Below are 62,955 nucleotides of genomic sequence, written 5' to 3'. Positions count from 1 at the left end.
ATCAATTCTCTACAGTCTTGTCCAGAAAACAGATGTAGAGTGAGCACTTCCTAATTCATTCTATAAGCCCAAACTTTAATACCAAAACCAAACAGGGAACATTACAAGAAAGAAAATTTCAGACCATTGTCTCTTATGAATAGAGATGCAAAAATCCTGAACAACAACAACAACAAAACAGTGGGCTGTGGGACATTTTTAAAGCAGTTTTAATATATGCAATTGGAGTTTCTGAAGCAGTAGGCAGAAAAAAAAAAAAACTGATAAAATAATGATCAAAAATATTCAAATTTGGTGAAAACCATAAACTTACATACTCAAGAAGCTCAATAAACCTGAAGCATTAAAAACATAAAATAATATTGCAGCAAAGAATTAAATTGTTCACCATAGGTGAGCAGTTGAAGATACTTAAAACAGCCAGTGTGGCCGGGCGTGGTGGCGCTCGCCTGTAATCCCAGCACTTTGGGAAGCCAAGGTGGGTGGATCACGAGGTCAGGAGATCGAGACCATCCTGGCTAACACGGTGAAACCCTGTCTCTACTAAAAATACAAAAAACTAGCTGGGTGAGGTGGTGGGCACCTGTAGTCCCAGCTACTCGGGAGGCTGAGACAGGAGAATGGCGTGAACCCGGGCGGTGGAGCTTGCAGTGAGCCGAGATCGCGCCACTGCACTCCAGTCTGGGAGACCCAGCGAGACTCCGTCTCAAGGAAAAAAAAAACAAAAAAAAAAAAAAAAAAAAAAACCGCCAGTGTAAATATAAATATTAAAAAACAATGAAAAATATTAAGATCATGTGTATTTCTTATTGGAAACAAGATAAGTGAAAAGACATTGAAGCAACATCTTTAATGTACAATAGAAAGAAACATCAACCTAGAAATCTATGCCCAGGAAAAATATCCTTCAAAAACAAAGATGAACTAGAGATTTGATTGTCATAAATATATTGACAGACTTAATCATCAAAAACCCTCACTGTGAAAAGTATTAAAGTAATTTCTTCAGATGGAAGAAAAATGATTCCAGATGGAAATATGAATCTATACAATGCAGTGATGAACACTGAAAATGATAACTGCAGGAATAAATAGTACCACTTTTTCCTGTTATTTAAATGAATTTAAAAGTAATTGACTATTTAAAAACAAATGATGACAATGTAGTATGGAGTTTATAACATAGGTAGAAGTAAAATGTATGACAATAGTATTAAGGTTGTGAGAGGAGAAATGGAAGTACACTGCCCTAAAGTACTTGTAGCATAAAGTATTATAATACCATCTGAAGGTAGATTGTGATAAATTACATATGTAAACTTTAAACCACAATGTAACCACTAAAATTATAAAATCCTTGTAGCTAGTAAGCCAACAAAGTAGGTAAAACTGAGTCATAAAAGCAAACTCATTTCATCCAAAAGGGACTGAAAAAGAGAAAACAACAGGTGAGATAAATAGAAAACAATAGCAAGATGATCATTTTAAACATAACCATAGTGATAATTACATTAAACATAAAAGGTTTAATTCAATTAAGAAGCCAATTATCAGATTGAATAAAAAATCAGAAACAAATATATGCTACCAGGAATACACTTTTAAAATAGACACAAGTAGGTTAAAAGTAATGTATTAATGGTCCTAGAGAGGTTTAGAATTAGTCAATTAAAATTAGTGCTTACTAATGTGTTCAATATCCAGTGGATTCTTCTAAGAAATAGTTCTTAACAGGTTTTCTGCTGTTTAGTTGGGCAAGCTTCATATGGTTTATGAGATCGTTGAGTGTCTTTTTCTTATGATTTCCAACACCTTCACTATGTTTGGCTTACTTAAGGGCATCAATTTTTCTTTTGTAATGATTAGAGGGTTTTGGTTTATCCCCTACAAGATGGGTTATTTGGATATGAACTCATGCAACACTATAGGTAGCTTAAAGGTGTTGATGAGAATACTTTTCTCTAACATACTAACAGGTCTATGTGAATATTGATCTTAGGGAGGTCACAAGGTAAGCAGAACAGTTGACTGCAATTTGGTTTAAAAGCTGATGTGTATATTGTTAAAATGGCCATAATGCTCAAAGCAATTTATACATTAGGTGCTACTCTTATCAAACTACCAATAGCATTCTTCATAAAATTAGAAAAAAACTTTAAAAAAATTCATATGGAACTGAAAAAGCCCCAATAGCCAAGGCAATCCTAAGCAAAAAGAAGAAAGCTGGAGGCATCTCATTACCCAGCTTCAAACTATTCTGCAAGGCTATAGTAACCAAAACAGTGTGGTACTGGTACAACAACAGACATATAGACCAAGGGAACAGAAAAGAGAACCCAAAATAATACTGCACACCTACAACCATCTGATCTTTGACAAAGTTGACAAAAACATGCAATAGGGGAAAAAACTTCCCTATTCAATAAATGGTTAGCCATATGCAGAAGATTGAACCTGGACTCCCTTCCTTACACATACACAAATATCAACTCAAGATAGATCAAAGACTTAAATATAAAACCTGAAACTATAAAACCCTGGAAAGTAACATAGGAAATACCATTATGGACATAGTCTCTGTCAAAGATTTCATTATGAATACATCAAAAGCAATTGCAGCAAAAACAAAATTTAACAATTGGGACCTAACTAAGCAAAAGAAACTATCAACAGAGTAAACAGACAACATACAGAATAGGAGAAAATTTGTGCAAACCGTGGATCTGACAAAGTTCTAATATCCAGAATCTGTAAGAAACTTAACAAGCAAAAAACACAAACCCCAGAAAAAAAGTGGGCAAAGAGACATAAACAGATGAAGACATACACCAGGCCAACAAGCATATGAAAAAATATTCAACATCACTAATCATTAGAGAAATGCAAATCAAAACCACAATGAGATACCATCTCACAACAGTCCATTTTGTCTTATTAAAAAGACAAAAAATAACAGATGCTGGTGAGGGTGCAGAGAAAAGGGAATGCTTATATACTGCTGATGGCAATGTAAATTAGTTCAGCCATTGCATTAAGCAGTTTGGCAATTTCTCAAGGAACTTAAAACACAATTATCGTTCAACCCAGCAACTCCATTATTGGGTATATACCCGAAGGAATATAAGTTATCCTCCTACAAAGACACATGCACATGTATGTTCATTGCAGCACTATTCACAATAGCAAAGACATGGAATCAGTCTAAATGCTCATCAGTGATAGACTGGATAAAGAAAATATGGTACATATATACCATGGAGTACTACACAGACATAAAAGTGAATGGGATTATGTCCTTCACAGCAACATGAATGGAGCTGGAGGACATTATCTTTAGCAAACTAATGTGGAAACAGACAACCAAAAAGACACATGTTCTCACTTATAAATGGGAGCTAAATATTGAGTACATATGGACACAAAAAAGGGAATAACATACACCAGAGCCTACCTGAGGGTTGAGGGTGGAAGGAGGGTGAAGATTGAAAGACTACTTGTAAAGTACTATGCTTATTACCTGGATGATGAAATCATCTGTATACCAAACCCCCTTGACACACAATTTACCTATATGGCAAAACTGCACGTGTATCTCTGAACCTAAAATAAAAATAAAAAAACAAAATGAAAGCTGATGTATTAGCCCGGAATGTTTAAGATGATTCTTTAGCATTTATCAGTCAGACATTTCTTATATACTCCTTCAACCCAGTTAAAACTCCGCAGTCCCATCAGCCTCAGTTCTCACAGTAGTAAGAAAAATGTTGGAAGAAGAAGATTCAAAATGTATTCTCAGTGGTCATACTGAGATATCTGGCTTTTAAAAAGTGATTATAAAGTTAATGAATGGTGAATGCGTTTTCAAAGAGACTTGAATAGTATTATGAACTCTAAAAATTTTGACATTTTCAGCAAGTGTCTAGAAATTCATATAGGATTTTAGATAGTAATTCTCATATTTTCTCTGGTAGGCTCTAGAATTGGTATACATTTAATGGTGAGCTACTTTTGCATTTACAAGTTTTCAATATTTCCATTTATCACAAAAGATCCAAAAGAGCAAATAAACACAACAAATATACACGCAAATCTATATTTAATGTCAGAGAGCTCTCTCTTTGCTGTATTTTGTTGGACATCTGAGAGGGGTCTTGAGAGAAAATACAATTGTTTCTTTATAGTTTATTTTTGTGTTCCTATATATTTATGCTTAGTGACTAATGTATCACCACACTTTACTTTTATTCTAGCTTTCCTCTTATGTGACTCTCCCTTTGTTTTTTCTCAGATTTTGGTGGGATTTCTTTTTATTTTGTAAACAGATCTGTTATCAAACCAAGATACAAGTGAGTGTGCAATGCTTTGTATCTATTTCTCAAAAAGGAAAATGCGTTTAGTTTGCTGTTTTAATCATTCAGACTACACTACACTGATTCATTTACTCATTTTCTTTCCCAGGCCTGACTGGGGTAGTTGAATGAACTAAGAGCTCAGATGATGACTCTTGTATAGAACAAACTATGTATGATGATTACACACGTAGCCTTCATATTACTGGTCCCTGTGTCTATAGTAATTACTGTCATTAGATTTAGAGTTAGACATTGAGTTGTCATTGTTATTAGTGTTGCTTTGGTATGAAGAGGTAAAAGGTTCATACTATAGAAAGCTTCTTCAAACCAGAATTTGCAGGTTCTGATCTTAGCGTTTGCCTTAACATAGTTTCTGCTTTCTTAATATATTCCAACCTTTTTCTTCACACCTGTCTAATCACTGTTATGACTAGTAATTTCACACAAACTCAGAATATACCCACAGTTACTGTTAAGGAAGAGATGAACAGATGTTAAAGATAGCCATCTAATTGATAACTGGTTTCTAATCGGAGTATTTGAAAATGATACTTCACGGAGAAAAAAATGGGCAAATATTTTTTAAAAGTATATACTTGTCTTGCAGAAACCTACATAGTTTGTTACAAGAATGCCATATTGTCAAAATCTTTTCTTTATAATTAGCCCCTGAAACAGAGGTCCCTCTTCTTGGGTACATGGATGGGCTTCAAGGATAAAACTACCTGAGCTGTGTACAATTTGTGTGTGAGTCAATGTGTCTCTCTGTGTGTGTATAAGTGTGCATGTTTTCATTATTCTGGAGACTGGCTCCAGATAGTTCCCATCATATTTTTCAAAGGTCAACATAGCAAATGCCCCTTGTGTGCTCTTCCAAACCCCCTGAGCCCCACCTTGTACCTTATCACTGCTCGAGGCCCAACTCTGCACTGGTTTTCACCAGCTTTTTGCTTGTGCAACCCAAAATCTCTTCACCTTACATCACACCTCTATGTCTTTCATTCTTCCCTGCCACCATTGATGCCCCTCTGGCATTCAGATCCATGGGCCACTGCTGACCAATAGGTATCAGGAGCGAACAGAACAATGGTTCCCTGTTTTATCTCCAAAGGAAAAATTCTGATTTCCATGTCATGACATTTATAAGAAGTCATTTTAGGCTTCATGCATGACCAACTCAAAATACATTTTGGGGTCAGGTTTCTCTTTTTTCCTGCTTCATGCTTTCTTGTCCCACTCTTGCTTCCAGCAATCACATTCTCAACTATGTGATTGCCACACAAGCTTCTGTCACAAGCTAAGACACCTAATGTCTTGAAAAGTCTTAAGGTCCACTATCCAAGTACCTACACAATTTCCCACTTGGGTACCATATAGTCCAAATGTTTTGTTTAACAGGACCCAATAATTGTGGCATCTGAATTTACCTGTAACGTATTCTTAGTGTGACCGAGTAAAATATCCTCTCTAATCTAACTTTGAAGCTCTCTGTTTATAAAAAATCTGAAGTAAATTTTCTGGGCTGGGCGCAGCAGCTCACGCCTGTAATCCCAACACTTTGGCAAGCTGAGGCAGGCGGATCACTTGAGTTCAGGAGTTCGAGACAACCCTGGGCAACATGGTGAAGCCCCATCTCTACTGAAAATGCAAAAGTTAGCTGGGCGTGGTGGTGGGTGCCTGTAGTCCCTGCTACTTGGGAGGCTGAGGCAAGAGAATCACTTGAACCCGGGAGGTGGAGGTTGTGGTGAGCTGAGATTGTGCCACTGCACTCTAGCCTGGGTGACAGAGGGAGACTCCGTGTCAAAAAGAAAAGACAAAAAATTTCTCTCTGAGTGACACAGAAATACTCTAATGATCATGACATTGAGGAACCTAGTTTGTCTACAGCTCACCATTGCCCACGGCCTTTTCTTTGCCTTATTTCTCCATAACCAGACTGTATTCATTCACTACTGCTTTATTAAATATGTCTCTTCAGGAATGTGGTAAACAAAATTATAAGATGATGCCCAGTGACCCCATTCTCTTATATAACTCTCTCCCCTTCAGTGTAGGCAGGATCTGTGGGTATGATGGGATATCACTCCCTGATTATGCTTATGGTGAACATACAAGGGTTTTGCAGATGTTGTCAAAGGCCCCCATCAACTGTGACTTGAGTTGGTCACAGGGAGATTATCCTGGATGGGTCTGATTTATCATGCGAACCCTTAAAAGAGGATGTAGGGCTTTCCTGAGCTGAGAGACTCTCCTACTCCTCTTGAAGAATAAGACAATTTGAGTTTTACAGCTTCAAGAAATGAATTGTGCCAACAACTACATGAGTTTGGAAGAGGAGCCTAAGCTTAGATGAGACTGTGCCTTGGCCAACATTGATTGCAGCTTTGTGAGACCCTGAGGAGAGAACCCAACTAGGCTCTACCCAGACTCCTGACCCACAAAAACTATGAGATAACTGTGTGTTGCTTTAAGCTATTAAGTTTCTAGCAACTAGCTACACGGCAGTGGAAAACTAATACATTGCATTTGTCACATAATTTTTGTTTACATTAATGCTTCCTGCTAGGCAAAACATTCCTAAAGGTCAGTGACTATGTTCTTTTTATCTTGGTTTCACCAATATCTAGTGAAATGCTTACGTATAGTAAATATTTAATAAACCTTTGGTTAATAAATGACTGATGATTAACATTCTGAAATGAAAAGAACAAAAATATCCATTTCGATCTTTGTAGTGCCTTTTCACATTAACTCTTTGAAATTTCAAATCTCAGCATGTCTTGGAAAATTGTATAAAGTACTTTCGGTTTTCAAACTTCTTTCATGTATGTAATCTTATTTTGAGCTCTGCTAATATTACCCATGGCAAACGAAGGTGCTAGATCCCCGGGGGCCTTGACAATTTCAAGAAACATCCCGAGGCCGTACTTTAGTTCTATAGTATTGCTCACCAAAATTAATGGAGCAGCTCTTTACAGAAATCTAAGACTGTGGTGTGACCTTGCCAAATTGGTGTCAGGTGCTCATGATGGAAAACTGAAGGAAACTTAAATCTTGAACATAAATTTCTTAGTCTTAGAAAGGGATAAAACAGCATACATAAGTCTACCGTACTGAATTTTCCAGATATTAATGTTTAATGCTTAATCTCTCTGCATAGCTCAGGAACTATTGAATGAATTAATATTTCTTATGCACCTAAAAGTACCTTGATTAAAGATATTAGAGAAATATAAAAATCTGAACTTCTAATAAGATGATGATAGAATTGTCTAAAAAATGAGAAGCATTCATCAATTGAGAGTTTAGAAATTTTAAAAAGATAGTACAGATATGATTTTACATGGAGAGGCTTTATTTTTAAAGTCCCCAACCAAAATTAATTGCTGGAAATTAATGGGGTTTTTTGTATCTGTTATTCTTGTTCTTTCTTGAAGATCAATCTAGCTGTACAGATGATAGAAACAAGAATAAATAAACTATCTTTTTAATAAATATGGTGAGTTCATACTTTCAGACTCAGAAACTATACCCTTGGATACAGCAAGTTCCATATCTGCTCTTTCTTTAATTTTAATAAATATATTTGAAATTACACTTTGATATGTTGATGTGGCTATGATTACAGAATTAACTACTTAGGAAATAACTATCTTATCTGTTTTGAAAGCTTGTCATTATGGTTCTGTTGAAGCCTCAAACCCCTGGGCATAAATGCAATACTGAGATCAGAGGTAAAATTCTCAAAAGAAAAAAAAAAAGGCTATTTTGTAAATGAGAGATAAAAAGTTATTACAGGCTTACCCTTTCTCATGTCAATTTCTTAAATGTGAAAAATATCCAATGAACCCATTAAATACATTTTGACAGAGTAACAGCAGGAGGCTTGTTGACCTTTCACCTCATATTGATTTCCCCTTCAGTCGTTTTCCTTGGTGATTTCCACTTTTCCTGCATATATTTTGCCCCCCAGTCCACTCTCCACATGCCACTTCTGTAATCACTTGCGATGGAAACCCACACAAAGCCCTGAGCTACACTGACACTTTGGGAGAACCTTGAAGATAAAGCAGCCACATCACTTACGTCTATCAATAAGTTCCTCAATTGGCAAATATTTTTATAAAACATAGACACATTTGCCATCTCTATGACTTAGGTGAGTCAAAATGATTATTAATTATTATTTATTCATATGCTCATCAATTCCACCAGCATTGATTAGTGGGTCAATCTAGTTATGACACCAAAATGGAGACCCAAGGAATAGAAAGGAGGTGTAAAGCAACCTTCTCCCAATCTAGTGATAGAAAAAGCCTATGTATATAAAACAACCAGGAAAAAAAATCTCATGGTAAGAAATAAGTAACCAGGGTGTCATTTATAGGTGCCAGGGAGTTGAAATTAAGTGAGGAATCTGAGTGAGCTTACTTAACCCTAAAAGAATCAAGAATAAAACTAGAAGAGGCTAGAGTTGTTCTGATTTTGTTTTCTGAAAAGCATGATTATATGTCACATCTATTTTCAGTAAAAAATAGTCAGGGGATATTCAGCAGTAGATGTCAATAAGCAGGGTCAGACTCAGTAACCCTGCAATAGAAGCTCTAGTGAAAGGCAGAGATGGCCAGAGTGGGGAGGGAAGGACATGTGAGTTGTAAAAGTACTTTAAAAATAATCTGCATCTGTTATCTGCAAGGTAGGGTAAATCTTCAAAATGAGCATGAGTCAAAATTAAACATTTGGGTCCTGGTAAGAGTCATGTTAAAATTTTGCATGCTGATTGGTTTTGTGTGTTACATTGTTGAGGTCGTGGACATTCTTCTCCAACATGTGGCTCTCTTCCTCTGGTTTCCTTCATGCAGTGATTTTAAAACTGCTCTCCAGCCTCCTCACTCCAAGAAAAGCAAAGTCATTCCACATAGCATTAATATGCATTAGAAGTTTGCTTGAAGATTTCTTATGGAGAAGGAAGCACATGTTTATATGAGAAAGAAACTCTTACAAATCCGGAGACATGTAGGATCTTGCCTGGGTCCTTCTTTGGCTGCTAGTCACAGGGGTTCCTTCCCCCCTCCCTTTTCCCTGTGCTGTGTCCATGGCCTCCTTGTGTCTGCTTCCTGGCTCAAAGGTCTTGCCTAGCTTCTCTAGGATATCTGTCCTCTTTTTATGCTAAGTACCTCAGCTCTTACTTAGCTCCAGGCTGTCTTACCAGCTGTCTTACCAACCAGTCTTAACAGCTGTCAAATAAAGAAAAACTGGAATTGTAACTCCTGCTGCTGCACCATGGCATCCATGGAGACCCTCGCCTTTCCTCATCAGCAAGGATCAGGACCGCAAGTTCCGCCTTATGGGACTTGAGTCCCTCAAGTCTCATATAGGGACAGCAAAGGCTGTAGCAAATATGATGAGAACATCACTTGGAGCAAATGGGCTTGATAAGATGATGGTGGATAAGGATGGCGATGTGACTGTAACTAATGATGGGGTCACCATCTTAAGCATGATGGATGTCAGTCATTAGATTGCCAAGCTGATGGTGGAAATGGCCAAGTCTCAGGATGATGAAATTGGAGATGGAACCACAGGAGTGGTTGTCCTGGCTGGTGCCTTGTTAGAATAAGCCCAGGAGTTGCTAGACTGAGGTATTCACCCAATCTGAATAGCTGGTGGCTATGAGCAGGCTGCCTGTGTTGCTATTGAACACCTGGACAAGATCAGCGATAGAGCATCCTTGTTGACATAAAGGACACCAAACCCCTAATTCAGACTGCAAAAACCATGCTGGGCTCCAAAGTAGTCAACAGTTGTTACCGACAAATGGCTGAGATTGCTGTGAATGCCGTCCGTACTGTAACAGATATGGAGCAGATAGGTGTTGACTTTGAGCTTATCAAAGTAGAAAGCAAAGTGGGTGGCAGGCTGGAGGACACTAAATGGATTAAGGACGTGACTGTGGACAAGGATTTCAGTCACCCACAGATGCCAAAAAAGTGGAAGATGCTAAGATTGTAATTCTCACATGTCCATTTGAACTACCCAAACCAAAAACAAAGCATAAGCTGGATGTGACCTCTGTAGAAGATCATAAAGCCCTTCAGAAATATGAAAAGGAGAAATTTTAAGAGATGATTCAACAAATTAAAGAGACTGGTGCTAAAATAGAAATTTGTCAGTGGGAGTTTGATGATGAAGCAAATCACTTCTTCAGAAAAATTTGCCTGTGGTTCACTGGGTAGGAGGACCTGAAATTGAACTGATTGCCATCACAACAGGAGGGCAGATCACCCCCAAGTTCTCAGAGCTCTCAGCCAGGAAGCTGGGCTTTGCTGGTCTTGTATAGGAGATCTCATTTGGGACAACTAAGGATAAAATGCTGGTCATTGAGCAGTGTAAGAACTCCGGAGCTGTAACCATTTTTATGAGAAGAGGAAATAAGATGAGTATTGAGGAGGTGAAACGACCCCTTCACGATGCTTTGTGTGTCATCTGGAAGCTCATCCATGATAATCACGTGGTGTGTGGAGGAGGGGCTGCTGAGATATCCTGTGCCCTGCCAGTTAGCCAAGAGGTGGATAAGTGCCCCACCTTAGAACTCTATGGCCTGAGAGCATTTGCCGATGCTTTGGAGGTCGCTCCCAAGGCCCTTTCTGAAAACAGTGGCATGAATCCCATCCAGACTATGACCGAAGCCTGAGCCAGACAAGTGAATGAGATGAACCTTGCTCTTGGCATCGACTGTTTGCACAAGGGGACAAATGATATGAAGCAATAGCATGTCATAGAAACCTTGATTGGCAAAAAAGCAACAGATATCTCTTGCAACACAAATAGTTAGAATGATTTTGAAGATTGACAACATTCGTAAGCCTGGAGAATCTGAAGAATGAAGACACTGAGAATACTATGTAGAAAGATCCACTACTGTAATTAAATAAATGGGTGTCTCATGATTCATCTACAGTTATTTATTATTACATCCTTTTTCAGACACTGTAGATGCTACAATTAAAAAAAAGCTGTTTGGTAACCATAGTTTCACTTATTCAAAGCTGTATAATTGTGGGCATACTATCAAACTGCGAAGTTAGCACCAGTCTTTTTAATTTGTTGATCACCTTTTCAAATTTCTCCTTTTCATATTTCTGGAGGGCTTTATAATCTTCGGCAGAGGTCATGTTTTTGTATTCATTATATTAAAGGAATCTCTTTAAACAAAAAACAAAAGAAAAAGCTACCAGGATCCACCTGCTTTCTAAGTTAATGGGCGATTGCACATTAAGGATAATAATGTCCTTACCCAAATATTTCCCTGTCACATAAAGTTTGGAATCATGGAGAGATACAAGTAATTTAGCCTTACTACAGAAAATACAATAGGATGGAAGGTATTCATATTCTTAATTCATTCCCTTTCCCATTTCTTCAACAAATACCTCAAAGTTTCCCTTTTCTTCACAAACCTCTATTATGAACTGAATGTTTATGCCCCACCCAACCCCTAACTCCCATTGGGACTGCATTAGGAGATACTGCTTGTGAGGAGGTGATAAATGTCAAATGAGGTAATAAGGTAGGGCCCTAACCCAATAGGGCTGGAGTCCTTAGATGAACAAGAGACATCAAAGCTCTGTCTGCCATGTGAGGACACATAAGAAAGCAACCATCTGCCAGAGACCCTTCACCAGCAACCACATGGGTTGGCACCTTGATCATGGACTTCTAGCCTCCAGAAGTCCTCCTCTCTTCCTTTTGCATGTGCAGTGTCCATGGTTTCCTCATCTGTCTTGAGAGATGAGCCAGGAAGCAGACATAAGAATAAATAAAATTTCTGTTGATGAAGCCAACTAGTTTGTGTTATTTTGTCATAGCTGCCTGAGCAGACTAATACAAGCTCCTACTCCACAATCTCCATTCACTGTTAGCAGATTAACTTGCATCTTGTTTCACTGCAAAAATTGAAGCCTTTAAGTATTAATTTCTTCAACTACCACCTACACTACCTATAAAAGTCTTGCCTTCCACCTGTTCTTTCCTGCTTCCCCCATCTCAGTGGAAGAGTTAACAGCACACCTGTTCAGGGCACATTCCCTTACTTTGCATTGAGATCCATCCCCTCTCACCTTTGAGCTGATAGCAGTCTCCTGCTTCAAGCCCTCCCATGGCCACCCATTGCACCTTAAATAAAATTCAAACTTCTTAATGTGGACTACAAGACACTGACCTCACCCCCTGACTATCCTCATGACCTCATCTCCCACCACAATGTAGTCATTGAATCACTGTGGCTTCTTTCTGTGTCCCAGTCACACCAAGCTCCTGTCTACCCTATATGCATACACTAGTTATAATTCTATCTAGAATGTTCTTCCCCAGAGTTTCCATGGCTAGCTCCTTGTTTTTATTCAAGTCTCAGCTCAAATGTCAGCCCTTTGAAAATAATATGCAATATAAAGCCTGTCTACAGCAAGAAATAAAAAGTAGACCTTCCATTCTCATCACATAACTTTCTGACATTACTTATTTCTCTGAAATGCCTATTCTCCTTCATTTTATTGGCTGTCTTCACCCAATAGAGTATAATCTCCAAGAAAACAAACATCTTGTCTATTATTCACTTCTGTGTCCTCAGTTTCCTAAGGCAATGCCTGGTACCAGTATAGCTTCTGAAATCACTGGTGAACCCATCATTGCCTCTCTCCTGTATTCCCAGCTGATCATCCCTGTGGTTATTTTTTCTCAGCTTAAAAACATAATCAAACCTTTCCCATTCTAAAAGCAAAAATTTCCATCTGACCACACATCTCCTATTAGCTGCCTGCCTGTCTATTTCCTTCCCATCATGGCCACGCTTCCTTAATGAGGACACTAAACCACTTATTTCCACCTTCTCAATACCCTTTCACTCCACAACCCACTATAATCTGGCTTTACTATCAACCCACTCACCCCCACTATCTTTTACTAAGATTATAGGTGACCACCAGATTGCCACATCCAAGAGATCCTGTTCTTCCCTCATCCTGCTTGACCACTTTGGACATTTGATTTGCTTGACTATCCTCTTTTTCCCTGAGACTCCTTCAACTTTAATGAAGCCACATTCTCCTAGCATTTCTTTACTTACTTTGTCTTTATTGACTTGTTCTTTTCCTACAAGGGTGTCTTCCACCACACTTTAGGGAATGCAGTTCTAGTGCTGCTAGGGGGCCAGGAGGAAATGTACAGGTGTAAAAAATCTGCAGGCAATTAGCAGGAGGTGGTGGGGACTTTGGGGGAGTGCAAAGTGTTCCTTATCCTTTCCAGAAGCCATTCACATTCAAGTTTTTAAAAAATGCTGTGTTAGTCAGGCACAGTGGCTCATGCCTGTGATCCCAGAACTTTGGGAGGCCAAAGCAAGAGGATTGCTGAGCCCAGGAGTTCAACACCAGCCTGGGAAACAAGGCAAAACCCCATCTCTGCAAGAAATACAAAAGTTAGCTGAGCATAATGGTGCGTGCCTGTAGTCCCAGCTACTGGAGAGGTTAAGGAAGGAGGATCGCTTGAGCCTGGAAGGTCATTGCTGCAGTGAGCCATGATCATGCCATTGCACCCCAGGCAAGACCCTGTCTTTAAAAAAGTAAAAGTAAATTTGATGTTAGCCAAATTGTATCTGTGGGCAAATGGAGACCACTGATTTGTAGCCTATGCATTAAATGTTGGTGTTTCTTGAGGCCTGTCCTTGGGTTTGTTATTTCTCCTACATTCACTCTGATTTGATAGCCTCACCCACAACTACAACTTCAAATACCACTGATACTTTTGCAACTCCAGAGCCTCTATATAGCATAGAGATTATGACACAGGTGGAAGGTCAGAAATATATGAATTTGAGTCCCTTCTCAGCCATATGCCAGATCTGTGGCATTAGGTAAATAACTTTACTCTGAGCCTCAGTTTCCTTATATGTAAAATGAGGATGACAATAGATAGGAGTCTTCCAAAGATGAAATTCATGCATGTAACATGCTTAGTACAGTATCTAGCACACACAGTAAGTACTCAGTGAAAGTTAGCTCTTTGGTTGAACCTCTCTATGGAGAAGGCCAACAGATAATTCAAATTAAACACTTCAAATCCACAATTATCTTTCTTACACAGCTTGATATTTGCATCACATGCATCACCATTTATGCAGTGTCCAGGCCAGAAGCCAGGAATCATTCTAGAGTTCTTCTTTTCCAGTTCTGCCCCATCCCACCCAGATGTTTATCTCTAAGAGGCCTAGATATTTGACCTGCATTACAGCTTATCAACTCCATACCCTTTCCTTCAGTTCTACCATACCTAGTCTTTACTTTTTCTGACCTTACTGAGGAATAATTGACAAATATGGTGAACGACATGATGTTTTGATATCTATATTCATTATAAAATGATTACCATAATCAAATTAATTAACATAACCATCACTTCATATAGTTATCTGTTTTGTGTGTTTGAAACGAGAACATTTAAAATCTATTTTCTTAGCAATTTTCAAGTATACATTGCATTATATTAGCTGTAGTCACTATGCTGTACAAGAGATCTCCAGAACTTATCTTGTCTAAATGAAACTTTGTACTTTTAGAGCAATAGCTCCCCATCCCCTCCATCTGGCCCCTGGCAATCACCATTGATTTTTTTCAGATTGCATACATTAGTGAGATCATGCAGTATTTGTCTTTCTGTGCCTGGTTTATTTTACTTCGCATAATGGCCTTCAGGTTCATCCATGTTGTCACAAAATGACAGATTTCCTTTCTTTGGTATATATAAGTATATATGTGTGTATATATATTATATAAAAATACATAAATATGTATACATAAATATATAATATATACACACATGAACACACACATAGGAATCTTATTCAGCTTCACACACAATAGAATAATATATGTGTTCACATACATGTATGTATATATATGTGTACACATGTGTGTATATATGTATTACATTTTTGAGTCTATAATCCATTGTGTGTGTGTACAGAATATTACAGACCAAAAAATGTGATATGCGCGCGTACACACACACACACACACGTACATGTGTGTATTATGTATATGTGTGTGTGTGTGTATATATATATATGTATCACATTTTTTGGTCCATTTATCTGTTGATAGATACATGGGTTGATTCTTTATCTTGGCTATCGTGAATAATGCTGCAATGAACATGGGATTGTAAATATCTTTTTGACATACTGACTTCATTTCCATTGGATATATAATCTGTAGGGCATGGCTGGATCATATCGTAGTTCTATTTTTAATTAAAAAAAAAATCTCTTCAGTGTTTTACCTAATGACTGTACTAATTTACATTCCCACCAACAGTTTGCAAGAGATCCCTTCTCTCCGCATCTTTGCCAACACTTGTGATCTTGTGATTTTTCGTCTTTTTGATTTAGCCATTCTAACAGATGTGCTGTGAATTTTCATTTTCCTGATGACTTCCGTTGTTTGCTCCTCTTTAATTTTTACCATAGTCTTAATTAGTCTTTATCATTTCTTCTCCATATTACTGCCATGGCCCTTTAACTGAACTCTTTACCTCATGTGTCAACTCCCTTCAATCCATTCATTCTTTACATCTTTGTCAAAGTAATCTTTCTAAAATGAAAGTTTAATCATGTCACTCCTCTGCTTGGAAACATTTCAAGCCTTTCTCCCCTCCCCCATTACCCCAATGTAATAAATAATACATTTCTGATCTGGACCTTGTTTTTACTTGAAGTATTACCTTCCATTGTTCTTCAGCCTGAACTCTTGCTTTAGCTATTCCCAATGACTTTGACCTTTTTGATACATGTTTCACTTTTCTAGGAGTGCCCTTCCATGCTCCTCTATCAGGCTAATTGCTACCTATCTCAGTTCAAGCATTGCTGCTTCTGGAGGCCTTTCCTCGTATGCCAGCCCAATCTCCCCTGGAGCATGCCTGGTGAACAGTGCTGTTTCAATTATAATGAATGAAAACAGAGAGAAAAACTGACATTCCTGGGTGAGAGAAGGGCTAACAGTTTGACCTAAAAGATTTGACATTTTTTTATTGAGACCAAGAATGGGAAAAAAGGAAATCAGTGAGTAGTATGCAGATAAGAAGAGAGAGCTAACTGGATGATTTTAGTTTAAAATATTTGTCATTTGGAAAAAACAATAACAAAAACTTAAGTAAATGATCATATAGCATCTAAATAATATCTGAATAAAATAATGTGCTAAACTGATATGCAGACACTTATAAATGACTTACCCATACGCTTGACAACTCAGACTGCCTGGTAACTGAGGAAAGCCTATCAGAATAAGTTATAGGAAAACTTAGATAATAAGAATTCATAAGGGTCAGCTAGGTTATTGATATGGTTTGGCTGTGTCCCCACCCAAATCTTATCTTGAATTGTTGCTCCCATAATTACTACGTGTTGTGGGAGGGACCTGAAGGGAGGTAATTGAATCATGGGAGCAGGTCTTTCCCATGCTATTCTCATAACAGTGAATAAGTCTCATGAGATCTGATGGTTTTATAAAGGCAGTTCTCCTGCACACACTCTCTTGCCTACTGCAATGTAAGTCATGCCTTTCTCCCCCTTTGCCTTCTGCAATGATTGCGAGGCCTCCCTAGCCATGTGGAACTCTGAGTCTATTAAACCTCTTTTTTAAATAAATTACCGAGTCTCCAGTATGTCTTTATTAGCAGCATAAGAACTGTCTGATACAGTTATTTATTTAGGTTAGTTAAAATATCTTTATGTTAGGAGATGAGTTAAACTCTTTGAAATGAATATTAATATATACTGCCACTTTAATATTTAATATGATTTAACTCAACTCTGTATTATTACTATTTTTAACTTTTATTTTTGGTTTAAAGTACATGTGCAGGTTTGTTATATGGTTACACTGCATGTCATGGGGGGTTGCTATACAGACTATTTTGTCACCCAGAAAATAACCATAGTACCCAACAGATAGTTTGATCCTCACCTTCCTCCCAACCTCTACTCTCAGTTAGACCCCAGTGCCTATCGTTCTTTCATTTGTGTCCATGTGTACTTATTGTTTAACTCCCACTTATAAGTGAGAACATGTAGTATTTGGTTTTCTGTTCCTGCATTAGTTTTCTCAGGATAATGGCCTCCAGTTCCATTCATGTTGCTGCAAAGGATGTAAGGTCATTCCTTTTATGGCTGTGTAGTATTCCATGGTTCAACTGTATGATTAAAAAATATTTAAACATACTTCAAGATTTCTCATGAGCTTAGGCAAGTTATTAATGCATTTATAAAAGTTTATATATACATTTTGATAGGACATATGTTTGTAGATGTATACTGACTTTGGTATATCACACACATTTGTATATGAATACAAAATACATTACATTTTAGCATTTTTCTATATTTTAGGAAAATTCTGTATCCATTAGCACAATGTTTCTCAAAGTGTGGGTCCCCATTAATTAGAGGCTCAAAAAGTCAACTTAGTGGGCTTTAACCAGAATTTTTAAATCAAATAAAAATGGAATTAATAAGAAAATCTCAGAGTAATACATAATAAAGGTTTTTTCAAACATGAGTGGCAGTTAACATGTTTGAAGAATACTTAGTTAGGCTTAGAAAGAAAATAGATTCGGAGCATGTGTGGCCTGTGAGGTCTCTTACTTCTCAGCCAGGGTTGAAAGCGGCTTGAAAACACCATGCCCCTGTTCAGTTCATGCACAAAGACATCCTTAATGGGTGGGGCATGTCAGCTTAACCCTGTAATTCCAGCACTTAGAGAGGCCAAGGCAGGAGGATTGCTTGTGACCAGGAGTTTAAGACCAGCCTGGTTAACATAGCAAGATCCCACGTCTCCAAAAAAATAAAAATAAACTGGCTGGACATAGTGATGTACACCTGTGGTCCTAAGGTGGCTAAAGTGAGAGGGTCACTTGGCCCAAAAGTTTTAGGTTGCAGTGAGCTATAGTTGTACCACATTTGGCAATGAGAACTCCGTAACCTGTTTGTTTTCTTTTCTCTTCCAGTTGCTAGCAAGTGAGAGTTAAATTCGACATTCGACACACTGTTGATTTTCCACGTGCCCTCTTTATCATTCTCCTGATTGCCCCCACCCTTTCCTTTTCCCCAGACCCATTACCTTATTTGATTCCTACTTGTGTCTTCACTAAGTTTTTATTCCTGTGATTTTATTATAAGCACCACAAAACTTTTCTGAAAGTTAATGGTCCTAAGTAATTCATGAGATAGAAGCATCCATTCAACTTATGAGCAACCCTACAAAACTGTGAAAATAACCCTGCACAAAACATTAGGATATCCTTTCCTATTGCCTATGGACAACTTGCAGGAAAATATGTAGGTGTGACTTCATAGTCATGAGAAGAATACTTCTTCAATCTACGTAAATTTCATTTTGTGTAATTTCATTGCAATTGTGGAAAAGTGGGACAATTTTAGCTGTCTTACCTGAAAGAACAGTCAAAAAGGGACAATATGAACTTTTTCTTCTGCAACAGTAAAGTGCCTCTCTCATTTCACACATTTCAGGTGGAAATTAAACAAAAGCTGAATGAATTACCTTCATTTGATTGTAAAAAACTAAACTTATAATGCATCTTCCAGTGAAAATGTTCAGATGTGATGGCTGTGAGAATTGCCAATTTCTTGGTGATACTTAAGGATGCTCAATCTTACATACATGTTAAGGATTCTGGAAATCCCCATTAAAGTTTTAACAGTAATTTTGAATACTCGTTCATTATACAAAACTAGAAATCATGCATCATGTTTACTAGACTTCAACATTGTCCTCATCACCACTAGAACTTCTTGGAAATGATTACCAGGCCTGAATTTATTACTAAGCCTGAAAACATCATGTCCCAATAGAGATAATGTAGGTAGATTCATACAATTCTAATCAGAAGGCAATAGAGTCTGAGCTAGCCCAAAGGAGTTTATCAAGCCACTACTACACCTGATATCTTATTCTGGTTTTTAATTATGGCTGCTAATTATTCAGAATAATGCCCTTTCTCTATATTTTAATAATGTTAGCAACAAGAAGCTGATCTGAGACCACTATCTCACGAACTGTCTGAGACACAGTTGTGAGAACGCTAATCTATGTGGAAATAATTAGATTCCAGTTCTCTCCATAGCAGTGGCATTGCTTTTAAAAACAATCAAAGAAATGTCAAAATGAAACGATATAAACAGTCATCATTACTGCAATTACTCATATGAGATGGTAGAATCTTGAGTTTCCAGGAGTTTCAGTTTAATCTCTTACAGAAAGAGAAGTTGTGTTTTGGTTCTTCCGAAGCACCTGGATGCTGATTTCCAGGCCTCTTCAATGGAAATAAGAATGTGGTTGAAGAATTCTAAACAATTTTAGACAGGTGTTAAAAGAAAGACTTCAGCCAAATTAAATTTAAAGGAGTTTAATTGAGCAATGAATGATTTGCGAATTGGGAAGCCCCCAGAATCACAGCAGATTCAGAGAGAGTCCGGGGTCAGAACAAATTTATAGACAAAAAAGTAAGGTGATATACAGAATCGAAAGTGAGATGCGGAAACAGCTAGAGTGGTTACAGCTCCGTGTTTGCCTTATTTGAACACAGTTTGAACCTCAGCAGTGTATGAGTGGTTGAAGTGTGGCTGCTGGGATTGGCCAAGACTCATTATTGTTACAGGTGCACACTCCTAGTTAGGTTTTCAATCTTGTCTACCTATTAAGTTAGGTTGCAATTTATCCACAAGGAGTCACATATAGAAGTGTGGAATCTGTCTCAGGCTATATTTAGTTTGCTTTAACACAGATGTGTGGTTAACATAGATCTGCTTTTGTAGGCACACGTTCTGCTGACTGTATATGTGACCTCCCCTTTTGCAATGTCAGGGAGGAAGGGGAGAAATGTCAAGTTCCACAAAGGCCATGAGGGACAGGGCTGTTTCCTTCATGAAGCTAATTGAGTATGGTGAGATGACTGTGATACAGGATCATGGAGCAGCTTCTCTCTCCAGGCAGGGCTACCAGATTGAGCAAATCAAAATATAGGATGCTATTTAAATTCAAATGTCAGAAAACCAATAAATACTATTTTAGTATAAGCATGTACTAAATTATTGCAATTATTTGCTGTTTATCTGACATTCTAATTTAACTAGGTGTCCTCTATTTGATCTGGCAATCTTATTTCAGGAGCTGAATAGAGTTTTTAACCATTTTAGGCTATTTTTTTTTTTTGCTTTTTTTTTAATTTAAGCTTTTATGGAAAATATTTCAGGTTGTCAGAATCTCTATTTGCCGGTAAAATATGAGCATACACATGGAGGTACAGACAGCTCCCCCCTGCCCTTGTACAACCAGAGGGGGTGGATTGAAGAATGAGGCATTGCTTTGACTTCTTTCTGTAATTCTTCAGGTATTAAAAATACTGATAGTCCCCAATAAAATAGTTGAAAGGGATAGTATTTTAGTGGTCTCTAATTCTAATAATGCATTTTGTTTAAAGACAATTTTAGTGAGATAAATTTAACTCATACTCTATGATCTAGTTGCATTAGAAACATGTATAATCTCAAAATATTTGCATTAATGGCTTTTAAACATGTCTATATAAGCACATACTGTCATTTGGCTTGGGATCTTTGGTTCAGACTATGAATGATTTCAAGTTTTCAAACTGTTTGATCTCAGAATAGCTAGCATGGGATTATATTCTTACTTATGGAAACTATAAGGATTTTGCTCTGAAAGTTACTTTTTTGAATTGGTTTTTTCTCACTATGATAATGCTTCACAATTTACAGTGTCCAGGCACTTTGCATATATTATCTTGGCTCATGCTCTCTGGACCCTGTGAGTGAGATAGTGTTATCTTCCCTTTAGAGAAAGGAAACTCAAGCTAAGCATCTTGCCTAAGGTCATTGGACAAGGAGGTGACAAAGGCAAGAAAACCCCTCAGGTCTTCTGACCCCAGTGCACTGTTCTTTCTGTTAGGCCAAGCTATGGTCTCAGTAATGAGACTAAAATTTAAACCTTGGATATCCCCTGAGAATATACCGCTGAAAAAGATGTGGACATATTTTCAACTATCTAAAGACAATAATGTTTGATTAATAACATCTCCTCCCCTCCTCAACTTTATTTCATTGGTGGCTTTATTTAAGATGCAGGTTGTCCCGATTCTTGTGCATATCAGAGGCTGAAGATGTACTGATTACCTCCCAGCTGCCCCCTTACTGTCTACCATGTGCCCTCACCTCCCCCTTCACCTTACTCACATCTTGATGTATTTGGTTCCAATTCTGCCCTCAGAGACTTTATGACAATGCAGTGGCAGAGAATAAGGAAAGGGAAGAATAGTCAGAATGGAGAAGATGAGAGAGGCTGTGCTTTCTTCTTCCTTACTGTTTGAAAGATACAGGAGGAGTGTAAGTCATCTCTTTGTCTTCAGTCTTCATTTCACTTTATCAGAATCCCTCTTTCTTGCCATACTGTTCTTCACTGCAGACACTGCATCTTATCCCAACACCCCTAGGGAAATGTCTAAGGTAGTTTGAGCCTTGGTGTTTTTCTGAAATGTATGATTAATATTATTTCATTTCTCTATATTCCCAACAATTCTTTTTTAGCCTCTGGTTAGAGATTTGTCTTTCTCAGTAATTTTTTAACCAAAACAAAAAGATAATATATCATGGGTAAGTTTTTACTATCCTATCCCTTTGTTAGAAGAGACAAAACCTTACCTCACTTTAAAATATACTACAATGCTATAGTAATCAAAACAGAGTGGTACTGGCATAGAGACTGACACATAGACCAAAGTAACAAAGCAGAGAGCCCAGAAATAAACCCACACATTTATTATGATCAATTGATTTTCAATAAAGGTGCCAAGAACACATAGTAGGGAAAGAAGAGTCTCTTTAATAAATGGTGTTGGAGAAACTGGATATTTTCATGCTGAAGAATGAAATTAAACCCCCATCTCACCCCATATATAAAATATCAACTCAAAATGGATTAAAGATGTATATGTCAGACCTGAAATTATAAAACTACTAGAAGAAAACCTAAGAGAAAGCCTGCATGACATTGGTCTGGGTAATTATTTTAATTATTTTTTTGATATGACCCCAAAAACATAGGCGACAAAAGTAAAAATAGACAAATGGGGTTGCATCAAATGAAAAAGCTTCTTCACACCAAAGAAAGCAGTTGACAGTGAAGAGACAACCTATGGAATGGGAGAAAATAGTTGGAAATCATGTATCTAGTAAGGGGTTAATATCTAAAATATATAAGGAACTCAGCTCAGTAGCAGATAATAACAACAACAACAACAACAACAACAACAACAACAATACACTAGTAACCAGATTTAAAAATGTGCAAAGGACCTAAATAGACACTTCTAAAAAAAAGACATACAAATGACGAACGTATGTATGAAAAAATGCTCAATATCACTAATCATCAGAGAAATGCAAACTAAAGTCACAATGAGATATTACCTCACACCTGTTAGAATGGCTATTCCAAAAAAGACAAGATATAACAAATGCTGGTGAGAATGTGGAGAAAAGAGAAATCTTGCACACTGTTGGTGGGAGTGTAAGTTAGTACAGCTATCACTGAAAATGATATTGAGGTTCCTGAAAATATTAGAAATAGATCTACCATATGATTCAGCAATCTCACTTCTAGGTATGAAGTCAAAGGAAATGAAATCAGTATGTGGAAGGGATATCAGCACCTCTGGGTCTACTTCAGCACCATTTTTTATATACATATACTTTATTTATTTATTTTTAATTATACTTTAAGTTCTAGGGTACATGTGCACAACGTGCAGGTTTGTTACATATGTATACATGTACCATGTTGGTGTGCTGCACCCATTAACTCGTCATTTACATTAGGTATCTCTCCCAGTGTTATCCCTTCCCCCTCCCCCGACCCCACAACAGGCCCTGGTGTGTGATGTTACTCACCCTGTGTCCAAGTGTTCTCATTGTTCAATTTCCATCTGTGAGTGAGAACGTGCGATGTTTGGTTTTCTATCCTTGTGATATTTGCTCAGAATGATGGTTTCCAGCTTCATCCATGTCCCTACAAAGGACATGAACTCATCCATTTTTATGGCTGCATAGTATTCCATGGTGTATATATGCCACATTTTCTTAATCCAGTCTATCATTGATGGACATTTGGGTTGGTTCCAGGTCTTTGCTATTGTGAATAGTGCGGCAATAAACATATGTGACTTCAGCATCATTTTTGCATCAGTTCTACTTCCCAGCCCTATCTGCCCAAGACCCACAGGGGTGATCCAGTATGAGCCTAGATGGGTATCTGTACCTGCAGTTGGTTACATTAGAGGAGAGAAGCACTGGGCTTGAGGAACCTACACTTTTATGGCAGTCAGTAACCAAGTGTGCTCTTTGTCCCAGGAGACATTACCTCATCTCTTAAAGTTGCTGGCTATGAACACAACCCTGAAAATGCCCTGGATAAAGAGCAATCAGAGCCTTTTAGGCTTATCATTTCCAGCCAGAATGTACAGGGATGCTCAGAGAGAATGGTGGATTGCCACTTCTGACATCAAACACTCTTATAAGGACTTCACATTGACCAACTCATACTCCTCAGAATGACCCTGTAAGGGAAGTATTTGATCTTCAATTTTTACACATGAGATAATTGAGGCATGGTGAAGTTTAAGCAACTCAGCTGGGGTTCTACCACTAGTAAGATGTGAAGTCTTGACATCTGGCTCTAGGTTCTTCCTTCTTTTCCAATGTGCTATCACTTTTATTGCCAGGTCAGTAAAGATAATGTACATGCTTACCAACTAGATGTTCCCCTAGCCACTCAGGTAAGAGTTCTGGGCCTATGTAGATCCATACCACAACTGCTCCCAATTCCGTGCTTTGTTCATGCTGTTTCATTATCTATAATCCACCCCCCAAACCCCACACACCCCGGCTCCCCCAACTGCCTCCCCACCCCCCGCCACACACACACACACACACACACACACACACACACAATTCCCTTTTCCTGCATGGCTAAATTCCTTGTCTATATTTTCAATGTTCCACTGAGCCACTGTACATTTCCAACCAACCATTTTCACTTTCTGTGCCCTAAATGTATCAGTATGGCCTTGGTTTCTCTTTTTCAAAGGGAGAAATACCATATTTTTATGGCTAAGTGCCAATGTATGACTCTTATTTTACCTGTTTTCATACTAATATGGGTTACATGGGGGAAATGTTAGTCAAAGGGTACAAAGTTTCAGTTAGACAGGAGTTCTAGGAATGCATTGTATAGCATGGTGACCATGAGTTGGTCATTTCACAATGTATACATACATCAAATCGTCACATTGTACACTGTAAATAAGTATAATTTTTGACAATTACACCTTAATAAAACAGGAAAAGAAATATCTTCTAAAATGCAGATCTGCCATTCAGCAGAAATACAGGCAACCTCTTCTTAGGGGGACACTAACAGACACCCCTCTTATTTGAAGTGTACTGGGGGTATTCTTGTTTCACCATTTTATGCCCCTATTATGAAAGCTACACTTTCATAACTATGTATATTCTTCATTTGGGCTTATATCACAGAATATTATATATATAGTTCAGTCTTATCTCCAACTGGACTCTGGACACTTTAAGAACATGAACCTGTCTTATTACATTTTCATTTTTGGTCTCTCCAAATTAGCCCAATGCTCAGTTCATAGCATGCGCTCAATAAACTGCACACAGAAGTGATTACATTGCTCTAAGTCTGGTACTATATTTCTATCCTATAAAGCTTCCTGGTTTAAATGAAGTTTGAAGAGAGGACAAAACCTAGAAGCTTATTGACCCAGTAGAGCTATGTAACTACATAACTTTGGTAAAATGTTTTATACATTTTCAAAAAATGTCAACAATTGTCTTTAGGATAAAATCTTTTTAAAATGGTTTATTTGTAAAGGTAAATACCACTTGCATAAAAATATACCTAGTTGTTTAGTTAAAAATAAAAGGTCTTAATTAGTAAGCTATAGTTCAATTTTCTTCTATGTGTTCACCTAGCGTGCATTGCCATCAAATGGTATATGTGACACTTGACTTGGAACACTTAATGCAGATAGGGCTGGGAAGTAGAACTGATGCAAAAATGGTGCTGAAGTCATGTATGTTTATTGTGGCACTATTCACAATAGCAAAGACCTGGAACCAACCCAAATGTCCATCAATGATAGACTGGATTAAGAAAATGTGGCACATATACACCATGGAATACTATGCAGCCATAAAAAAGGATGAGTTCACGTCCTTTATAGGGACATGAAATCAGTATGTGGAAGGGATATCAGCACCTCCATGTCTGGATAAAGTCCTTCCCATGGTGAAAACACCTGTCATTATTTACCTATCATTTGTTTTTAAAGCATTTAAAAATGTAGTCTAATTTCTACTCTTCAGACTTGTTCTGTCTCAAGCATTTTGTAAATTCAAGGAAATCAATCATTTCAATTTTCTTTTGAAATATATAAAGAAGATTATCAAAGTATCTTAAGAAGGAGAAACTGCACTCAGAGGGGTTAAATGAATGGTCTAAAGTCATACAGGCTTTTAAATGAACGGTTAAATGAATGGTTTAAAGACATACAGGAATATCTCATTTTATTGCACTTCATTGTATTGCATTTATTACACTTTTTATAAATTGAAGGTTTGTGGCAACCCTGTATCAAGCAAGTCTTTCAGCAACATTTTTTCCAACAGCCTGTGTCCACTTTGTGCCTATGTGTCACATTTTGGTAATTCATGCATTGTTTCAAACTTTTCATTATTATTACATCTGTTATGGTAATCTGTGATCAGTGATCTTTTATGTTACTATTGTAATCATTTTGAGGAATGACAAACTGTGCCCATATAAGACCACGATTTAATCAATAAATGTGTGTATTCTGACTGGTCCACCTACCAGCTGTTCCTCCATCTCTCTCCCTCTCCTCAAGCATCCCTACTCCCTGAGACACATCAATATTGAAATTGGTCCAGTTAGTAACACCACAGTGGCCTCTAAGTGTTCAAGTGAAAAGAAAAGTTGCATGTCTTTTACTTTAAATCAAAGCTCCAAATGACTAAGCTTAGTGAGGAAGGTATGTTGAAAGCCAAGAAAGGCCAAAATAGCTAAGCCTCTTGCTCTAAACAGCTAACCAAGTTGTTAATGTAAAAGAATACCTGTTGAAGGAAATTAAAAGTGCACTCCAGCAAACATATAAATGATAAGAAAGCAAAATAGCCTTGTTTCTTATATTGAGTGGTCTGGTTAGAAGGTCAAACCAACCCCAGCATCCACTTAAGCCAAAGCCTAATCCAGAGCAAGACTCCAACTCTCTTCAATTCCATGAAGCCTAAAAGAGGTGAGAGAGTTGCAGAAGAAAAGTTTGAAGCTAGTGGAGTTTGGTTCATGAGGTTTAAGTAAACAAGCCATCTCTAAAGCATGAAAGCACTATGTGAAGCAGCAGGTGCTGGATGGAGAAGCTGTGACAAGTTATTCAGAAGACATAGCTAAGATCGTTGATGAATGTGGCTGTACCAAACAACAGATTTTTGATGAAGACAAAACAGCCTTCTTTTGGAAGAAGATGGCATCTAGGACTTTCATAGCTACAGAGGAGAAGTCAATGCCTGGCATTAAAACTTCAAAGGACAGGCTGACTTTCTTGTTAGAGGCTAATGCAGCTGGTGACTTTAAATTAAAGCCAGTGCTCATTTTCCATTTGAAAACTTTAAAGCCCTTAAGAATTATGCTAAATCTACTCTGCCTGTGCTCTATAAATAAAACATAAAGTCTGGATGACAGTACATCTTTTTATGGCATGGCTTATTGAATATTTAAAGCCCACTGTTAAGACCCAGAACTCAGAAAAAAGGATATCTTTCAAAATATTACTGCTAATTTACAATGTACATTTATGCAAGAGCTATGATGGAGATATACAAGAAGATTAATACTGTTTTTGTACCTCCTAACACAATATCTATTCTGTAGCCCAGGTATCAAGGAGTCATTTCTACCTTCAGGTCTTATTTTTTAAAAGATGCATTTTGTAAGGCTATCTGCCACAGATACTGATTCCTCTGACAGATTTGGGCAAAGTAAGTTGAAAACCTTCTGGAAAGGATTCACCATTCTAGATTCCATGAAGAAAACTCATGATTCTTGGGAGGAAGTCAAAATATCAACATTAACAGGACTTTGGAAAAAGTTGCCCCCAATCCTCATGGATGATTTTGAGGGGTTCATATCACTGAAGAAAGTAACTGCAAATGTAGTAGAAATAGCAAGAGAGCTAGAATTAGAAGAGGAGCCTGAAGATGTGACAGAGTTGGTGATTCTCCTGCTAAAACTTGAATGCATGAAGAGTTGCTTCTTATGAATGAGCAAAGACAGTGGTTTCTTGAGATGGAACCTACTCCTGGAAAAGATGCTGTCAACTGTTGAAGTGATAACAAAATATTTAGCATATTACATAAATTTAGTTGGTAAAGCAGTGGCAGAGTTTGAGGGGATGGACGACAATTTTGAAGGTCCTTTCATGGGTAAAATGTTATCAAACAGCATCACATGCCACAGAGACATTTTTCATGAAAAGAAGAGCCAATTGATGTGGCAAAGTTCACTTGTCTTCTTTTAAGAAATTGCCATGCCATCCCAACCTTCAGCAACTACCATCCTGATCATTTATCAGCCATCAACAAGCAAGACCCTCCAGCAGCAAAAGAATTATGACTTGCTGTCAGTTCAGATGATTATTAGCATTTTTTAGTAATAAGGTATTTTTAAATTATTTTTACATTTTTTTAGACATAATGCTATTGTATACTTAATAGATGACATTAGAGTGTAAACATAATTTTTATATGCACTGGAAAACCAAAACTTCATGTGACTCACTTTCTTGAGATATTTGCAGTGGTCTAAGACCAAATCCACAATATCTCTGACATATGCATATGTTATTATCAATTGCTTTCTAACACTCTGCAAAACCATTTGGAAGATAAACCATTGATGTCCAATCCAAAAGAAAGCAGGTTCTAGAACACACAGATTTTTCTTTCCTACTCTTACCATCTTGTAGTGCCCATCATGTTTTCCAGTTTAGCTCTGGTGGTTGTGCTAGCATCTTCTTCATTTATAAATTGGTGAACACATAGCTTAACCCACTTCCTGTTCTTGGTTCACAAATAAAAACTGTGATCTCTTATGACAAAAATAGTTTCTCAGTATTAAGCGATGGAAAGTCTGTAATATCTTTTCATTTTAAATGACAAAAGATACAGTGAAATGTGTCGTTATCTGACCTGGGATATCTAAGGTCCATATCTCATTAATTGCCTGTTTGATGGGGAGACAGGGTAGCCTTCTTGCAGTATTAACAGAGTTTGCTTTCCCTTGTGGCTTTCATCCTTAAAACGTAAAAGATGCTGTAACCTTTCTGACCATCTACGTGGCACTGCAGAGAGGTCCACCTGCCTAAATTGATCACTGAGAGCAAATTGGAAATGGCCATGGCTGAAATAGTCCAGGGCAGAAAAGGAAATCCACGCCCCGCATTGCAATAGGGCCCGTGCTTATTTAGATGTAAACTTAGGGCTTCGCTGGAGAGCCATCTCGTTCCCAGCCTCTGAAACATGGCATTAGTGAAATGTCAGCTTGCGTTAAGATCACCAGTGGCCTTTGCTGCGCACATTCTTCCATGTTTCTGCACAAAGATAGCGGAGCACGGCCATGCCTCTGCTCTGGAGATCGATCCGCCTTCATGTCTGATATTACCTTACATCGTTGGGGCCAGGCGGGTGTGAGAGGGGGGCAGAGGGACCGTGTTCACTCACTGAACCTGGAGGTAGAGCTTTAGCAAGCAAGTGCCCAGGCAGCTTTGAGTCGCTGAACTGACTGCAATTGGGGCCCCCTTTTAGGGTTTGCAGTGATAAGAGCAGATCTCTGAGGAGTTGAATGTCTGAGTGATCTAAAACCAGGGCAGTCAAGCTGAAGAGGATGTGTGCACTAACCTGTTTGCACTGAATACTCTCCATAAATAATTTACAACCATGACTGCTAGCTATTATTACAAAAATACCGGATTGCATTTTAACACATGCATCCAGCTTGTAAGTCAATAGATACGGTTTCACCTAGCGTGTGCAGACTCGGCTTAAGTCACCCAACCAAGTGTGTTTTCCAACAATGTAATTTAATACTGCCAAACCAGAAGGAGAAAGCGCTTTCCAAGAAGACTGTGCCTTCAACAAAATGATAAATTGTCCTTCCAAGTACTTATCTTAGTATTCCTTAATAAGATTCTGATTTTCTTCTCCCCTGGATAACATTCTTGTGAATTTCAAGTCAGTCGCATCTAATGTTAAAGTGAAAGTGAATGTGAGAAATATTCTTCTTTTTATCACATTCAAAGGATATCTTCTATATCACTGATTGGTGTTTTCTCTGAGAGGCACTGGAACCAACAGGAAGCATTTCACTACTGGCTAATCTTAACCATCCTCCTCGCCTCTCCAAAATAGCAATGTGGCTTTCTTTAGACTGGCATATTGCCCAAAGAGGAGAGTATTGCCCCATAAAGACAACCCAAGACTTTGTAAATTCTCTTCAGGAAGTAGAAAATCACCTCCTACTTTCTGTGGTCTCAGAAATCTGAAGTGAAGCAGCCTAGTAAATATGCAAGAAAGGAGTCACATTAGAGCTCCTCATGATGGCTGGCAAGGTTATATGACTCTTGGTGGTTTTTATGTTTTTTTGTTTTTGGTTTGTTTTGTTTTGTTTTTTAAGAGAAAGCCCAAGAACACCATTCAGATATTACTGTCTTTATGAACAATCAATAGCAGTGTTGCAGGGTCTTCCTTATTCTTTGATGAGGTACATTTATATGCAACGAGGGATTGCATGTATATTTAATAAGAAACTCCATTATGTGTACACATGGTGAGAAAAAGGAAAAAGATATTTGTGCTGGCTGTGGTAATGCTATAATAAGAAATGTGTCTAAAAATTACTTGCTACAGATTTAAAAGGATAATATTAGGTGGAGGAAAAGGCAGGTAGGAAATGGTGGTTCCAGGCATAGATGGCTTTTAAATATTCACATGCCATAAGTAGAAAGTATCTGACACTGAGCTGTTGATAACATACAGTATTCTCACAATACAAACCGGCTATTCCACTAGGGTAAAATACTTAGAATTTGGGAAAAAGGAAATTTGTGGCACAGGTAGAATTTTCTGTCAGAATGGTCTTTCTGCGTCTGTTCACATGTAAACATACACAGAAATGTTAGCAGTCCTTTCATTAAACACTTATTTTCCTTGATAAGGGATTATTCAGTAGCAGTGGTCCTGGGTTGGATGAGGCGTCTCCTGTGCAGATACATCTGCACTTCATCTGAAAAAAGTAATTTTGGAATGTATGACACTTTAAATAGGCTTGAGTATCTGGGTAATTAATTGACTCATAAACTCTTTCAAAGCTGAACTCTTAAAAGAAAATATCATTGTCAACAAATACCATCCAATAGCATTAGTCCAATTGTAAGAAATTTTTAACATGTGAATTACATGTTTATTAAGGTTTGAGTAGCCTAATATGCTAATTGGAGAAAATCAGGCATACATATAATAGAAGAGAATAACTTTAAATTATTTTTAAAATAAGGTAATATTACCTTTGTGGATTTTTATATATCTATATCTATATCTACCTTAATTATACTTTCTTCCTTGTGTCTTCCATTCACCCTTAAACTCTATCTCAATTTGCATCTACTTTCCACCTAGCAAAAAAAGATCTTACCGACTGAGCAGCTTTCTGGATGCTTGCCTTGACTCTGGATGCCCCCTCTTCCTATTTGTCACCTGTGTAGATGCTACTCTCCACCAGCCTTCCCCAGGCATTTAGCCTCTTCAAGCACAGGGACTCACAGACTCTTCTGATTGCCCACAAACCCTATCTCACCTTCTCCTAAGCTGCCATGGCCTCCCAGTAGGAGTGTCTTGCTGGCTGATTTGCTCTTACACATGGCTTCAGGGCAAGTGAGTCTTCACAAAGCGGCCCCAAACTTCTTACAGCTCCCTTCTATGCCAGCCTGCAGCAGTCGCTGCTTCTGGATCCTACTGGCATCTAATGCCCCTCCTCTGTTCAGGTCCAGTTCCTAAGACTTTTCAACACCTACTCATTTCATCTTTTCCATGAGGAATTTCCTGCTAACTTGAACTCACCTCATTACTACCTAATATGTACAAGCTTTACATATTTGTGTAGTCTCTGAGTCTTTCAATTATGATTTCCTCTGCCTGGAATCGACCCTTCATACTGGTTTCTTCCCATCCTTAGCCCTTATTTGTCTCTTAAAAAATTCAATTTGGACAGTTCTCCTGCAAAGCCTTTGATGACTCCCTAAGATAGGGGTATTCAAATATTGAATGTCTGTTGCCAGGGTGTGAGTTTTCAGAGGTCCACGATGAAATGAGCAAACAAATTTTCACAAAATTATATGTGATCAGTTTAAAAGATTGTCCTTTACTCCAAAGCCATAATGTATTCTTTTTGAGTTACAACATTTTATGAAATGAGAGTAATAGTAGAAAAAAGTTTTAAATGTTTTGATTTGGAATAATAAAAACTTGGCCACCCATATCAGTTGCCCAATTTGTTTTTGAAAAAATTTTAGTCAATGAAACATGAATCTGAAAAACACTCCCCTAAGGCTAGTGACCTATGTATAACACTACAATAACACTTACCATGCTATAGTATAATTATTGACTCATTCGTTAGTGTCTCTGGACTGTGAATACGTGCATGATATTCACCATGGTATCCTTAGTCACCAGCACAATAAATACTTGTGAAGGAAATGGTATAAAAATGTTCTGCATTTTATTTGCCAAGGATATTCATTTATTTTCCTCAGCAAGTGGTTCTTACTCCAAGTTTTGTGGTCCCCTAGGCAGGTCTGTGAAAGAACTTTAGAAGGTCCAAGAACAGCCTAAAATTTCATGCAAATGTTTCATGCCAGTATATGACTGTTTGGTGGTGGTGGTTGTGCTGGGGAGAGAATTTATAACATTTTCAAAGTCATAACCCTCAAAGACTAGTGATCACACTGCAAGAATTATGTCATTCACTGTGGACTGATTTAGCATTTCCAGAATAACTGAGATATGCAAGATCCTATACTGACTCTAGAGCTACAAAAATGCATTAAGTGAAGTCCTTCCCTTCAAAGAACTCATTCATAGCATGGCTGTCCCAATAGAGCAGGCAAATAAAAACTACTAGAGGTAAAGGCTATAATAAATGTGTGGAACTTCCCTATGGTGGTGGTAGTGAAGGCTACCCAGAGGAAGTGAGGTTGAAGTTGGGCCTTGAAAAATGAACAATTTATTATTCAGCAAATGAAAGAGATAGGAAAGATATTCTAATTATTCAAATTAGAGTCAAAGCAAAAGCAAGAACAGAACTGCCAAGTGCACACAGACACACACATCTATGAGATGCATTTAAACACACATGGCTATAATTGTTTTTCTTTTTCCATTCCTAGTAGCATCTAACCTAGCACTAGCTATACTGCACTAATTTTCCCAAACTTTAAATGCTACAGAATATGGATGAGCCATGCCATGCTATAATAGCAAATTCAAGTCACCAAAAACAGTTTCAAATGGAAGGGCAACATGAAAACTTGTACTCCTCCAAACTAGTTGAAATTAAGAGATTTCATGGATTTCTTTGAGACCTGATTCTACAGATGGCAAGAACGAGCTATGTGCTTAGGAAGGCAAGAGAGCATCTAAAAGCATGAAGGCTCAATTGGTCCCCTAAGCTTGGTTTGTGTGAATCCTGCTTTGCACAGGTCTGCTAGCAGATGATCTGGTGCCTTGGTGCAAGTTAGAATTGGATGCCGTTTCCTCTGAGTGTATTCAGCATCATGCCAGGGCACACAGCTTCGGGAGTAAAAGTTGGATTCCAGTCCCCACTTATCTCCCAGGTGGGTGCTTTGAATTCTCAAGTCCTGGAGATGCAACAGAGACAGAATAAATGACACATTTTATCAAATGTCATGATGTGATGAGCCAATCTTGGAATGGTAAGTGTTGAGAGAAGATCCCCCAAACCTTCTTCCTCATATCGAATAAAGTGTGTGTGCAAAGTAATGAGCAGCAGCAGCTTAAGCCCCTGAAAGATGTCTATCTACTGTGGGCCTTTAAATATTGCAACATTCTTGCAGGTACAATACATTGTGATAAGAATAAAGAGCTAAACTCTGCACATTTAGGATATGAGGCTCCAGGGAATAGTAATTCTAAAGAGAAAAAAAAAATCATTTTGTTTGTCTACTGGTTGGAAGGAAAATTTCAGGGTTAACAGCAGATTATGGATTTCCAATCAGAACAGCATTATACTGAATGAAAAATGGTGCTAGCTGCACTCATAATGTAATGCAGTTGTGTTTTTTCATAGCATTTCAACTATCTCCTCTAATGAGTCTCAGTAAATACAGAGAACTTTAAAGCAGATATGACTTCGACTAATTCAATGTGTAAAATACACTGATACATAATGTATATAATTTATATAAATATATAAAATCAAATTTAAAAAGTTACCTTGTCATCCAGCACCAGGCAACTAAATAGGAAGAGTATAAGCCTCTTAAAAGTATCTTCCTGACTTGTTTCATGTAGGTCTTTTCTTTGTTTTATAGTGGGAATTTAACAATTCAGGGAAGATGGTACCCGAACACAAGCCATGAGATTGTCTCCAGGGGTCACCTGTCAACTGCTCCCACTACCTCAAAGGACACAGGAGGCCTTCAGATTATTCTCTATAATTCCAACATTAACATGCATCAGTTTATTGTATCTTCTATTTGCTACCCCAAAAGACACAAAGTTCCCAGCTTAGAGAATGAGGAGCATAAGTCAGCATATTTCAAAAGGAAAATAAAATAAGGATACATGAGTTCAGCATCTTCAGACAGACCATAAACTCCTAGAATGCAGCATCTTTTGCCTGTACCCAAACAGTAGATGCTCTGTTAGTATTTTCTGAATGACTGTCTTAAAAGAAGAGAGGAAAAGCCCTAGAGAACATGATGACTTACGTGGGTCCCGAAAACTTTTCCCTGTTCACTTAGAAGAAAATATTCACATTTTTTCATATGTTAAGTTTAATCTGTATTTTTCATGATTATTTCTTTTTCCATTTTTAAACGGGTCTTAAGTGACTTGGAGTTAAACATCTGAATGCTTATTCTCAAATAGTTCTTTACTTAAGGTTGCACAATGCATTCACTACGTCTCTTGGCATTTCACCAGTGAATTGGTAATGGTGCCTACCTAATAAATGCTAAATGAATAATTGCAACAAATTCTTGCCCTAGAGAATGAACCAGATCCTGCTGGAGGGAATTTTTATTAAGCTGTCACTGTATCTTGGTTTTTAAGATTAGAGGGCCATCAAGAAAACACATTTTTCCATGTCTGTGAGCAGCAATCCACGTTTTTCACTCTCAGGTTTATGGCTAGTTCAATGCATCCAGTTCCTTTGACCCACAGAGGCATTACTGTTCATGTACTATCCCTGGCCCACATAATAAAATGCTTCCCACAAAATCAACAAGCTCAAAGACACACTAGATCCCACAGCCTTAGTTTTGGAATATCTTTATTCTGTTTTCTCACTTCTTTTTCGTTTTTCCTCTGATCTTCAATTCCACTTTTCAGTCTCAGTGGGTGAGCTGTTGGCAGCATTCTGAAATAAGCAGAAAACCTTTCTGATTCTCTGTGGGTGGCACAAGAGAACTGTTTTACTAGATGCAACCCATACTTAATTGCTGCCAAATTTGGGACCACAAATGTGGCCTTGGTCATCCATAGGCATGAGTGATGGATAGCTACTCCATCAGTCTGCTCAGCCATCCATCTCTGTAGGAAGACGACGGTGAAAGCCGAAGAGAGGGGAGCTTACATCAGCAGAAATGACCACAAGAGTCAAATGAAAAGGCAGTGGAGAAGGGAACTTGTCTTTAATCTCCTTTCTGAGGCCTTTTGCAAATGAGGGCAATTCTAGTCACTTTGGTCCAGACACTTTGCAGATCTTTTAGTGTTAAAAAAAAAAAAAAAAATTGCATATCTCCTGGGGTAGGCAGGCATAAAAGTTGAGCAGAACCAGTAGGTCAAGACTATTTATCATCTAACTTTCTTCACCCTCTGAAAGATGGAAACTTAAACTGATGCAAACTATACACACCAATCCATCAGATGCTTGAGTCAGTTTTATGGATTGATACATTATTATTGAATAAAGCTTTCACTGTGTCTACAGCAAAGCTGATGAAAGTGACATAGTGCCTACCCTCTGAGACATACAACCTTGATATAATTTTGCTTTGAGCCTAAATTAAAATGTGGGTAACAGTCCCAGGTAACTTTTGTGATTTATGAAAGGGTAACTTGGTTGACAATGGGTTATGTAATTCTATGGTGAGTATAATTCTCTATAAGGGTGATACTGTAAAGCAAACAGGATCTTGTAGTGCTACTTATATCAGTTATTAACAGCAGAAATAGTATGAATATTACATTTTAAAAATATTTTTGCAGTGGGTTGAATAGTGTCCCCCACAATATTTGTCTACCTGGAACAAACTCCACATTTAAACTTATTTACAATAAGGGTCTTTGCAGATGTATTTAATGTAAGGATTTTGAGAGGAGATCATCCTGGATTAGGACAAGCCCTAAATCCCATGGCAGTGTCTTATAAGAGACAAAAAAAGAGAAGACACAGAGACACTGGTAAGTAGACCATGTGAAGACAGAAGCAGAGATCAGAGTGATGTCTCTGCAAGCTATGGAGCACCAAGGGTTGCCAGCAGCTCCAGGAACTGGGAAAAGGCTTGGCACATCCAGGAGAAACCAACACTGTTGCCATCTTCATTTCAGAATTCTTGCCTGCAAAACTATGAGAGCAAGAAATTTCTGTTGTTTTAAGTCACCCAGTTTGTGATGAATTGTTGTGGCAGTGCCAGGAAACTACTACAACTATATATCATTATAATTTTATGATAGTCACTTCAGTCCAGATTTGTACCCAGCTTTTTGCCTAAGCTTCAGATCTCATATATGCAACTGCCTTCTTGATACTTCCACTTAGTTGTGATACTAGTCAGGGTTTTCCAGAGAAACAGAATTCAACTGTTGTTTGGTCAAAATATGAGAGATTTCATATATGTGAGAGAAACCTCATATATATGAGACATTAATTTTAATGGAATTGGCTCATATGAAATGATACCTGGCAAGTTTGAAATCTATAGGGGCAGCCAGCAGGCTGGGGATACAGATAAGGGTTGATCTTGCACTGTTGCAGCTGAAGACTTAAAATTCAGGCAGAGTTTCACTGTTGCAGTCTGAGAGCTGAATACCACCTTCTTTGAGAAATCTCAGTCTTTGCTCTTAAGACCTTCAGTTGATTGGATGAGCCCTCCCAGATAATTTGTTTTACTTAAAGCAACTCATTTTAAGTGTTAATTACACCTTTTAAAAATTTTTTTACAGCAACATCTAGACTAGTGTTTGACCAAAAAGCAGATCACCATAGTCTAACCAAGTTGACACATAAAAGTATCCATCACAGTTATCTAATATATATCTCAAACTTAAGAGAGCCCCTAACTAGTCCTCCAAAACAATAGCTTTTCCCTCAGAAAAAGATGAAAAAAAATAAATCCAAGTCATCTTAGACTGCTTTTTCCCCTAATATAATAAATACTCAAACTATCAGAAAGTCCTGCTACATGCAGTATAGCAGAGATCTAACCTGTGCTCACTGCCTTCTTGGCTACCACCTTAGCTAAATCTTCTCCCACCTGGATTTCTACAATAGCCTCCTAACATTCCATGTCTACTCCTGTGTTGCTTATGATCTGTTTCATTCATATGTATGCATATATATATATTTTTTTCCTCACACTGCTATAAAGAAATACCTGAGACTAGGTAATTTACAAAGAAATGTATTTCTCACAGATCTGGAGACTGAGAAATCTAAGATCGAAGTCTTAACCAATTAACTTCCTGATGAGAGTTCTCTTCATGATTTGTACATGGCTGCATTTCTTGCAGTGTCCTCACAGGACAGGGACATAGAGAGGTTGATTTTCTCTCTTTTCTTTTCCTTCCCTTCCCTTCTCTTCTCTTCTCTTCTCTTCTCTTCTCTTCTCTTCTCTTCTCTTCTCTTCCTCTCTCTCTCTCTCTCTCCCCCTCTCTCTCCCTCTCTCTCTCCCCCTCTCTCTCCCCCTTTCTTTTTTTTTAAACAGTTTCACTCTTGTCACTCAGGCTGGAGTGCAATGGTACAGTCTCGGCTCTCTGCAACCTCCGCCTCCCAGGTTCAAGCAATTCTCCTGCCTCAGCCTCCTGAGTAGCTGAGATTATAGGCAACCGCCGCCATGCCCAGCTAATTTTTGTATTTTTAGTGGAGACAGTGTTTCACTGTGTTGGCCAGGCTGGTCTCGAACTCCTGACCTCAGGTGATCTGCCTGCCTCAGCCTCCCAAAGTGCTGGGATTACAGGTGTGAGCCACCGTGTCCAGCCAAGATTGATTTTTTTTTTATAAAGCCACCAATCTCATTGGATTAGGACCCCACACTTATGACTCCATTTAACCTTAAGTCTCTCTCTCTCTCTTGTTTTGTTTTGTTTTGTTTTGTTTTGTTTTGTTTGAGACAGGGTCTCACTCTGTCACCCAGGCTGGAGTGCAGTGGTGCAATCTTGGCTCACTGCAACCTCTGCTTCCGGTTTCACAAGATTCTCTCCCTCAGCCTCCAGAGTTGCTTGGATTACAGGCATGAGCCACCATGCCTGGCTAATTTTTTTCTATTTTTAGTAGAGATGGGGTTTCACCATGTTGGCTATGGCTGGTCTCAAACTCCTGCCCTCCCAAAGTGCTAGGAATACAGACATGAGCCATGGCACCCAGCCTAACCTTAATTATCTCTTAAAAGCTCATCTCCAACCACAGTCACATTGTGGATTGGGCCATCAACATATGACTTGGGGGTGCAGGAGCACAATTCAGTCTCTAGCATGGGGCAGTAATTTCTGCTGCCTTTCCCCTTGTAACAGTTGCTGATTTGTGGCACGCATTCAGAAGCTAAGTCAAAGGCAGTGGCTTGAAGCATTCAGCAGCCTCATGGGACTTCAAAGACAAAAAAGTGTATTTCAGGGTTACTAAGGCCAGAAATTTATTCAGACATTACTATTAACTCCACAAATAAAAGGTATAAGTCTTGGAAAAAAGGAAACTTCAGAAACATGAGTTCAACATTCTATGCCACTTTTTTCCTCAACATATCTGCCAGTTCTTAAATTGCAGCGGTTGAGAGGTTTAGAAACAACAACAATAAAGTACAAATGAAGGCTCAATTCAGTGGCTCCCGTCTGTAACCCCAATACTTTGGTAGGCAAAGGTGAAAGGATCACTTGAGGCCGGGAGTTTGAGACCAACATGGTCAACATGGAGAGGCCTGGTCGCAACAAAAATTTTAAAAATTAGCTGGATGTGGTGGCATATGCCTGTAGTCCTAGCTAGTTGAAAAGCAAAACAGGAGGATCTCTTGAGCCCAGTAATTTGAGGTCACTGTACTCCAGCCTGTGTAACAGAGCAAGACCCTGTCTCTTAAAAATAAAAAAAAAAATTTAAAAAGATACAAATTAAGAGAGTTAAAATCTGAACAGAACTTTTGACAATTTCATACTGCCAAGAAGATAGAAGTTTGATTTCAGGGCCTGCCAAGGTGGGGGATTCATGTTAAACTTGCCAGGCTTTCAGCTGAAACCTCTAAAAGGCTATGACCTGGAAGTAAAAACAAACAGGAAATAGATCAGTTCTGTGAAGACTGAACCCAGTCGAATTATCTCACCCCTCATTGGGTCAAGTTGGCCTGCTCCTTCTCCAAAGTCCTGCCAGAAGAAAATTAAATCCCCTCTGGAGGAAGATAACCTAACACAGAACTGTTGTATTTTTCATATATAATTTCTGACATCCCAACACAAAATGCCAGGTTGTTAGTATACGGAGCCAAATGTTGAAAATAGAAAGTAATAGATAAAAACCTACCACAGGAGATCCAGATATTGACATTATCTGATGTAGATTTTTAAACAACTATAATTAATATATTCAAGAAAATAGATTGCAAAATGGAGACTTTCATCGAAGAACTGTAATCAAACAAAATAATCTGATGGGAATTTTAGATACAAAAAAATTGAAAAAATAATGAATAGGTAGATCTAGCAGCAGATTAGAAACATAGTAGAAGAGGTTAGTGAATTGGAAGATAAGTTAGCCCAAAATATCTAAACTGAAGCACAAAGAATAAAAAGGGTAGAATTTTTTATTCTTTGTGCTTACAAAAGGGCATACAAAAAATATAGGACATGGTGAGAAATTCTAACATATTGGAGTTACAAAAGAGAGAAGAAAGGGAATGGAATATAACCAGCATTTGAAAAGATGTTGACTAAGGATTCTCCAATACAGATGCAAAGTTACTTAGGATCAGATGCAAGAATCTCTACAAACGTCAAGGAGGATAAATACAAAGATATCTATAACTAGACACACCATAATAAAACTGCTAAAAAATGAAAGAAGAAGAGAAAAATCTAATACTCACAGTGGAGTTTTCAATAGAAGAGGCAGGTATCAGGGCAATAGCATCTTAAAATTCTAAAAGAAATAACTAACCAAACTAAAAGTCAAAGGAATGTGAAAATGAATGTAAAATGAAAAGCTTCAAAAGTACATGTGAAACAGATGGTTTCAGACAAACAGACACAGAGAATTTGTTACCAGCAGCCCAAACTAAAAGAGAAACTGAAAGGATTCCTTTAGAGAGAATTCCAGAAGGCAGCATAAAATGGGCAGGAAAAAAATGAAGAGTAATGGAAAGGAAAAGTAGGTAAGTCTAAATGAATATTGATCATGTAATACAATAATAATATCTAGAATTTTATATAAATGATATATGCTCTTAATAACATGGACTCAAAATATATAATGACTGTTTGTTTGCCTTTTCATGCCTTTTCATTTCTCCTCTTAAATACTACCTACTTAGTCAGAGGTCTTCCCTGGCTACCCTATGAAAATACTCTTTTACTTCTTACCCTACAGTCACTCTCTACACCAACAGAGGATTCTGGTTCTCACCTTCCCCCAGGAATCCTCAGTTTCCTTCCTTCAGAACTTCTTTCTCTAATTCTTCCATAGCTTCATTAGGTAACTTCTTGCATGTGATATTGTGTTAGTCACTGCATTTAACAAGCAGCATAAGCATAAACCCCTGACCATAGGAGTCTGCAACATGGAATGAACAATGACATCTGAGACTTATCTAAAAATCCAATAAATACTTATATACTTAATTATATAGTTAAATACTTAATTTTAAAGTAAAATGTATAGTTAGTGGAAGTAACAAGATTCCAAAAATCAGGAAGATAAACACCACGACAGAGTGTACAGCACCAAGCTGATGAGAATATGAATCTTTTTATTCCTGCATTGAATATTCTTAACCTGAATTCTGCCTCAAATCTAAAGTTCAAGAGTCCTAAAGTATAGCAGTCAATTCGTATTCTACTCTTGGCCCATAAGTCTAGCAAAAACACATTATTGAGAGACATTCTACACTATTATTAATTTTCTGTAAGCTTTGAGGCTCTTTTTCTCGTTGAGTCTTTAGAATATAATGCAATCATTAGTATTGTACTTTATTATTTATAATACATTTTTACATTTTCTGACCTCGCTGGATCAAAAAAACTACCCTCAGAGGGGCACTTGGTGAGTTTTGTAGTATGAATGAGAAAACTGAGATTCAGAGAGGTTAAGGGACATGCTCAAGATTGAATAGCATGTAAATATCAGATTTGAGACTTTTTATCATCTACTCTGCTTTTAGATTATAACCTCTAATAGTTACATATTACATTCCAATTTATATAATGTGTTTATAAATATATGTGTGCACACATAATTACAGTTGATATTCAGGTTATTTGACATATAGTGGCAAATAAACCACCTAAATAAACTGGCAATTTTGGAAGGTTTGAGATATGAAAATAGAACCCCTTTCATTTGCTGACTCTTTGAGAAAGCTGCTGGGCATTCTTTCACTTGAGTCAAGTGCCATTTTGGACAACAGTAGTCCTAACATTAGTCTAAAGTGGTGGCCTTCAGTTGTGGATGGTTTTTCCCTTTCCCCAGGGGTTATTTGGCAGTATCTTCAGACATCTGTGGTTGTTATAACGGGAAGAGGGATGCTACTGGTAGCCACTGGGTAGATACCAGGGGTGCTGTTAAACATCCTACAATGCATGGGACAGCTTCCCAGAACAAAGAATTATTCAGCCCAAAATGTCAATAGTGCTGAGGTTACAAGACCCTAATCTAAAGTAGTTAAGGTCTCTTGAGGGGTAGGAGTACCTCACTTTCTCTGCCAAACCACCGCTACTGCACCCTGGTTTCATTTAACCGAGTAGACACTCCAATTTGCTAAAGCTCCCAAACAAGCCTGAACTTAGTGAAATTAAATCCATACTTCAGTGATAAAACCATGAAGAAAGCAGCAAGGAAATTGCCATAAAAGTCAAGATGGCAATTATATTTAGGAAGGAGGGGAGGGGTTATGATTAAAAAGGTGAGTGCAGAAGACTCGCACAGTGGCCGGCAATACTGTATTTCTTGAGTGCTGGTTTCTGAGATTCATTTTGTGATAATTCATTAAACTTTTCTTTATAGTTTATGCACTGTTCTTGATGTGAGTTGTATTTCACAATAATAAAAGGTTTTCAGAAAACACACTTCAGTGATTGCCCTAGTTGTTTCCCGAAATAACTAGGACAAAGAAATATTACTGCCATGAATAAGCCAACAGTTTATATTGAATAACAAAGAATCAGAAAATGGTAGAAGCCCAATACTTAAACTAGAAATCCTGGTACAACTTTCAGCTCATCTTTCCTCTAGGTTCCCAAATCTGGTTATTTACTGAACTCTATATATGCATGTAGGCATGCATGCATGCATGCATGCACATATACACAGACACACACACACAAACTTGAATACTAAATTATTAACAGAGATTGCAAAGTAACTGTCAAAGAGGCCAAATCCCCAATAGCTAATGATCAGTGCATTACTTTCTAAAGCCCAGTGATTCCCAGCCAGAGGACATGAGAGCAGGTCCAGCTGGAAAGGATATAGCAAAATAACCTGTAAAGTATTAGTATTTCTCTTTTTATAAGTTCTGGGATACATGTGCAGAATGTGCAGGCTTGTTACATAGGTATCATGTGCCATGGTGGTGTGCTGAACCCATCAACCCATCATCTACATTAGCTATTTCTCCTAATGCTATCCCTCACCTTGCCCGCTACCCCCCGACAGACCCTAGTGTGTGATATTCCCCTCCCTGTGCCCATATGTTCTCGTCATTCAACTCCCACTTATGAGTGAGAACATGTGGTGTTTGGTTTTCTGTTCCTGTGTTACTTTGCTGAGAATGATGGTTTCCACCTTCATCCATGTCCCCGCAAAGGACATGAACTCATTCTTTTTTATGGCTCTGTAGCATTCCATGGTGTATATGTGCCACATATTCTTTATCCAGTCTATCATTGATAGGCATTTGGGTTGGTTCCAAGTCTTTGCTATTGTGAATAGTGCTGCAATAAACATATGTGTGCATGTGTCTTCATAGCATTTATAATCCTTTGGGTATAAGGGTCAAATGGTATCTCTAGTTCTAGATCCGTGAGGCATCACCACACTGTCTTCCACAATGGTTGAACTAATTTACACTCCCACCAACAGAGCAAAAGTGTTCTTATTTCTCCACATCCTCTCCAGCATCTGCTGTTTTGTGACTTTTTAATGATTACCATTCTAACTGCTATGAGATGGTAGTTCATTGTGGTTTTGATTTGCATTTCTCTAATGACCAGTGATGATAAGCTTTTTTTCATATGTTTGTTGGCTGCATAAATGTCTTTTTTTTTTTTGTGAAGTATCTGTTCATATCCTTCCCCCACTATTTGATGGGGGTTTTTTTTTTTCCTTGTAAATTTGTTTAAGTTCCTTGTAGATTCTGGATATGAGTCCTGAGCCCTTTGTCAGATGGATAGATTGCAAAATTTTTCTCCCATTCCATAGGTTGCCTGTTCATTCTTATGATTGTTTCTTTTCTTTTGCTGTGCAGAAGCTCTTTAGTTTGATTAGATCCCATTTGTCAATTTTGGCTTTTGTTGCAGTTGCTTTTGGTGTTTTAGTCATGAAGTCTTTGCCCATGCTTATGTCCTGAATGGTATTGCCTAGGTTTTCTTCTAGGGTTTTTATGGTCTTAGGTCTTACATTTAAATCTTTAATCCATCTTGAGTTAATTTTTGTATAAGGTGTAAGGAAGAGTCCGATTTCAGTTTTTTTGCACATGGCTAGTGAGTTTTCCCAACACCATTTATTAAATAGGGAATCCTTTTCCCATTGCTTGTTTTTGTCAGGTTTGTCAAATATCAGGTTGTTTTCCCCATTGCTTGTTATTGTCAGGTTGTAGATGTGTTGTGTTATTTCTGAGGCCTCTGTTCTGTTCCATTGGTCTGTGTATCTGTTTTGGTACCAGTACCATGATGTTTTGGTTACAGTAGCCTTGTATTATAGTTTGAAGTCAGGTAGCATGATGTCTCCAACTTTGTTCTTTTTGCTTAGGATTGTCTTGGCTATACGAGCTCTTTTTTGGTTCCATATGAAATCTAAAGTAGTTTTTTTCTAATTTTGTGAAGAAAGTCAATGGTAGCTTGATGGGAATAGCATTGATTCTGTAAATTACTTTGGGCAGTATGGCCATTTTCATGATATTGACTCTTCATATCCTTGAGCATGGAATATTTTTCCGTTTGTTTGTGTCCTCTCTTATTTCCTTGAGCAGTTGTTTGTAGTTCTCCTTGAAGAGGTCCTTCACATCCCTTGTAAGTTGTATTTCTAGGTATTTTATTCTCTTTGTAGCAATTGTGAATGGAGTTCACTCATGATTTGGCTCTCTGTCTATTATTGGTGTATAGAAATGCTTGTGATTTTTCCACGTTGATTTTTGTATCCTGAGGCTGCTGAATTTGCTTATCAGCTTGAGGAATTTTGGGGTTGAGACGATGGGGTTTTCTAAATATACAATCATGTCATCTGCAAACACAGACAACTTGACTTCCTCTCTTCCTATTTGAATACCCTTTATTTCTTTCTCTTGCCTCATTGCTCTGGCCAGAACTTCTAATACTGTGTTGAATAGGAGTGGTGAGAGAGGGTGTCCCTATGTTGTGTGGGTTTTCAAAGGGAATGCTTCCAGCTTTTGTCCATTCAGTATGATATTGGCTGTGGGTGTGTCATAAATAGCACTTACTATTTTGAGATATGTTCCATCAATGCCTAGTTTATTGAGTGTTTTTAGCATGAAGGGGTGTTGAATTTTATCAAAGGACTTTTCAACATCTATTGAGATAATTGTGTGGTTTTTGTCATTGGTTCTGTTTATGTGATGAATTATGTTTATTGATTTGTATGTGTTGAACCAGCCTTGTATCCCAGGGATGAAGCTGACTTGACTGTGGTGGATAAGCTTTTTAATGTGCTCTTGGATTCGATTTACAAGTATTTTATAAAGGATTTTCACACTGATGTTCATCAGGGATGTTGGCCTGAAATTTTCTTTTTTTGTTGTGTCTTTGCCAGGTTTTGGTATCAGGATGATGCTGGCTTCATAAAATGGATTAGGGAGGAGTCCTTCTTTTTCTATTGTTTGGAATAGCTTCAGAAGGAATGGTCCCAGCTCCTCTTTGTACCTCTGGTGGAATTCAGCTGGGGATGCATCTGGTCCTGGGCTTTTATTGATTGTTAGGCTATTAATTACTGCCTCAATTTCAGAACTCTTCATTGGTGTATTCAGATATTCAACTTCTTCCTGGTTTAGTCTTGGGAGGGTGTATGTTTCCAGCAATTTATCCATTTCTTCTTGATTTTGTAGTTTATTTGCATAGAGGTGTTTATCGTATTCTGATGGTAGTTTATATTTCTGTGGGATGAGTGGTGATATTCCAATTATCATTTTTTATTGTGTCTATTTGATTCTTCTCTCTTTTCTTCATTATTAGTCTTGCTAGCAGTCTATCTATTTTGTTAATCTTTTCAAAAAACAGCTCCTGGATTCAATGATTTTTTTGAAGGGTTGTTCGTGTCTCTATCTTCTTCAGTTCTGCTCTGATCTTAGTTATTTCTTGTCTTCTGCTAGTGTTTGAATTTGTTTGCTCTTGCTTCTCTAGTTCTTTTCATTGTGATGTTAGGATGTCGATTTTAGATCTTTCCTGCTTTCTCCTGTGGGAATTTAGTGCTATAAATTTCCCTGTAAACACTGCTTTAGCTGTGTCCCAACTTCTTGTATGTTGTGTCACTGGTTTCAAAGAACTTCTTTATTTTGGCCTTAATTTCATTATTTACCCAGTAGTGATTCAGGAGCGGGTTGTTCAGTTTCCATGTAGTTGTGCAGTTTTGAGTGAGTTTCTTAATCCTAAGTTCTAATTTGATTGCACTGTGGTCTGAGAGACTGTTTGTTATAATTTTTGTTCTTTTGCATTTGCCGTGGAGTGTTGTGAAGACGGTGGGAAAAGCGTAGTACCTAGGCTGTAGTGCACCACATGGTTACTCACAGCACAGTCCCTTAAGGCTTCCCTTGGCTAGGGGAGGGAGTTCCACAGCCCCTTGCACTTCCTGGGTGAGGCTATGCTGCGCCCCCCCCCCCCCCCCCCCGCCTGCCTCTCTTTCCCTCCCCCTCACCTCTTTCCCAGCCCCCCCACACTTCTGCTCACCCTCCGGTGGGCTGCATCCACTGGCTAACCAGTTCCAATGAAATGAACTGGATACCTGAGTAAGAAATGCAGAAATCACCTGCCTTCTGCATTGGTCTCACTGGGAGCTGCAGACTGGAGCTGTTTCTATTCTTCCATCTTTTTCCCTTGCCATATTTTTTGTTGTGCCTCAGGACACCATCCCAGAGGCCACCATTGTTAAGTCTTTTGGGTGTTTAATATTCACCATCATATTTCTAAATAACATGCTCATATTGTAGACATTATCTCCTTAATTTCTTGTTAGGTAAATGAAAGTTTTCTGAACTTTTCTATGATAGATTTGTAACTTTTTTTTAAATTCATAGACCACATTTATATTAATATGAAATATGAATATTCTTTATTCTTGAGCCAAGGAGTAAACTTTAATGATGACGTGTTCTAGTTCAACTTTTGTTTTTCCCTTAGTAAAAGCATATTATTTTTCATTTGCTTAATTTCCTATAAATCCAATGCTTATTTATTTTTACCAGGTGGTTCAATATAACTATCTGATGTCTATTAATATTGTCTCAAAGTATTGAAATGGATACTTTATTGCTTCCATTATTTCCTCTTGGAGACTTCACTCTTACTGCCTCTTCTCTCTTCTGCTTTCTGGCATTGCCACAAAGCTATTGCTTGGAACTGTTCTATATTCAGGAAAAATTCTGATGTCCTTCTTGTATGTTCAATTTTGATTTACTTCCTCACTTTACTGGAACACATGCTCCAGCATCTAACTAAGAAAATCCTGCCACATCTAAACATATCTTAAGTTTACTCTCAGACATGACTGGTTAGAAAATTCTGGGTACATAACGAAATGAAGGCAGAAATAAAGATGTTTTTTGAAACCAATGAGAACAAAGATACAACATACCAGAATCTCTGGGACACATTTAAAGCAGTGTGTAGAGGGAAATTTATAGCACTAAATGCCCACAAGAGAAAGCTGGGAAGATCTAAAATTGACACTCTAACATCACAATTAAAAGAACTAGAGAGGCAAGAGCAAACACATTCAAAAGCTAGCAGAAGGCAAGAAATAACTAAGATCAGAGCAGAACTGAAGGAGGTAGAGACACAAAAAACCCTCCAAAAAATCAGTGTATCCAGGAGTTGGCTTTTTGAAAAGATCAACAAAATTGACAGATTGCTAGCAAGACTAATAAAGAAGAAAAGAGAGAGGAATCAAATAGACGCAATAAAAAATGATAAAGGGGATATCACCACCGACCCCACAGAAATACAAACTACCATCAGAGAATACTATAAACACCTCTACGCAAATCAACTAGAAAATCTAGAAGAAATGGATAATTTCCTGGACACTTACACTCTTCCAAGACTAAACCAGGAAGAAGTTGAATCCCTGAATAGACCAATAGCAGGCTCTGAAATTGAGGCAATAATTAATAGCCTACCAACCAAAAAAAGTCCAGGACCAGATGGATTCACAGCTGAATTCCACCAGAGGCACAAGGAGGAGCTGGTACCATTCCTTCTGAAACTATTCCAATCAATAGAAAAAGAGGGAATCCTCCCTAACTCATTTTATGAGGCCAACATCATCCTGATACCAAAGCCTGGCAGAGACACAACAAAAAAAGAGAATTTTAGACCAACATCCCTGATGAACATCGATGCAAAAATCCTCAATAAAATACTGGCAAACCGGATTCAGCAGCACATCAAAAAGCTTATCCACCATGATCAAGTGGGCTTCATCCCTGGGATGCAAGGCTGGTTCAACATTCGCAAATCAATAAACGTAATCCAGCATATAAACAGAACCAAAGACAAGAACCACATGATTATCTCAATAGATGCAGAAAAGGCTTTTGACAAAATTCAACAGCCCTTCATGCTAAAAACGCTCAATAAATTCGATATTGATGGAACGTACCTCAAAATAATAAGAGCTATTTATGACAAACCCACAGCTAATATCATACTGAATGGGCAAAAACTGGAAAAATTCCCTTTGAAAACTGGCACAAGACAGGGATGCCCTCTCTCACCACTCCTATTCAACATAGTGTTGAAAGTTCTGGCTAGGGCAATCAGGCAAGAGAAAGAAATCAAGGGTATTCAGTTAGGAAAAGAAGAAGTCAAATTGTCCCTGTTTGCAGATGACATGATTGTATATTTAGAAAACCCCATTGTCTCAGCCGAATATCTCCTTAAGCTGATAAGCAACTTCAGCAAAGTCTCAGGATACAAAATTAATGTGCAAACATCACAAGCATTCTTATACACCAGTAACAGACAAACAGAGAGCCAAATCATGAATGAACTTCCATTCACAATTGCTTCAAAGAGAATAAAATACCTAGGAATCCAACTTACAAGGGATGTAAAGGACTTCTTCAAGGAGAACTACAAACCACTGCTCAGTGAAATCAAAGAGGACACAAACAAATGGAAGAACATACCATGCTCATGGATAGGAAGAATCAATATCGTGAAAATGGCCATACTGCCCACGGTTATTTATAGATTCAATGCCATCCCCATCAAGCGACCAATGAGTTTCTTCACAGAATTGGAAAAAACTGCTTTAAAGTTCATATGGAACCAAAAAAGAGCCCGCATTGCCAAGACAATCCTAAGTCAAAAGGACAAAGCTGGAGGCGTCACGCTACCTGACTTCAAACTATACTACAAGGCTACAGTAACCAAAACAGCATGGTGCTGGTACCAAAACAGAGCTATAGACCAATGGAACAGAACAGAGTCCTCAGAAATAGTACCACACATCTACAGCCATCTGATCTTTGACAAACCTGAGAGAAACAAGACATGGGGAAAGGATTCCCTATTTAATAAATGGTGCTGGGAAATTGGCTAGCCATAAGTAGAAAGCTGAAACTGGATCCTTTCCTTACTCCTTATACGAAAATTAATTCAAGATGGATTAGAGACTTAAATGTGAGACCTAAAACCATAAAAACCCTAGAAGAAAACCTAGGCTATAATACCATTCAGGACATAGGCATGGGCAAGGACTTCATGTCTAAAACACCAAAAGCAACGGCAGCAAAAGCCATAATTGACAAATGGGATCTAATTAAACTAAATAGCTTCTGCACAGCAAAAGAAACTACCATCAGAGTGAACAGGCAACCTACAGAATGGGAGAAAATTTTTGCAATCTACTCATCTGACAAAGGGCTAATATCCGGAATCTACAAAGAACTCAAACAAATATACAAGAAAAAAACAAACAACCCCATCAAAAAGTGGGCAAAGGATATGAACAGACGTTTCTCAAAAGAAGACATTCATATAGCCAACAGACACATGAAAAAATGCTCATCATCACTCGCCATCAGAGAAATGCAAATCAAAACCACAATGAGATACCATCTCACACCAGTTAGAATGGCAATCATTAAAAAGGAAACAACAGGTATTGGAGAGGATGTGGAGAAATAGGAACACTTTCACACTGTTGGTGGGATTGTAAACTAGTTCAACCATTATGGAAAACAGCATGGCAATTCCTCAAGGATCTAGAACTAGATGTACCATATGACCCAGCCATCCCACTACTGGGTATATACCCAAAGGATTATAAATCATGCTGCTATAAAGACACATGCACACGTATGTTTATTGCGGCACTATTCACAATAGCAAAGACTTGGAATCAATCCAAATGTCCATCTGTGACAGACTGGATTAAGAAAATGTGGCACATATACACCATGGAATACTATGCAGCCATAAAAAAGGATGAGTTTGCGTCCTTTGTAGGGACATGGATCCAGCTGGAAACCATCATTCTTAGCAAACTATCACAAGAAGAGAAAACCAAACACTGCATGTTCTCACTCATAGGTGGGAACTGAACAACGAGATCACTTGGACTTGGGAAGGGGAACATCACACACTGGGGCCTATCATGGGGAGGGGGGAGGGGGAGGGATTGCATTGGGAGTAATACCTGATATAAATGACAAATTGATGGGTGCTGACAAGTTGATGGGTGCAGCACACCAACATGGCACAAGTATACATATGTAACAAACCTGCACGTTATGCACATGTACCCTAGAACTTGAAGTATAATAATAAATAAAATAAATAAATAAATAAAAGAAAATTCTGATTTGAAAATCATTTCCCTTCAGAATTTTGAAAGCAGCATTTTGTCTATTAGCTTCTTGTGTTGCTGTTGAGAAGGCTGATGCAGTGTTGATTCTCGATATTTTTTACATTGTCTTTTTTTTTCCTCTCAACACTTTGTTTGAGATGCATTCTTGCTCTGTTGCCCAGGCTGGAGTGCAATGGCACAGTCTCAGCTCACTGCAACCTCCACCTCCCGGATTCAAGTGATTTTCCTGCCTCAGACTCCTGAGTATCTGGGATTACAGGCACACACCACCACATCCAGCTAATTTTTGTATTTTTAGTAGAGACAGGTTTCACCATGTTGGCCAGGCTGGTCTCCGACGCCTGACCTCAAGTGATCCACCCACCTCGGTCTCCCAAAGGGCTGGGATTACAGGTGTGAGCCACCATACCCGGCCTAACACTTTTAATATTCCTTGTTTATCTCTAGGATCCTAAAATTTCAGTGTGATGAGTCTAGGTTAGGATTTCTTTTTTGTTTTTTGTGTTGATGAATTTTGCATTGAAGTATTGGTGGGCCCTTCCATTATATAATAGAAACTCATGTTTAACCATGTTAGGAAAAGTATTACTTTATTAATTTGACAGCTTTCCCTCCTCCATGTTTTTTATTTTAGTTATTTTGTCCCTTCTCAATGTAACATGTTACTAATTTTCTAATAATTATTCTCTCATATTGTCTTCTAACCCTTCTAATGCATTTTTCAGTGTAGCTATTTAATTTTCAATTTTCAATAATTCTTTCTGTTATGTGGGAGTTTTATTTCATGAGTGGAATATTTTCTTACCTCTTTTAACATTAAAAGTTAATGTTACCTAAAGAGAACATTAACTTTTCTTCTTCTCCTTACTTTGATAGACATTTCCAAATTTCCTTGTTCTGTTTTTTGCCTTTTCATTTTGAAGGAATTACTCAACGTCCATTCACTCATAATTAAAAGGCAAAACTACAGTTGTACCTGATTGGAAGCTCTGTCTGCATGAGTGAGTCACATCAGCTTCACCGTACAGTGTGACAAGGCAGCAACCTGGCTGTCTCATGTCAGTATCTGGAAGCTCTGTCTTTGTGGCATTTCAGGCTCTCCAAACAAAAAACAAAAACAAACAAACAAACGAAAATGAATCTAGGAATTGAAGGTGGTAGGGGGAGAGAAGAACTTCTGACTATAGGGGTTCTGGAAATAGAACTGAAGAACACGTTGGAAAGATGGGGTATTCTACCATTGATTGTGTAGAATTTGCACACTCCTCATCTTCAGCTCCCAACTTTACTCATTTCTGTACCTCAAGCCTGAAGCTTTTCTGGCTGGATTTGTTTGGTGACTAAACTTCCCATTTTTCTTAAGATGGTAGAAAGAAATTGTGACTTCATTTTGTAGGGAAGGAGTGGGGATCCAGGACAGCAGCTCCTTTGTGTATAGGCTTTCAACCAACATCGATTCTTTTCATCCGAGTCTCACCTGTACTTCCCACGTGACTTGGTGTCCTCCAGGTCTATTCTGCTAGGCAAGTTGTTATTGGGTGTTTTTTTCCCTGTTTTTGCAGTGTATACAAGCATACTTCGGAGATATTGTAAGATAAATTCTAGATCACCAGAATGAAATGAATATTCCAATAAGGCAAGTCATACAAATATTTTGGTTTCCCAGTGCATATAAAAGTTATGTTTATGCTATACTTCAGTCTATTATGTGTGTAAGAGCATTATGTCTGAATAAATTATGTACATGTCTTAATTTTAAAATACTTTATTACTTAAAAATACTAACAATCTGGGCCTTTTGTGAGTTGTAAGCTTTTTGCAGGTGGAGAGTGTTGCCTTGATGTTGATGGTGCTGAACGATCATGGTGGTGGTTGTTGAAGGTTAAGGAGGCCGTGGCAATTTGTTAAAACAAGACAACGAAGTTTGCCACATTAATGTATTCTTCCTTTCATGAAAGATTTCTCTGTAGTATGTGATGCTGTTTAATAGCATTTTACCCACAGTCAATCTTCTTTGAAAGTTGGGGGTCAGTCCTCTCAAACCCTGCTGCTGCTTTCTCAACTTAGTTTATGTAGTGTTCTGAATCCATTGACATTATTTCAACAATATTCTCAGAATCTTTACAGGGTAGATTCCATCTCAAGAAACCACTTTATTTGCTCATTCATAAGAGGCAACTCCTCATGCATTCAAGGTTTATCATAAGATTGCAGCAATTCGGTCACATCTCCAGGCTCTACTTCCCATTCTAGTTCTCTTGCTTTTTCTACCACATCTGTAGTTACTTCCTCCACTGGAGCCTTGAGTCCCTCCAAGTCAACCATGAGGACTGGAATCAATTTCTTCCAAACTCCTGTTAACGTTGATAATCTGACCTCCTCTCATGAATCATGACATCTAGAATGGTGAATCCTTTCCAGAAAGTTTTCAGTTTACTTTGCCTGGGTCTGTCGCACAAATCACTCCCTGTGGCAGCTGTAGTATTATGAAATGTATTTCTTAAATTATAAGACTTGAAATTTGAAATTATTCTTTGATCTGTAGACTGCAGAATAGATGTTGTATTAGCAGGCATAAAAACATTAATCTTCTTGTACATCTCCATTAAAGTTCTTGAGAGACTAAGTGCATTGAGAATAAGCAATAATAATTAGAAAGGAATGTTTTTTCTGAGCAATAAGTCTCAACAATGGGCTTAACATATTCAGTAAACTATGCTGTAAAAACAGATGTGCTGTCATCCACACTTTATAGTTCTAGTTATAGAGCACAGACAGAATAAATTTAGCATACTTCTTAAGGGCCCTAGGATTTTTCAGAATGGGGAAAAAAAATCATTGGCTTTAACTTAAAGTCACCAGTTGCATTAGCCTAAGAAGAGTCAACATGTCCTTTGAAGCTTTGAAGTCAGATGTTGACTTTTTCTCTCTAACTATGTAAGTCCTAGATGGTGTCTTCCTCCAGTAGAAGGCTGTTTTGTCTACATTGAACATGTTTAGTGTAGCCACTTTCATCAATGATCTGAGCGAGATCTTCCGGATAACTTGCTGCACTTTTCCATCAGCGCTTGCTGCTTCATCTTGCACCTTTATGTCATAGAGATGACTCCTTTCCTTAAACCTCTTGAACCAATCTCTACTAGTTTCAAACTTTTCTTCTGCAGCTTCTTTACCACTTGCAACCTTCATAGGATTGAGGAAGCTAGCACCTTGCTCTGACTTAGACTTTAACTTAAGAAAATGTTGTGGCTGGTTTGATCTTCTATCCAGAACACTCAAACTTTCTCCTTATTAGCAATGAGGCTATTTTACTTTTTTTTTTTTTTTTAATCATTCGTGTGTTTGCAGGAGAAGCACTTTTAATTACTTTCAGAAACTTTTCCTTTGCATTCACAACTTGCCTAACTGTTTGGAGTAAGAGTCCTCACTTTCAACCTGTCTCAGCCTTCAACACATCTTCCTGACTAAGATTAATTATTTCTAGCTTTTGCTATACAGTGAGAGACTAGTGACTCTTCCTTTCACTTAAGCATGTAGAGGCCATTATAGGGATATTAATTGGACTAATTTTAATGTTTTGTGTCTCAGAGAAGAAGGAGGCCTGACGAGTAGGTGAGGAATGGCGAACGGCCAGTCTGTGGAGCACTCAAGATAACACACATGTAATGATTATGTTTGCCATTGTATACGGTTGCAGTTCGTGATGCCCCAAAACAATTATAGTGGAAACATCAAAGATCCCTGATCACCATAACAGATATAATAATAATGAAAAGTTTGAAATAATGAGAGATTTACCAAAATATGACCCAGGGATACAAAGCGAGCACAAGCTGTTGAAAAAAATGGCACCAATTAGACTTGGTCAACAGGTGCCACAAACTTTCAATTTGCAAAAAGCACAAATTTGTGAAGTGCAATGAAGTGAAGCACAATAAACAAGTTGTGTCTGTACAGATTTTACTTCTTTTAGGATGCTAATCACAGATTTTTAGGTTTCCTTTTAATCCCTGAATGCACTTTGGGTTCTTGCCTCTTTCTGTCTTTTAAAAATCTCTTTTCTTCACGGTGTTGTCTGCCATTCTCTTGGTCCTGGTGGCTATATGCCTTCTTAAAATACCATTACTGTCACATTAGATCTGTTCTACAAAGAAGAAAAAATAAGTGTGTAGTCAATCCATCATTTCCCTGTCATTTCATTCTTCTTTTAAATTATATCTGTGAACCGTCGAGAGGTAACTTGGTTTAATGGAAATATCCTGAACTTGGGCTTAAACCTACTTGTTTAAAATTCCTGCTTTGTAACTTAGTGAGTGTGTGATGTTCTGCCTGTCACTCAGCTGTCCTGCTGCATCCAGCAGAGGTGCCTAGTAAAAGCATTGACCGAAAAGCATCTATTGCATTGGGTAATTAGAAGGTCAGTGGTGACCTTCACCAGAGTAGTTTCCATAGAGTAATAAGGGCAGAAGCCAGGCTGCACTGGGATTTACTCATTAATTATGCTTCTGTCACTGACTGTTGTGCAAGTCTCCTCCAGCGCAGTTTCTAGCAAAGCTGTGAGTTACTTGCACCTTTTGGTCTCTGCCTACTTTACCAGATGCTTTAGTGCTTCAAATATGCTGCCACGTGTATGCATGCTTGTCCTTCAAGGCTCATATAAGCCAGCTGTTGCAACAAGCTTCAAAATGCTTCCTGCAAACTGGCAGGAGTTGGAATGCCCTCAGAGTTGCAAAGGGACCAGGTACAAGCAGTGTAGCAGGAAAATTGCTTTGGGAAGGCAATAGGGGAGAGAAAGTCTGAGGAAGAAGTAGCTCAGTACAGAAAAAAGAAAAAAGGACTTTTGCCAGTAATATTAGTGAGAGGAAGATAATAGAGAACTGGGAGAAAAAAATATGGCAGCAAGAGCAAAGAGGACAAAGCCTCTGTTAGTCTTCCTTGCATGCTACCCTGCCAAGCCTGACCTAATTAGCCTGGATCTTCTAACTCCAGTCCAAAGCAGACAAGCCGATGGCTACAGATGTGTGAAGGATGGAAGGCAGAAAATGAATAAAGTGAATAGTTTTAGATTACTTGTAACTCTTCCTAGACAGACATGTGTTCTGGTCTTCAAGGGAAAAATTCTATAAGGGACCATTTCAGGAAGGCTTAGATTGCTAAGTTTTATAAACAGCCCCAAAGCTCCTTTTTGGGTCCTAAGTTCTAGTCAGTGTTTTGTTACCTCAATTGCAATGTTGTTTGTTTGTTTGGTGGTTTTACTACACAACCCATTTTCATAAACTGTTGCCCAGCTGCATACACTGGTGGAAAACTAGTTGAAGCAAAAAATGCTGTTATTTATTCTGTTCAGAAACAAATTTAAAATTCTGTAGACTAGGGAATATTAAAATGAGAAACTAAAAAAATACTTTTTAGTGCAGAAGTTCAATGCCAATTTTGGGATCTTTGTACCTGAGGAATAATTCTTATGAATCTTTTGTTTTAATAGAGCAAGGACTCATATATAATGTTATCTAATTGAAGTTTATTCTACTGACTTTAAAAATAATTCTTAATATCGCTTATACAATTCTCCTAGAAAGTGCTCATTTTAATCATCAGTCAGTATTTTATTATATTATAATCCTTAATTGATTGACGTTTAATCACAGTCTTTGTATTTTACTATCCCTCATCTCATAAGAGGCAATTTTCTCTTTACTGTAGTTTAACAGCTGATGAAAAAGATTTAAGGAAACCTATAAACTTAAGATTGGTTAATGGTCCCTTATAAAAGAATATTACACTTCTAGGATCCATTGCACAGATGTGATACTCAATTGTAGAAATGTGCATGGGGTTTATTAAATTACAGCACAAATCTTCAGGCTTCTGAGTTATTGTCCATGTTGGTATTGTTAGGCAAATGGGGAGACACATTATTGCTTCCAGTTGTTCACATTACTGTGGTGTAATGCAGTCGGAGACAGCTGGCACATCGCTGTAGGCAAACGCAGAGCTGCAGCAGCTGCCGAGAATTGGACCCCAAGTGAAGGTCCAGCTCTGCTGAGTCAGTGCTGGGTGGCTCATCAAAGGTGTCCAGAACATGGAAAATAAATAAATGAACCAAGCTGGCTATCAGAGCAGGATGGAGGGGCGTGAGAGAGGGGAAAAGAGAGAGGGAAGGAGGGAGAGAAAGAGAGAGAGAGAGAGATTGCCTTAAACATATATAGATCTACTTTTCTATTGTCTTATTTCTTGGACACACTGAGAACCTTTGCAAAATTGGTTGCTTAAAAACAGACTCTGGACTTCTTTTCTGGCCAGCGCTTAGTTCTGTTTGGTGATATTTCTCACCCAAGTTAAGAAGGTGCTGTTGTGTTTTGTTTTGCTTTGTTTTTGTTTTTTGGTACTTGTGGTACTGCTATATTTGAATGTAAGGGAAAATAACATGAAAGTAGAAACTCGTGGACTTGGGGATCTGAAAAGATGAAAATTCCCTCCTAACCACTAATTATCTCTGTAATATTGGAAGACATGTATATAACTTCCTAGTGCCTCACTTTTCTCCACTTGATCTTAGCCAAAAGGCCGAGAAGTGATCTCACTTTTCTCATCTGTATATGGGGACAATGATATTTATCCTACATAGAACAGAGTTAATAGATGTAAGTGCCTAGCACAGTGTATGGGATCCAATAAGTGAACAGTAACTGATAGTTCTTTCATTATTGTATCTGTGACTTTTTTGATAATAGAACTAAGATTCATAACAGTTTGAATAGAAACTTGAGTGAAGGATTCTCCTGCCCACATCATTAAAAATTGTATCTCAAAGATGAGCACAGAGCAAAAGGTCACATTCTTGAGTCACACGTGGCTTTAAATGTGACAAGTGTAACTCTTCTCCAAGTCTTAGTTTTCTCATCTGTAGAATGAGACTAATAATGTTACTTATCTAATAAGATTGCTCTGAACATTAAAGTAGTCCATGTAAGTACATCATTTAGCACAGTTTCTATAAAAAAAGCATTTAATAAATGTAATAAATGTTAGTCACTCTTCTTAATCTGTGTATGAACTTAATTCCTAAAAGTAACAAGTCTAAACTTTGCTCTTTTATGCCTCTCCTTTATAAATTTTTTATTATATTTCTCAAGGCTTATGTATGTTTAAAATCTCCTTTCTATATACCCAAGTCTTAGGCTATTCTTTAGTTGGGCCTGAAAATTTTAGCTAATTTTAGGGAAAAAAATGAGGCAAATATTGTTATCTGATAAATATTTATTCCTCCAATATTTATTAACTGAATCACTCCTATATTCCAGAAACTGTGTTGAGGTCTCAGGATACAACAATGAATATGACAAAATCCTTCACTCAAAGATTGTATGGTTTGGTAGGGGGCAGATATCCAAGTAAATAAATTAATGCTGCACATGTCATTGCTGTGGAAGATACTTATGTGAGACATCACGGGGTCCAACAATGAAATTCAAGTCTACATGGGCTGGGGTAAAGGACCAGGAAATTTGTATATTTAGGCAACATTTATTAAATGACTACTATGTATTAGACAATGGAGGTACAAAAATGGTACAAAGATGAATGAAACAGGATGCCTGTCTTTTTATTTTCTGCGTTCTCCCCCCAGGAAAAGCCTTTGTTCCCATCATTCCATCCAAATATACTTATTAAGGTCTCCATTGGCTTCCCCCTTGCCAAAGTTCACAAGCAGACTGTAGTTGATGAAACTGGGCAGTCTTTTCTTCTTCACACACTTTCTTTTCTGGAATACCCCTACCTAATGGACAGTACTCCTCAATTTCCTCTGAAGCCTCTTCTGCCTCTGTTTCACCTCTGAGTGTCTAAGTACTCTATCACAGCACTTGGTATTTAAAATTATCATGTATTGTTTACTTGTTTACTATTTTCTCCCTTTATCTGTGTATTCTTTGTACTTGGAATATGGCCAGGCACATAACTGCTTAATGAACGTGAGTTGAATTTATGAGGGAAAATAAGGGAGTCACTGTTGCAGACTCAGTTACAGATATGAATAATTATGATATAATAATTACCATAAATTTCAGGGAAAAGTTTTCTGAGCTGAAACTAGAACTAAATGGCTCAATAGAGGTTTACATGTGGAACAGTGTGAAGATTTCCAGATCCAGGGACCATGAAGGAAGCATGAACCAGGATGCCTCAGGAGAGAAAGCACAAAAAGGTAGTGGTTGTAGCCAAGCTGGCCACACTACTTCTTATTTTTTATTTTTATTTTATTCTTATACACTTACATTATTCTCAAGTCTATTATTTCCAGTGAGCTCCTCTGACATTATAAAATGCAGATGCCATCACTGTGAGTTAATGGGAATATATTATGAACCACTTTGAGTTAGTGTGTATACAGTGTGTATTCAGATGCATGCAAATCATATGTGACAGCTCACATTTCCCCCTTCTCCTCTCCCAGTCACTGCGCTATCTGCAGAAGAGAAGGTGATGGCAAAGATCTTCAGGCATTCACTCTAAACCTTTGTGTTGCTCAGCAAATACTTTACCTCTTAACTGCCATTTGTCTTTGTGTTTTAGGGATGAGGAACTGAAATACAAAAGATAGAAACGACTTGGTTAATTTAGTTATTTTGTTTGAAAGATCAATCATTTCCTATGAGAAATTTTCCGGGATGGGAACCAAAGTACCTGGGATGCAAAAGCAGCATCTCCACCACTGGCTCCGACGGTGGTGCTGCATTAGCTGTCTGCAGTAATCACGCTTACATCCTCTTTCCAGGCCTCCAGCTACGAGAGACGCCATTACACTCTCCCTGTCTAGTCGCAAAGCACTCGACAACAAATGCTCAAGCAGACAAGGCTCAGCGGCTCTTGAGCCTGTCCCTGGCACGGGGACCCCTCCAGCAGGTGTGCACTAACTGAGTCATGCCGCACTTGGCTCAGGCCATCAGGACCCATCATTGGGCACCCCCATAAGGAATTTGTTTCCATTCAGATCTGAACTGCAAACTCCACTTCAGAACAGCAAGCCACTGCTGAAACTGGAGAAGTCTCTCAATTAGTGAATGGCAGGAGTATCTACCACCTCTGCTTCTGTTTAAGTGGCCAGTCATGATTCTTAAGAAAGGTTACTTTGCCTTCGTCTTTCAAAGTAACATCTGTATATATGCATACAAGGTTAGGGTCTGGTGCTTTTTGCTTTACTCCTTTAAATATTTTAGTGACATAGCCAAGTATTCATTCACAGTAAACTCCCTCAAGGAAGCATGAACAAGCTCAGAACATGTTGGGTTAACTATTTTTCCTCAGGCTTTTGATTTACGGAATGTATCTCCACTGCTCATTTTCAAATATGAATAGCTATGGCATCGCAGCAAGCCTTGAGCATGAATTCCTTATTAAAAAGGACTTCCAGGTACCTTTGGGCTCAAGGAGGGCCTCAGGCCAGGGTAATTAAAATGTAGCCTTGAACAACATGGCCAGATGATATGTGTCCCCATAATGAGAGATTATCAATTTAATTACAGAAAAAAGCTAAACACTTCCAAAATGATTAATTGCCTCAGATTCAACATTTGATTGAATGGGTGACTATCTAAGGGGTTAATTTCCATCTGGAAAAACTCCTATTCACTCTTGAATACCCTTTTCCATTATTACTTAATTTGTGAAGTTTTTCCAAGTCAGAGTTTATCTTTTTTTCATTTTTACTCCTATTAAATTATATTTACAAGTTTCTTTGGAGTTATTAACAAACATGTAGAAATACCCTGTTCCTGACCTCCACCCAAAATTATACTCTTTCCCATTGGTTTTGAAAGAGGCAGGAAGCACTCTTGATCCTTCTTGTATTTTCTCATCTTTGACTTTGACATGAAAATGGAGAATGATTTCTTTACTGTATGAAAAGAAGAGTCCAAGTGTAATAATTACTGTGGATATAAAAGGGAGTTGTGGGTATTGTGGAGAAATGGAGAAGACATGACCCAACAAAAAGCAGCAGCTGCTCCTAGAATCAGCAAATTGTTACTGTTAGAAATGCGGGTGAAGTCATCCGTGTCTTTGAGAAGAGCCAAAAATGAAGATGAAAAGCCAAAATGAAGATTTTTCAGATATATAACATAAATATATTACATATATTTTTATGTTAACATATATTTAGGTTATTTATATAGAATATAAATATATTACATATATTTTATGTTAACATATATATGTTATTTATACGTAAGTATATACACATATCCAAACTAGTTATTAAATGTCAGTTCACATTTCTTTGTATAATACTATGCCAAATACATAGTGTTTGTACAATATCAAATACAGCCCATCTGCAAGCACAATTTGACCCATAGGCTGCCAACATCCAAGCCTTTGCTGGCACTGTGAATCTTCACCCTCGCTCAGTCTCCTTTATCACCAGCATCATGTGTGGCACTATGGAGCAGAGAGGACGAAACATATCTAAGAAAAAGAGTGGACCCTACTACCCCAAGCCTCACTGGGCCATTGTATGTCTTGGAATCGGTCTGGTCTTCCTATCCTCCCCAGTCTTTGCATGTCTTGTTTCCTATGCCTCAAAAGGCCTCCCTAACTTCATCTGACCTCCTATTCATGAAACAAGGTCTAAATGTCTCAGATACTTATCCCTTTCTCCTCTGTATTCATTTGGCACTTGGTTAAGATCTACATTTTAGCAGTTAAACTGCTGAAATTCCTTACTAACATCACTATTTCCAACTATGAGGTGCCTCAGCATCACCTGGAGAACTTGTTAAAACAAACTGTTCCACCTCTGGAGTTTCTAATTCAGTGGTCTGAGGTGGGGCCCAAGAATTTGCATTTTGAATGTCACCAGATGCTGCTGGTCCAGGAACCACACTCAGAGAATCCTTGGTTTATACTCTGACCTATGTATAGCTTATTTGTGGCTCTCCAGAGTTGGCATAGATAATAATTCTTTTATTAAGAATATTAGTGACAGTCACTTTGGCTTCCCTATTGTATTAGTCAAGTTTCTCTAGAGGGACAGAACTAATAGGATAGATGCATATATAAGGGAGAGTTTATTAAGGAGTTTTGACTCACATGATCACAAAGTGAGGTCCCACAATAGGCCGTCTGCAAGCTGAGGAATGAGGAAGCCAGTCTGAGTCCTAAAAGCTCAAAAGTAGGGAAGTCAACAGTGCAGTGTTCAGTCTGTGGTCAAAGGTCCAAGAGTCCCAAAACTGAAGAATTTGGAGTCCAATGTTTGAGGGCAGGAAGCATCCAGTATGGGAGAAAGATGTAGGCCAGGAGACTGAGCCAGTGTGCTCCTTCCACATTTTTCTGCCTGCTTTTATGCCGGCCACAATGGCAGCTGATTAGACGGTGCCCACCCAGATTGAGGGTGGGTCTGCCTCTCCCAGTCCAACGACTCAATGTTAATCGCCTTTGGCAACACCCTCACAGACACACCCAGGAACAATACTTTGCATCCTTTAATCCAATCAGGTTGGCACTCAATATTAACCATCACACCTATCAAACCAATCCAATGAACATCTATCTGCTTAATTTCAGCAGGAAGGTAGTGGTAGATCCATATGACCCCCTCCAGGAAACTGCCATACACCTGTAGAACCAAAGAGCTTGAGGAGTCCTTCATGGTCATGGTCATCTAGTTAAATCTGAACATTTTAAAAATGGGTAAGCCCCTTCACTTTCCAGTTACACTCTATTTTCCAAGTCCGACTTTCTAATACCAACTACATTCATGATATTCTTCCTATAAAATACAGAAAACGCATGATACATTTTTGAGACTTCCTACTGAAATCCGTGGAGCTGGTTAAAATGCTGAACACTGTATAGAGCAAAATATTTTTGTGAAGTTTATTGCATTAGCGATATATTTACATTTTTCCCCCATCACTAATTTCACATGCCTAGGACCCATGCCAGATCTGGACCAAAAAAAAAAAAAAGGTGAAAAAAATATACCTAATTACTTCTGCTTAAGCTACTTAAGCTACTTACATTTATCTTTTAATAGTGCAACATTTTATTTGCAAAACTGAGGATGACACAAATGATACTTGCAAACCCTGTGAATGGGTTGCTTTGACCTCCAGCTCTAACATAAAATATACAGCATATTTTAATATAGATTCCCTAAAAAAATTTAAATTCAGCAACAACTCCTTAGCATATCATATTTCAGTCTTTTCTCTCAAATAGTAAAATTATCTTTTCTTCAACTCATCAGGTGACACTGACACCTCACTCTCACCCTGACTCCCACCATTATCCTAGAGAATTTTAGGTTTAATGGTGATAATTCAACATACCCAACAAGTATTTAGCAGGTGTCTATTGTATGCTGAGTACTGTTTTATAAGTTATGGATA

The 62,955-nt window shown here is 38.0% G+C and overlaps 1 pseudogene; it reads left to right on the top strand.

The window, feature by feature from the left end:
- Positions 1-7,214: 7,214 nt before the first annotated feature.
- LOC111521991 lies at positions 7,215-11,329 on the top strand (annotated as a pseudogene).
- The last annotated feature ends 51,626 nt before the right edge of the window (positions 11,330-62,955 follow it).

The sequence above is a fragment of the Piliocolobus tephrosceles genome, chromosome X, assembly GCF_002776525.5.
Source record: "Piliocolobus tephrosceles isolate RC106 chromosome X, ASM277652v3, whole genome shotgun sequence".
Taxonomy (NCBI): Eukaryota; Metazoa; Chordata; class Mammalia; order Primates; family Cercopithecidae; genus Piliocolobus; species Piliocolobus tephrosceles.
This window is presented reverse-complemented; position numbering and strand designations above follow the sequence as displayed.